At 40.8% G+C, this 72,089-nt stretch overlaps 1 protein-coding gene and 1 non-coding gene across 2 annotated transcripts; both read left to right on the top strand.

Moving 5' to 3' along the window:
• Nucleotides 1-35,693: 35,693 nt before the first annotated feature.
• Nucleotides 35,694-35,800, top strand: LOC131244685 (small nucleolar RNA R71). The gene has a single exon (XR_009170464.1). It is a non-coding gene; the product is annotated as a small nucleolar RNA R71 (small nucleolar RNA).
• Nucleotides 35,801-62,189: 26,389 nt separating this feature from the next.
• Nucleotides 62,190-64,988, top strand: LOC131242307 (7-deoxyloganetin glucosyltransferase-like). The gene is made up of 3 exons (XM_058240877.1): nt 62,190-62,278; nt 62,314-62,828; nt 63,886-64,988. Exons 2-3 carry the CDS (start codon nt 62,330-62,332, stop codon nt 64,818-64,820), a joined length of 1,434 nt encoding a protein of 477 aa, XP_058096860.1. The 5' UTR covers nt 62,190-62,278; nt 62,314-62,329; the 3' UTR covers nt 64,821-64,988.
• The last annotated feature ends 7,101 nt before the right edge of the window (nt 64,989-72,089 follow it).

The raw sequence follows: 72,089 nt of genomic DNA, 5'->3' as shown, positions 1-72,089 counted from the left end.
CGAAGAGGAGGACAAGTTCTCCTACTTTCAGCTGATGAGTGGGCCCTCATCGGACCAGTAAATGACACATTAGATCGCTGAGCAGTGGGCTCAGCTCGATTCTTTTTTGACATACTATTCTTTTGTGATTTTGTTGGGCAACGCCTTGGGCGACCCATCTGTATTCTTTTGGACCTGTATATATATCTTTCATTTCAGTAGACCAGTTGTGGTTGTGTTCCTACTCCAAGTAATTCCAAGTTGCGCAATTAAATTTGATTATTCTTGAAACCATAAAATTTATGATAAGTGACACTCGGGAACTTGGGAGTCGGGTGTATGCACTACCCCCGATTTCTATGGCGTTACATCGTCACCGGGGTCTAGTACACTCTCCATCAGCTTGCTACCCCATCAAGCGCACAACTGGATAAGTGGAATAGACCTCACTATCCGCCTGGCTAGTAGTCAGCCAATATCTACTCGGCACGTTGATAGCGGACCCATTCACGAGCTGGTTAAACTCAGCCTAGCTATGCCTACTCTCTCAGGCGGGTAAGGCCACACTCCCTCCCAACCGACCACGACACAGTGGGAGACGCGACTTACTGGTATACGGCCCTCATGCGCTCATACATATCCACTCGGTCTCGATTTTGGGGCATCCTCTGGTACCAAGAGGGTTTACGGATTTTCACCCAGGGCCATCTATGGTAGCTCGATGCTAATAATATATTTTTGGTGTCCCATCTAGCTATCCATGATATGCCTGTGGAGGCTACTGCCCTGATGTCCCTAGGGCGTATAGTAATCACATTGTAAGATACATGAGTCATACAATCCAGTCATGCATCAATCCTGCACATACCGTGCGCTCATGTGAGATGACCTCCACCTATCAGGGAGTCTCATAACAACCTGCTCAATGATATATGCAGTGATCAACCACATCTCATATTAAACATGCAGATGATGCGTATGGGCATGTATCATGATGCTATGCTGTCACATACTCATAATCGGTATTGGTAACTAACATCGATAATCAACATCAATAATCGGCCTAATAAAGGGCCTAAGGGAAGGTTACAATGAAGACTTCTTGCCATCATTGCCCATCAATGTGGACATTTAACCAACATTGCTCCTAAGAAGTGGCCCATACAAGGGATTCAAACACAGCGTAACGGTTCATACATACATCGCATTGGGCCTCAACCATGGGCCTTGAATACATCATAATGGGCCTCATCATATGGGCCAGAAATACATCACAACGGGCCTCATCATATGGGCCTCGAATACATCACAATGAGCCTCATCATATGGGCCTCGCATACATCATAATGGGCCGAAAATACAGCACAATGGGCCTCGTCCATGGGTTTCAAATACACAATAGGTGGGCCTTACACATGGGTTTAATATACATAATAGGTGGGCCCTGTACACATGTCAAATGAGCCCCAACAGATGGACAACGTGCCTACTATACACTCATCAAGGTGGGCCGCATAAGTGGACGTCATGGATAAAATACGTACAACATGGTGGGCCCCATCCGCTGCCAAAATAGACAGATGGTATGGATATAAACTACATGTATCAAGTGGTGGGGCCCACATCCTAGCTGGACAAGACGGCGTCGTTAAAACACAAGCATCAAGGTGGGTTATACGTTCATCAAAATGGACAGACGATGTGGCTACAGAATACATGAAATCAAGGTGAGCCCGTCTTAAAATGATCTGAAAAACTGGATGGACGGCATAGATGCAAAATAGGTAGGTGGCGTGGAATACACCACATAATTCAAGTGCGCCCCACGGAACTTACTAACGTCAATACCTCAGCTATCAAGTTGGTGTGAGGTACTCCAGCCAATCCGCATCCACCGTCCATAGATTGGACGATGCGGATGCAATACATTAAATCAAGGTGGGCCTAAAAAACGGGCCACAAACACATCAAGGTGGGCCTAGTCACATGGGCCTCATATATATCAAAGTAGACCCAACAATGGGCCACAAATACATCAAATGGGCCTAGTCACATGGGCCTCATATATATCAAAGTGGGCCCATCCTTATGCATGTTTGAGACTCGACTATCCACAATTTAACATAGAGATGAAGTGAAAACCAAGATATAAGCTTGATTGGGAACTACTGTGGCCCTTAGAAGTTTGAACAATGGACATCACTGTCCATAACTCTAAATGGTGAGGTCCGCTTGAACATTAGATCTGACTTATTTTTAGTCTCTAGCCCATAAGACAGGTTTGCCAAATGGTGGACGGTTTGGATGCAACACATGCATCATGGTGGGTCCCATAGATGGACCGTGTGGATGACACTGGTGGGACCCATGGAACTTGGTGACGCCACTCCAGATGCCACTACAACAGCTATGTGGTGAGGCACACCAGCTGTTCCACCTCTCCATGCGTGGGGAGGTGTGGTCTACAATACATATATTAGTGGGTCCCATGTGGGGCCCACCATAATGCTTGTTTTCCATCCAATCTGTTAATAACGTCACATAGACCAGAATGAAGGAAAAAAAATAAATTTCATAATAATACAAAACCTCTCTGAACCAAAAAGGGTTTCAATGGCAGATGTTCAACCCACACTGTTTGTTATGACGTGGGCCACCTGATTTCCCCCAACGACTGATTTTTGGGGGTGGCCCATGGTCAAAGGGGGCCCGTCGAAATGAACGGGGTTGATGTTTTAACACATCATGGTGGGGCCCACGGCTGGGACCGGTGGTCCAGCCCAGTCCGTCCGTCAACATTAGTGCTCATGCGCTGCCTGCGTGCGTCCTATGCAGCAGCGTCAGCGCTGCCTATATATATATATATTTTATTTGGGTTTTCTTAAGGTTTTGCATAGGTGGGGCCTGCATCAGGGAAATCGGACCCGACCATTAGTTTCCATGGCTCTAAACAAACCTATCAAGCCCAATATTGGGTATATTTCGGTGTTTAGAAAGGTCAAAGTGAATTTTAACGGTGGAATCTGCTGTTTTCTATGCTATGGCCCGCTAGATAATCAGATTGGGTTCATTTTTCGGCTCAACACCTAAAATGAACTTAGAAATGGAATGGATGATGTGGATTAAATTAATACATCATGGTGGGGCCTACATGAGTAGTGCACTCAAAAGCTTTATTTTAATATTTTATTTTATCTTTTTGTTTTTGTCGCTGCTGCCAACACACCACATCGCTAGTTCATTCTTCATGCCCCAGGCCACATCCAACGTCCCTGGACGCTGGACGATTTGCATGCACACAAGCCTCATGGTGGGTCCCACATGGATGTGGCCCATCATGCATGGATATATATATATATATATATTAATATATATATTAATATAATATACTATATATATATTATATAGACGACGGATCTCCTCTAAAATGTGGTGGGCCACACCGTCTGATGGATGGAGTGGATTTAACACAAATTGGTGGGGCCCACTTCATTCTAGGTGAGGATAAAGAGAGAGAGAGAGACGTGAAGGGAGAGGAGCCTTGCCACTAATGGGCCCTCCCTTATATAATGCATATATTATGTGGGTCCCACTACAAGTGGACCCTTAAAATAGAAAACAACAGTAGATCACCCATCTATTGGCTTCCTTCTTGCTCCCTTAGGCTTGTATGCACCTATGCTCAATGTTTAACGGAGGATGATGAAGTCTTGATGGTAGGGATGAGAGATGAGAGGTGGGCCACACTTGTTGATTTGTGAAAACTTGGGAGAGCTTAGACATTTGATGCTTTGTTGCTTTGGAGAGAGTTTTTAAGAAATGAGAGAAATGGAAAATTAATGGATGAAAGGGATGGATGGAGTGGGGGGTGTAAGGAAAGGTGATGGGAGATATGGGTGAGTTAGATTTTTTTTGTAAAAGAGGAATGGTGAGGGGAGAGAGAGGGTTGACTTTTGGGAAAAGGAGGGATGGGTTGTTGTACTTGGGGTATGGCTTGTACTTGACATTGATTGATGAGACATATCATAGAGATTCCCTCGAAATTCGCAACGCGCGGCGTTTCTTCAGAATAAACGCAGACCCACATCTCCTGACCTGGGTATCGGTTCGGTGTGCGAGTCACGACGATGGCGCGGTCTCTAAGGTACAAGTTTCAGATCAAGCCAACTTCAGTATGCAGGACCCGGCTTAGGCTCGCGCGCAAACATCGGATACAGGTCGAGGGTTGCTAGAATTCGACCGGGAGGACCGTGGAAGCCTACAGAATAGTACAGACTAGGACACGGGTCTTACAACATACATCATGGTGGGGCCCACAGAATGTTCCAGGGCCGACTAATACATATGTCCATACTGTGCACTCTATTGCTTAGAGGCGGATTAGCTGTTACGCATGTAATAACACTTTAACATTATATCCACGCGGCATATCAGTTTTCTGAGCTCATTTCATAACACTACTAAAAAGATTAAGCATATCCAAATCTCCATCAGACCACACCATTATAAAAAGTGATGAATAACCATTATTATTATTATTATTTATTTATTTATTTTTTACGTCTAAAAGTTTTAGATCTAGCTGATATTTGTATTTTCCCATCATCCAAGTTTATTCGACCTTATCAACAGGTTGGATAACAAAGAAAAATTACAGACTTTCTTAAAATGGACCCTGGGAAAATTTTAATGGCTAGCATTCAAACACAACGGTTTCCAGTGATGTGATCCACTTGAGATTTGGATCTACTTAAATTTTTGGAATATGTTCTAAAATGGACTAGAAAAACGGATGGACAGAGTTGATATTCAATACATTCCTTAAGGTGGGCCCCACGGTAAGGGTAACAAGGTGTTACCTAGGTAACATTATCTTAATAAAATTAGGTTGCCTATTATAATTAGCGGTGCACACGGTTCGGTTCAGTCCGGTTCCAGGGTGAACTGGAACCGAATCGTTCCTTACGGTTCTAGGATTTTCGGCGGAACCAGATCGTGAGAACCTGTTCGGTTCCGAATCGGTTCCACGGTTCTGGGCTTTTTATAATCTAGTCCAATTGCATGTTCTATTTTATAATTTAGCCTATGTCCATTCGCGTTGTGATCCATTTGATGAATGGTTTAGATATTGTATATGGTGTGAAAAAATATATTTTTGAAAACAATCAAAAGGTACATTGTAAACCATAAATCATGAGTCAAATATACAAATAAAATATATTGTAAACTCACAGTTCTAAGTTCGGTTCCATGGTTCTTGTAACGCCCCGACTTTTCAGGACCCATGACTCGTTTTCCTAAAAATCCGAGAGTTAACCTATAGAGAACCAAATTTCATATGTGTGTGTGTGTGTATATATATATTCTTTTATCAGAGTTAGCATATTAGCATAGAGTGGACAAGAGAGCATAAAGGGAAATTTACATTTACATTTACAATATACAAAAGCTGTCCATAATGACTTATACAACCTAATGTCTCATATAATAGCAATTACAAAAATTACATAATTTACACAAGAGAAATAAATGATGCATGTAATCCTGAGCTGCAAGATCGCACAGCTCCTCTTGGCAATGCAATCATGTATCCACCCGGCTCCTCATCAGTCTGATCCTGAAAATCACTTAAGCCACCTGTGCTACATGTACGGTTATATATTTGATGAATGAGTGGCCAACTCAGTGTGAATTCCCCTCAAGATTACACTCCACCACCTTAGCTAAGCATAATTAAAAATAACAAGAATTCAAAATGAACAAGATGCAGTCTTATTCAAATGAATGGATGCGTGAATGCACATCGACCTGGGGATGCTCATCCAGTCGGACTTGGGCTCGTCACTCGAAAATAGGCCGATAGTCGATGGTCTGGGAGCTAGTGAAATGATACCCCAATAACTCTAGGGCATATGCTACAACATCCAAAATTAGCCACCCGTCATCGCCAATATGCTTTAAATGTATGATTAGCCAAACCATTATTATTCCAATTATAATAAGCCAATTTAAGTAACTTAAAGGTTACTACGGGGGGCTTGTCACCCAGCGTAGGCCGACAGCTCGGGCATAGTGTCCCATGACCACCATCCCCGGCTCCTTAGGTTTCCCCATCTTAGGATGTTTAATAGATGCCCGTCGACCAGTGGCCAATCAAATTCAATGAGTAGGGATTTCCATCACATGGTTATAGGTCATCGAAGGCACGCGAGGCAATCACCAAAACATATGACAGACATTAAATCACAGGGGAAAAAGGGTACTTAGTACATTAAATCGAGACGGCAAATGGGTCAGATAAGATTAAACCAGAACGGTTAAAGAGGTCATTTTTAGGCCACTCAAGTCGTATGACCTATGGATGGTAAATCCCACATTAATATTCCATGTTCCACATAACCTCCAATCGAGGGTCCATTCCATTCCACACTCCATCATGTTACATCCTAAGTGTGGGTTCACATACACAAGAGGGAGTTACCCACTAATAAGTGTAGTGAATAAAGATTCATAAGTGACTTACAACAATTTATGTGAAGCATATAGATATAGCATGGCGGGCATAAGTTAAGCATAATCATCACAATAGGTCATGATGAGGACTATCGATTAAAATGAGAGTTACCATGATATAAGTAACTATCACGTGCAATCATGGTTCACGATTACCAACCATAAATCAGATATGAATTATGTAAGAGGTCGCATGCTATGAATTAACAATTTTGATTCTTAACAAAGACTATAACTTAGACTAATTTGGAGATGTAAAGCTTAAGGGGAAGAAATCATCACCTTGTTTGTCGACTCACCTTTTAAAGTTTTTAGGAAGTGCACATGCCCTTAGACTTGGATCCTATCACAGATTATGAACTTGTATGGTTAAATTAACGTTCTACAAAACTATCTATGGTCTAGATTATAACCTAGGGTTTAGATTACTTAGGGTTTTAAATGTAGAGTTAGGATTTCATCCTTAGAGTTTATATCTAGGTTTAGATTTTTTTTAATTCAATTTCTAATGAATGTAATAACAATATTAACAACATTACTGTAGACACTAAAAATTGGCGCCCGCACTGGTTTAAATATTTTTGCTTGAAAGGTGGGGGTTAGTAGGTCGATTTATGAATGTTGGAGTCGCCACTAACCAATTAATTTTAGAATCCCGCAATCGGCTAGAAACTGCGGAATATGTAAGGTTGGAGAAATCTGAAAACTTTCCTACCTTGGATTGACTCCTGATCTGCGATCCGGGATTCTGGGTAGGGGACCTCGATTACAAAGAGGGAAGGTGTTAGGCACCTTCTCTACCCGTACAAATGTACGGTCTCTACTTAGTGTGGTAAGAAATCTCAGGGGATGAATGATATGGTCAAATTAGGACTAGGTACATACGGGTTTCTGATGGGGCAAGATCCAAAATTTTGGCAAGCCACAGAGCATACGTCCAATGATGTGTTTAGAGGGTAGATGTGATGATGCTTATGCGAAAAGGTAAAGAAAAGTGGACTAGATCACTAGGAATTTCTGATGTGACAGGATCCGACGTACAGTAAATCACAGAGCATACGTTCACTAGAGATTTAGAGAAGTAGGGGGGTTGAGAAGAGATTGGATATCATGATGAATGCTTGTATGTAAAATGAAAAGATCTTTGGCTTGAACTTGAGTAGGCTAAGACATGGGTTGCACCATAATCAATCCGGGATAGACGTAGGATTGAAAAGGCTAAGAGGTAGGGCTAGGGGGTGGCTAAAAGATCAGAACTTAGAGGTTTGGGAGCTCCTTCCCTTTCCTTCTCTTTCTTCCTTTCTTTCTCCCTCTCTATCTCTTTTCCTCTCTCACTCTTGGATGTGGATGTGTTGTTGTTGGGTGTGTTTGAAATGAGAAGAGGAGAGGACTATTTATAGCCCTCTCCAATTGGCCCTATGGTAAATAGGGGGTAAGTAGGGGTTAAAATGATGTAATGGAGGCTTATGATTGGCTAGGGAGATAGGGACGCCACGTGGCGCACTCCCATTGGCTCTTGAGGCTGGTAAAATGGTAATTAGTGAAGGTTGGGGGGTAAATCCAGGAGAAAGTTGACTTTTGGATGCTGGGACAGCTGTCTCCAAAAGATCACACGCTGACCGCGAGTGGTGTTACTTCGAGTACTGCCGATAGTAATTGGACTACCGCCCGGTCTGGGCTCGGGCCGGGCTCAAGCGTGTGGGCCTCGTTTGATGCACTAGTTCATCCAATAGGCTTTTGGAGTTCAAATAGGTGGGTTCAAGGTTCGGGTAATGGCTTAGGTCAGGATCTAGGGTGTAGGTTGGGGCTGTATATGAATTGAACAGTTTGGATTAGGGCTTTGGGTTGCGGATTGGGGGTTTGAGGTTTGGGTCAGGGTTTTGGGTTGGTATTAAGGGTTTCAGAGTGTAGATATAGTCGTGGTTCTTGAACTATCTTAGGCTTTTCAAGTTGTCAGCCTGGGTGGGGTGTCTACAGATGCCCCTCTTTAGCCGAGGTTGCGAGTAACCGAGTGCCAAAGTGAGTGGACACCCCACCCTTCTGGTAAAGAGATAACTTGCACATATCATGATGGCTGATGAAAACGTTGCGAGTTACTGAGGATAGCAACTCGAATCTATTGTCTGCCATTGTATCATTGTCAGTTGATTGTCTAGAAAAGAGATGACTTGCACATATCATGAGGGCTAAGGAAAACGTTGTGATTGTCCCCTGTGCATTCGTTGCGGCTTTACGGGTTACCAATCACAACCCTTTCACGTTAGATTATTGATAGCATTAGAGAGTACATTTGAAAAGTAAGGGCCTTTGTGCATTCGTTGTGGCTTTACGAGGATTTCCATACTGTTTGGTCTATCATTTCCTTTGCTATGTAATCACCCTAGGAATATTCAGTCTATTTGATCGTCAAAGTGGTTAGTTGCCCTGCACATTGGTGCAGCCTTACGGGGAACTCACTACGCCGACTTAGACTCGATCAAATTTTTCGAACATCTCGGACTAGGTATGTGTAGGTAATCTTTTGTCAAGCAGTCTGTTGATTCTAAAACTTTGGTTATAATGGACTGTTGTCACTTTGAGTTTGATTATTTTTTCCAGAGATAGATTTAATCATTTTTACTAGCATCCGTATGATTGTCCAGATATAGAAATCAGGCCAATCGTACATGTATCATATACGGATTCGATCATTCTTGGGGGAAATCGGAAGAGATCAAATCTTATTTAGCTATTTGCACTAACTGCAATTGGAGAATATGGAAGACTCCTCAGTGTACTGCGCGCCGCGTGTGTTTTCTGAAAACTTTTTGTTTAAAAATTATCCTTTTTGGAGCTAGACTCCCTGGGGATTTTGTTTGAAAATATATTTTTTAGATTTTTTGAAAAATATCTGTTCGATCTCGAGGATGGGCGTCATCGTTCAGTTTTTATTTGCCAAGTTAAGTAAACAGTCACGTTGCCTCCACTGATGAGCTGATGGGGCTAATGGTTTTGAAATCTTTTTGAATTTTTTTTTAAATAATCGTCCGATCTTGCCGGTGGGTGTCGTCGTTCGGTTTTTATTGTACATCTCAGATAGTCAGATGGCCTCCACTAATAAATTAATGAGGCATTTTATTGCATTATATTTGTATTTTCTTTTTCTCCCTATTTTACATTTTTCCAGCAATTTTCAAGGTGCATTTTATTAAGATTCTCAATTTCTCGTGAGATTTTGAGATGGAATCATGAGAGTTGAGAGAATATTTCCCTTTTTGCTTTTTTTTTTCTTTGGGGCTTTACCCAGCGGATAGAGAGAGGATTCAAGCATCCCATCATGGCATGGGGGACCGGCCCGCTGTCCCAAGAGAATCCGGGCAGGGGCGGCAGTCAGACTGCTGTCGGTGGCAGTCCGATTACCGCCAGTCCGAGCTTTTGTTCGGTGGTCCGGGTCATACACTGGTCCGAATGATGGGGCTTCTCCCTCTATTTGAAACCAGCCCCTGGACATCCAGGGACTCCATTGTGGTCCCTGGAAGCTCCTTGGTGGTTTTCTTAATTTTTTTTCTTGTATTTTCTTCCCTTATCAAATTTTCAGGTGACTTGATCATGTATTTGAAGCTTAGAAGTTTTTATTAGATTTTTGTTGGATCATTTCTTGGAATATCCATTGGTGGGTTTGGATCTTCCTTTTGGGCTTAGGAGAACCATGATTAAGACCCTTGACCATTTGGGCTAGATCTCAACTGTTGGATCTTGCTGGATTTTTTGTTTTGGGTCGAAGAGTTGGCTGGATTTTTCTATTTTTGTTATTATTATTTTTTTATTTTTGTGAGAGTGGGGTGTGATAAGAAAGGGAACCCCACTCTTTTATTTGGAATTTTTGGATGATCTGGATCTCAGGATGGATGATTTGAGGCCCTCTTGAGCATTTTTGATGGTGTGGATCTTAATGGCGGGCCGCCATTTGTGGTACATCCCATGTGATTTGTTTGTATGGATGACTTTCCTTGAGTGGGCCCCAAATCATGATTCTGATTTGGCCAAGTTAAGGTGGACCTTGATTTTGAGATGTGGTCCCTGGATGTGATTTCATTGGACTCTATGGGAAATGGGCCTTGAGGAATGGCTTGGGCTTTTTAAAAGATGGGCCTTGAAATTGGGCTTTGGAGATGGGCTTTGGAAAATGGGCCTTTGGGATGGGCCTTGAGAATGGGCTTTGAAAAATGGGCCTTTAGGATGGGCCTTGAGAATGTGCCTTTGGAAAATGGGTCTTGAGAGTGGGCCTTGAGGATGGGCCTTGGAAAATGGATCTTTGGAATAGGCCTTCGAAAATGGATCTTTAGAATGGGCCTTGGAAAATGGGCCTTTGGGATGGGCCTTGGAATTGGGCTTTGGAAGATGAGCCTTTGGGATGCGCCTTGAGAGTCCTGACCATTGACTTGGTCTTTTGGTTGTTGACTTTTTGACTTGGGCTTTGACTTTTAATCTTGACAGTAAGGAGGGGCTTACCTGTGGGTTTTGCCTATGCAGCATGCCTCGTCGTAGAGTGACGTGGCTCTTCTCGCCAGTTAGCCGATCCTTGTTTCGTGCCTCTCGAGGGTCGCCACTTATCTGATGTGGCTTGCGAGGGTGGTGCTCCTGCGATCCTGAGGGGGCGGGGAGTTAGGACCCACTGGTCAAACTGGTACCATGACCCTCAGCCTTTATTTTTGGATGTGTTGGAACGCACCCCATTTGCCAGTTTGTTCCAGATTCGTCTGAGTAAGACGAACATGTCCCTTTTGTCGACTTTGATGGAGCGATGGCATGCTGGGACTCATACCTTTCATCTGCCCTTCGGCGAGTGGGGGATCACCCCATATGATATCTATATGCAGTTGAGCCTTAGGTATGATGGGGGATTTGTTCCTTTTGAGGATAACCTCCCAATACCTTCTGAGGATAATTGGATGAGTCTACTGGGGATGATGCCGGATGCTTCAGATTTTTCTGGCCATCAGTTCGGGTTACTCTAGATGTCGTCGAACTTTGCTCGGCGTATTCCTGAGACCGAGGCCGCAGCCATCATGAAGGCCCACGTCCTGATGCTTTACACTATGGGGGCGATGATCTTCTGCCATGAGAACGAGCTGGTGAGTTCCCGTCTATTGACGTTGGTGGCAGATATCACCTTCCCCACACCATATAATTGGAATGCGGCTCTCCTTGCTCATCTGTATGAAGGACTGGACAAGGCCAACCACTGCGTCAGCAGGTCTCTGAATGGCTTTTATCTGATCATTGAGGTATCCTTTGGATCTGTCCTTTCACGTTTTTCAGCTTTGGGATGATTGAAGTCGGCTTCTAACTGTGATCGCATGCAGGTGTGTTTTTTGACCATTTCCCTCACTTGGCGCCCACTCTGATTGATCATTCGCCTCCTTTTCCTCTTATGATGCTTGGTACAAGGATAACCACAGCCACGCATGCATGTTTTCTGATCTTGCCTGGAGGTTGAACATAGATGCCCCGGTCCCTGATGATATAAGTAACTGCCCTATTCCATGTTGCCCTGTATTGTTTTACACCGTACTTTATGTGCGCCCTCTGTTTTTGCAGTTTCGCACTCGGCCATATCTTCGATCGAACGTGGCCCTTGCTCCTGCTGCCCAGGAGGCTTTCTAGGCCTTGAAGCGGCATCGTATCCTAGAGGACCTGTAACACCCCGTATCCTTGATACTCGGGTGTTACCCCTGATGAACCCGGTTATAGGGATTAAAGACGATTAAACTTAAACTCTACACGTGTAGGTTGGAGCTCCCGTTTGATGATAAAAGCCGGACACCATGATCCAAATGATCCAAGTCGACCATAACACCAACCCGGAAGGTAAGAAAATCCTTAGATTAAGGCAAGGTTATGGACAAAATTTCTAAGACACAATGACACCATACACCTTTACACGATAAAATATGGCCAACTGGGCACTCGTAACCCCTCAAATATCTATTCCACTGTTAAAACAAAACCTCGTACCCATTTGACCATTGGATCACAACCTATGGGAAAAATGAGGCCTTGAATGGTATAATATGGCCCACCTGGGCCTAACATGTTTCCCAAACTGGACCAGGGGCCCTATATAGGGACCCCTAAACAAATGATCGGTGTAGATTTATCATAAACATCACAATAAACCCCACACAAGGTGCATGTGCACCTTGGGCTATTGTGCAGGATGTGCACCGAACCAAGCAGCTCGGTCAAATGGCCTTTGACCAAGCCACAAACGAGAGAAGTCTCTCCCGCCATTAGAATTTCAAAATTGGAAGATTTTGAGCCCTAAAGTGGGCCACCATAGACACTTTCTGGACGATCCAAACCGTCCATTTTAATCATGTGGGTCCACTGAACAAAATGATATAAGATTTTAGACCCATGCATTGAAACTGTGAAGATCAGTCTCAGCCGTCCAAGCCCCTCAAGCGTGGCTAACTTTCAATGCTAGACTTGAGATGCACGCTAGCATGCCGTTATCCACGGGATTTCAGCTGCCTGGTCGCTTGCACGCGAGCTGCCAAGTTCTCCTCATGCCTGAAATGGCTAGACAAGGCCAACAGAGATCTCCTTTTCTAGGTTGGGGAGGGCGGCGACGCAGCTGCTGTCTCCTGGCCGCATTAAAGACCCAACACCAAGCCTCCTCTCTCTCTCTCTGCCTATATAAGGAGAGGCCCAGCCCTCTCAAACCTCACACAGAAAGAAAAGTGAGGGAGAAAACAGAGTGAAAGCGTGCGCACCCTTGGTGAGCTTGGAGCACACTGCCCCATCTCAGTCCGTGAAAATCGGACCGAGCTGAGTCACTGTAGGACCACAGCAACACCATTTGAGGAAGAAAAGAGAGGAAGAAGGAGAAGGAAGTAGTTATGTGCGTGCCAGCCCAAGCCTGGAGTCGAAACTGACGGTGGCAGGTAAAGGCCTTTCCCTCCACTCCGTTAAAACTCTAAGAGAGCTCAAAAACTAAGGCTCTATCACACCCTACTACACACCACATTTAGGACCAAGAGAACCGACCGTTTTGAAGCTGAAAATGGACCAAATGCAGCCCCTGTTTCGGGCTGAGCATGGCCTGAATGCAGCCTTGTTTGGAGGCCGAATATGGCTGGGGTACAGGCCTTGTTTGGAACCTAACAATGACATATAAATGGCACCATTGAAGGCTGAACCACAGCCCAGAAATGGGCCGCACGGGGATAAAAAATCAGACTCCTAATAGACACGAAAACAGTAAGTTCCTCAGCTGAAAGGCGGCTGAGAAACGACCGATTTTCGGCATGTGAGCGACCTCGTTTTGGGTCATTTTCTTGTTGGGGAAAACGGTAGCCACCATGCCACCAACATGGGTGGAAATGTGGCCAGAGATGGGCCGTTTTGGAGCCAGAAGGTAAGCCCTGTTTAAGTCCTCAACCGCCTGCAAAAAAAAAAAAAAAGAAAAAAAAAGAAGAGCCAACTGGGCTCCACCAAAAATCTGTGGGCCCTGCACAAATGCAGGTGGGCCTCATCCAAAGCAGATTTATGCACTGACCGTGGACCCCACTAAAAAAAAGCTGGTGGCCTGCTCTGCTAGTGGGCCGCACCATGATCAAACACCCACAAGGGATGGTGTGTCTGGGCCGTTCATCAAAGGTCTGGCCTGGACGTAAGCTCCTGCACTTTTTCAAAACAAAGAAAAGAAAATATATATATATAAATATAATGCATGCATGCATGCATGCACCTGTACATGCATGTAAATATTACATTACATGTACCTTTGATAAATGCAACCTGGAGTATGTAGATTTCATCCAGACCGTCCATCCATTTCCTCCGGCCCTGGACACCACAAAAAAAAGAAGAAGAAGGAGAAAGTATGTATGAAGAGAGGCGGAACACTCATCTGCAAACCAGTCCGCACGGGCTACCTACAAACGTTTTTGAGAACTCATCATATCTTATGATTATCGAAAATCTGAACGGTCCACATGAAGCAGAACCCCATGAAACCCCCCTGGTACCAATTTTTACTTTGGACCAAAATCCGGGTGGGCCATAAAAATGCAAACAGTTTCTTCCCTTGATTTGAATTTCTCTTTACTAATGGCCCACCAAAATCTTAGATCAAGGTGAAAACTCACCACCTAAGATTTCATGGGATTCCACATCTTGTGAACCGCTCGGATTCGACACCCATGTCACGTGTGGAAAGGTGTGCACGGGCCTAGGTGCCTAGGAGAGCATGCCTCATGTAGATGTACTGCATGCATGAGAATAAATTATTATATACAACCATGCATGACTAGGGTATCTCTAGTACATGTAATAAGATATTACATGTGGGCCCCACATCCACGTGGGACCCACTAGGTATACACGTTACATACATATATTACATATATATGTATATGTCCTACGTAGGCCTCAGCATGGGGAATCCACCACAGATGAGTGTGTTCAATCCTAGCCATCTATTCATTCATCAAGCTTGTCCTAGTAGTGGGCCTCACCCTACCACGATTGGTGGGCCACGTATATGGCCCCACCTTGTAGGCGTGGCTCATCCAGGCCATCCATTAAAGGACGTCAGGCCACTAGACGTTTTTGAATACATATATGCATGTACATATGACACGTACATAATGTCATATGATGTTATATAAATGCCTCTAGGAATACTTATAACTGATGGGTATGAGCTGGATCCAAACTGTCCACCAATGGACTCCAACGCTGGGACGTTTATAAGCTGGTATCATCACCCACACATGTGGTGGGTATATATGCGTGGCCCATGAGGTAATGTACAGGTATATATGTGTGATAGGGCCATGCGGGACCCACATGGTATGAAATCAGCTGCATATGAGATGCACCATTTAACATGCAGTGCATGTGACGTTGAAATAATCACATCTGCGCCGGCTTTTGGATCGTACCTATGGGACCCCCCCTAGTGTTTGTGTAGGATCCTAACCGTCCAAGGTTTGTGCATGGCACATCTCACTGTGTTATCTACTCCGTCCATCTGTTTGATGAACTTGTCCTAAGGATTGGGGAGAAAAATAAGGACGAATCTTTGTCAAATAGACCATAAACAGTGAAATCCCTTGGACTTTTGTACAAACCATAAAAACATCTGACAGAAATAAATCATACTATCAGGTGATTTTTTGGTCGACCCCGGACCACAGGAAGACTCAGGCCGAATTCAAGAACACTACCATACAGGTGATGACTTTCCCCTTGAGCTTTCCATTTCTTAATTAGCTAAACCTAGTTTGCACTAAATTATCATTATTGTGATACTTGTTTCCACTATATGAAAGACTCACATGCTAGTTAACCCTTGATCACTATTCACCTGACTTGGTAATTTATCTCCATGAGTTGTTAAACTCTTGATGCTTCTTTACATGCCATGTATTGTCACATGATAATATGATTTGCCTCTGTACATAACTGCTTGTATGTAAGCCACACTTGGGATGCAATTAGACAAATGTGTGGAAATAGGGACCTTGAACCGGTGTCATTTGATCAAGGTACCATATTAAAACATCCCAAGGTGGAGGACCTCATGAGCCGAGGATGGTGGTAATGGGACACTATGCTCGAGCTGTCGGCCTACGCTGGGTGTTGAGCCCCCCCGTAGTGACCATTGAGTTACTTAAGTTGGCTGATTGTAATCGGATTAATAACGGCTGGCTAATCATGCATTCATAGCATATTGGCGATGACGGATGGCTAATTCTGGATGCTATAGCACGTGCCCCAGAGTTGTTGGGGTTTCGTTTCGCTAGCACCCAAACCATCGACTATCGACCCTTGTCCTACTCGATGATTTTCCCATGTCGATGATTTGCATGGGTGACGAGCCCAAGTCCGGCTGGATGTGCATCCCCAGGCCGATGTGCATTCATGCATCCATGCATGTAATAAGACTGCATATTGCATGTTTTGGATTACTGCTTGTTTTTCCTTTTAACTATGTTTACTAAGGCGGAGATGTGTAATCTTGAGGGGAATTCACACTGAGCTGGCCACTCATCCATCAACTATCCAACCGTACAGAACATGCAGGGACGAACATAGAAGGTGTCGATGCCAGCCTTGATGATGCCACCATGGGGCCAGAGGAGGAGTATTGCGAGGACGAGCCGCATCAGGATGCAGCGGCGTATTTTGGTATTAATCAGTAGTTGATACTTTAGATTTTAGTGGTTTGGTATTTTGGACTTATGGATTTTTGTAACTAAGACCCCCAGCTGAGCGGGTCAAATTTTGAGCTCTCATGAATATGCATGCTTCTTTTGGCTATCGCACTCTGAGTTTACATTCCGCTGTTTCTCTGATTCATTAACTCCCGAATTTTTGAAAACGAGTCTCGTACTCGGGTTTTAGAAATCGGGGCGTTACAGGACCCTCGAGTGACAAAGTGGTACCTCGGTGAGAGGCTCTTTTGGCAGTTGGATGGGAGTCTACTCGTCTCGTTCAATCCACCATCTGGTCTATCTGATTGGAGAGCGGTACCTGAGCGAGAGTTGCTGCCGCTTTGGAGGGCTTTGATGTTAGCGCCTTCGTTAACCCAGTGAGGGAGTACAGCTCCTGGTGCACGACTCGGCTCAGCCACTAGCTGACCTCAGCTCGAACTCGGCTCGACTCGGTCCTTGAGCCTGACTGGCCAGTTCGGCTCGGTTCGGTCAGCAAGTCGGGCCAGTTTGGGCTGAGTTCGAGCTAAGATCGAGCCGAGTTTTTTTATGCGGCATTTCCACAAACACCTGGACTGCTGTTGAGACTCAAATATTGCATAATTTTTTCCATTTTCATCATTGTTTTATGAACATGAATCAGCTTAATGTTCTATTTTATTCATGTATGTGTTGCAAGGTGAATTTAAGAGTTTAGATTGAAAATGGGTGCTAGAAAGTATGGAGTTGATGCTCAAGAATCACCAAGGCAAGGGATGGATCTTAAGAGACCAAGATTGAAGAATTCATAAGCCAAAGATCCAACAAAACCAAGTGAAGAATGAAAAGAATCAAAGATTTGAAGTGAAGAATCCTGAAAACGTCCTGAAAAAGTGTATTCTAAAGTTCTGAAGTCTTTTTTGGGAAACTGTGCAACGAAAAATCTATTTTAAACAAACCGTGCAGTGAGAAGTCTATTTTGAGAAACTGCATAAATTTGAGGCGGTTTCTAGAGCTTTTCAACTTTGTATGAAAATTGGAGTTCCCTACTTATAAATAGTGCTTCCTAATGCATTCCTAAGTATTTTTCAAAGCATTCAAGAGTAAGATTTAGGATTTTTAGAGGGTTTTCAATTTTATTTAAGTTTTATAAATTGTTTTTTCTTTTAGATCTTTTCTATTTGCATTTATTCTTTCTTGTTACTTTCTTTCTTTATTCTAGTTATGCTTTTCTAAGTTCCTTCTAGCCCAAGCTAGAAGGGAAGTACATGGGTTTAATGATAAGGGTCGAATATTGCATATCAGACCCTAACTATTGCATGATTTTACGTACATGATAATGCTTAATGGAATATTTTAATTATATTTTTGTTGCAGGATGAAGTCAGGAGCGTTGATGGAAAAAGAGTACTACAAGCATGGATTTGACACTCCGAAGTCACCAGAGTAAGGGATGCACTCCAGAGAACTAAGACTGAAGAATTCACATGCCAGGGATCCGAGGAAATCAAGCCGTTCACATTAAAAAGGCCCGAAAATGGTCCAGAATGCAAGATCACATGGTTTCCGCCATCCGATTGACTCGAAACTTCATACATGGGATGGGGGGCATAAATAAACCATACATATTAAATTTCAACCATTGAATATCTCGAGAAGTGGCCCAACAGCCAGATCAGCCCATTAATTTCCAGTTTGGGGTCCACCTGCAAGCTACATATGCCTCATCTTTGGTATCAACACTTTAAATTATATGGAGAACCATATGGATGGAGGAGATTTGGTGCATACATCATGATGGACCTCACATGTGCACTGCATGCACATAGTGCGGATGTACACCAGCCGTGCACCCATGCACTCAAGGTCGGTCAGCAGGCGCTGACCGACAAAATACAAAAAAAAAAGAAATTTCTAAATATCGCAACAGCGTTAAATGCCGTTCGGCGTCAATTTCAGTAGTGGGGCCCAACAATCATTATGTCACAAGATCGGAACCGTCCACTGTGCCTCTTAGGTAGGGAAGACCATCGCCTAGGTGGAATGTTGGCCTCATACATGCGATCACATGATCTTCACCATCAAACGTGAGATGGACGGTAGAGCAGGAAATCAGGTGGACCGCATCAAAAGCTATCCAAAAGTAGTCATTTCCAACTAAAATTTCGAGTAGATTACAATGGACGGCATGGATTTACAATCAGAATTCGATCATGGGTCATCTGACACCACCGACTTCAAACGGAAATTTCCGTTTTGCTTCTGTCGTGAAACAGGGACTTGCGGTCCCCTGTTGTGGGCTCCACACATTGTCTTAACGGACAATCCGAACTGTCCATCAAAGTCCCTGGGTGCCTCTCATCCAAGCCTAGTTGACAGAGTTGAAAAAGAGAATGAGGATTGATTTTTCAACCGTTCAAAAGTAGAATGAACGGTAGGTTTAAAAACTCTGTGGCCGCATCAATGGGCACCCAAAAATATCCCTTCCCTAATGTTTTTTTTAGAAGAATCCAATGGACGGATCGGATTACCCAAAATAATGAAGGAATGGGTCCCACCAGCATCACAGTGGAAGAAATACGCGTCCTCTGTTCGCGTCCCGACAGCTGTCCATTTTTTAAAAGCTGGTGGGCCACCTCTATGGTTCATATGATCGATCCAAGCCGTCCATTATGTCGAGCATCTCAGAACGTCCCAAGAGATGTTGATTTAATAGACAACACGCAAGGAACGGAACGTGGGAGGCTCCGATTTTCAATGCGTAATGTGTATACACGCATCGACTTCTGTTTCTCAACCGACCGGTTGCTATTTTCATGCACAACTTTCCACCGTCCTTCCAGCACCTATAAGAAAGGAGGGGGAGTGGCTGAGAGATCCAGAGAAGAGAAAGAGAAGAGAGAGAGAAGAAAAGAGAAAAAGGAGGCAGATCCAGGGCAGATCCAGGGAGAGCTTGGAGAAGCAAAAGAGAGAAAGCAAGAGGGAAGAAAGGCTGGTTTTTGGCTGGACGTGGAGCTGAGAACAGAGAGAGAGAGTGGCTGGGAGATTCAACAGCAGAGAGTTTGGAAAAAGAGAAGAAAGAAGGGAGAGAATGAAGGTTGTCTTTTATAAATCTTGTTTTTCCTTCTTTCCAGTTGAATCTATGAGTTTCTAAGTTTTTAGCTAGGGCTGAGATGAAGCCCCTAATTTGAATAACCCTTGTTATGTGTTGATTTCATTTTGATTTAATTGATTTGTTTATTTCTCTAGTGTGCTTAATTGAAAGTTTTGTACTTCTCCATCCTAAGAGCTCAACTAAAGTTTAGTTATGGATGTTGTTTGGAACATTATCTAGGTGCTTGTGTCTGACCATGAACAGGTTTCCTATAGGGGAAGAAACAGGAATCTACATCTCTCCATGCCTGACCATGGATGGAAAGATATGATCCATATGCTTTAAGGAATTATACATTCTATGTGCCCAACCAAGGACATAGAGTGCGCTTTATTTATTTTGACACCAATTTGAATTAGGGTGAATCAACAAGTAGAACAAGGTTTATGATAATTAGGGGTGGATTTGAAAGTCCTAGTCTTCTCCTTGATTGAATTTTTCTCATTATTCTCGGTTATTTTTCCAATGATTTTTATTTAGTTTACTCAATTACTATCGCAACTATTTGTTGGATTAGTTAAGAAGAGTCTTTAATTTTGAATTGTGACAACCAGTCCTCGTGGGAACGATCTCGTAATACGTACCATATTTACATCTGATTCGTATACTTGCGAGTTTAAAATCATTTAAATCAGGTTGATTTAAATAAAACATCATTTAATAATTCTTTAAGTTATGATGATTGATTGTTTTAATGATGAGAAGAATGGTATATGTATGTTATTTATTATTTAGGTTTTGTTTTTGATCCTTTTGTGAGATCTATATGTTTCCATCATATGAGATCCACATTGATAGATAAACTTACCCTAGATTAATCAGATTTCCTAGATAGGAGAGGTTCTCAACCCGTTATATTTCTTTGATTTTCATTATCTCATTGATATTGAATTCTTAAAATCACTGACGCTTGAGAATATATATCAATGGTGCAAATCTATGATTTTCTAATCTTTTATATCATTTATTAAAATATTTAAATTGTTTTATTTTACGATTAGGCTAACCATAGTGCTCAGATCCTAGTTGTGTTATCCAAGTCATCATGATTTTGGAACATTAACCTATGTGTGGAACTTTGAAGCTTGGGTGTTATTTTAATTTAGTTGAATTACATACATTCAAAAATCTCAAAATCAAATCATCAGTTTAGTTTTTATTACTTAGTTTGTTTTGCATTTGATTTTCTCCTTCTCGCAATTCATCTCCCTGTGGGATCGACCCTGTATTCACAGGATACTACTTATGAACTTCTGCACTTGGAGGTAAGCAATCAACTGCACCTTCAAAATCTCATTGTCTGTAAAACAACAACAAAGATTGTTCAGGTATTTTATCAAATACCTTCCAAGCAACATAAAAATCTAAAAAAAAGGGTATTTGTTTCATATACATACCTTCCTTACCATCGGCCACACTTTGTTGAGTCATTTCATCAAACACTTAGTGAGCAACATCAGTATCAAAGTAACCGAGTCACCGAACTGGTTCGATCCAAGTTCGATTCGAGCTGGGTTCGATCCGAGTCTAGTCAAGTTGGGGCTAGCTCGAACTTAGCTCGAACTCATTTTCGAACTAAAAAAATCAGCTTTACTCGGCTTGAACTTAGCTTCGAACCGAGGCAAATCGAGCTTTTTTGAGTCAAGTCGAGTGAGCTAACCAAGCTAGCTCTGTTCGTGTACACCCCTAGTTTTATCCATGCTGTCCATCCATATACACCTTTTACATGTAACATCCTAGTCATATATGTGTACAACTAACTGATATTAGTTGTAAATTTGGTTCATTGATTACAATTCCATGGTCCACCAAATAAGGTTTTACTTAATTCAGTGTTTTTCCCATAGCAAGAATTTTATCTCAAACATGAGAATTCGATGGCAAGATACAATTGGTATTTCCAGATATGCAATCATTGTACAATAATGATATTAATCCCATCCAATATAATTTCATACCATTTAATCTTAAGGACCAAAAATGGGGCCACATAACTTTTGTATGAAGCCAATATGTTTGTGTTTTCAGATCATGCATCCGAGTAGAAATGGCCTCATGCACGGTTTAGATGGCATATAAATATCAAGGTGTAGTATGCTGAAGTCTCAATGATAGGCACTTTCCTCCCTACTTTTTCCTATAGCTTCGCCCACTTTAGTTTTGGATCACCTCACTTTTGGGCTGATGTCCTAAAGAGCTAGCAAAGCTGATATATGTACTGGATTTCTCACAAGCATCACTGTAGACCCCACTTTGCTTCCCAACTTCAACCGCTAATCCACTTCCCTAAAGATGGGCTTCGCCAAGCCCACACACGCGTGTGCAATCCAGCTCATGTACACGAAGCATATGCGCCAGCATGGCATGTAAGTCCAACATCTAATCCATCCATCAGAACGCACCACTATATTGTTGTTCTAATCCAAAGGTAGGTTGATTCATTCGTTAGGTGGGCCACAGTTTACCAAACAACGTACCTATGAAAATTTTGTGACTTAAGTTTTCTAATCCTTTCACCTGTCTCCAATATTGGTGCCCACCTCAGTGGTGGACCATATTTATTTTTGGTAAACATCTTAAAGCTTGGACCAACCTCCTTATGTATGGATTGGATATTAGACATGCTAGCCATGGGTGGTGCATATATGGCATTCACATGTACAAGAGACAGTTAACAGATCAACCTTCTTTCTAGAACTAGGCAAGGGACTACTTGACTCGGCAGACTCAACTTTGCATCTAACCTCTTGATAAGGCCACCTGTTGATACGTATCAGTTTTGTACAATACTTTTGTAGCCATGAGGAAGTTTTTAATGGTAGATGTTCAATCCCCACTGTTTTCTATGATGTGGTCCACTTGAGACTTGGATCTACCTCATTTTTGGATTCATGCCATAAAGTAATCTGTAAAAATGGATGAACGGTGTGGATAGAACATATACATTATGTTTAGGCCCATGGAGCTTTTCCAGCAGCAAACAGTACCATTCAGTGTAGCCTTCCATTACGACAGGACTGCGTGGAGATGCCGTTGCCTTCAAGGTAACGGCATCGTATGGAAGACTTTCAGAATCCCTGACCTCACGCTTTGAACAACTTGCTTAGGTTTGGATTTCTGAGAGGTGGGACTTAGTGGTAACCCAGACGGCTGTTCAGTTGCGTTGGTCATTCTCTAAAACATCTCAAGCTGAAAGATTGCCACTACCGACTCAGCCGTACAGTATTTTTATCTTTATTATTTTTATAACAAACTTGATGTGGACCATTGCTGCATCTGTAAATCAAGTCATCCATGTATAGGCTACAAATTGTAAGGTTAGGATTGACCGTGGATGCAATAAACCAAGTTCCATTAATACATGACAGGTGTATTTTACATCCATTAATACATGACAGGTGTATTTTACAAATACATGACATACTTAGAGCTAACGTGTGAGGGAGATCATTCATATCTCTTGAGACATAGATTAAGGCATTCCCAACGAAAAAAAAAAGAAAAAGGCCATGTACACAGATCATTGAAAAATAGCAAAATTGTCATTTACTTTTTTATCATGAGTATCATATATCTGCCACGAGCTTACGGTGTTTTTTCATCAACAGTACGTCATTAATGTAGGTGTCTCTCTTATCTTCCTCTCCCTATGCTTGAAAATGTTTGCTTTAATGTTGTCTATACGCATCTCTTACAAGGTGCGAGCGAGTATTGGCCAACAATGCCACACCTGTACGCAAAATGGTGTGTAGCGACTTGATGTGGAAGCAAACTATAGAATTAGCGTTTCCCCATGTGGACCGAAGCATATGACCGTGCCCTAAAGATCTCTTTTATTGAGAGTCGACTACCTAGAATTAAAATCGGATAAAATAAAAAGAAAATCTTGGAGAATCTTGTGGCAAGGCCAATTCAAAACCACATCAGTGGTCTGGTCAGGTCTGCTCAGGATGGGGCCCACACAGCTCGACCTCAAGTCTGGTCACGGTGGGGCCCACACAGCTCGACTGTTGCAAAAAATATTGATTTTAATAAAATATATTTCCATAATAAAATAATATATAATATAAAAAATTGTTTTGAAAAACACTTTTCAGTGGGTTTTTGGGAAAAGTCCCACATGGAAAAGAGAAGAGAAAAAACTATGGTTTATATGAAGGATGTGGAGTATTATAATATTTACCTACCTAGTCTGTGGACTATGGACTTTATGTGTTCCAGTGCGTAGTACTGGAACACCCGCGCGCGCGCTCGCGCTCGGTCTAGATTTCGGTCTCGGGGCGAGGGCGTGGGCATGTGAGGCAGTGTGGCTGTAGAGGCGCTAGTGGCACACTTTACACTTCGTACGTAAAACGGCTAGTTTTCCAACAGCCAGAAATGACTTAATGGAATTTAAGTATCTGTACCATAACCCCCTAGCCACCATAGCCTATAAAAGGAGGACCTGGATGGGTTTTCAATCCATCTCAACTCACTCCAGCAAATCCATACGAATTAAGACAGCCAGCTTCTCTCCACTCATATATTCTAGTATTTCCAGAAACGTAGCAAGGCATAAACCTTAACTTGAAGAACAGACCAGCGGTGTGGTCTAGGACGGTTCAACTGAACCAGTGGCTGAAGATTTGAACTGACCTGTGCAGAATTCGAAACTACTTTTTCTCTTCTTTTCTTCTTCTCTTGGGATTTTTTCCTTTATACTGTAATATTGCCAGAAAGTGTGTAATTGAGTTCTATTTGGTGGGCCTTCGTGTTTGTTGAACGCAGACCCACTCCAGGGTCGTCGTATCCTAGAAGCTGTTTGCCTGTAACCTACCAGCATACTCAATTCACTTGAGTAGGGGCAAATAACACTTTAAGAACAGCGTTTCAGATGTGCTTCAGCCTGTCCTGATTTCTGATTATTTTACAATTTTCGGTTTCCACATTATACAGAAATACATTGATTTATATAATTTCCAACAATCTTAAAGCGTTTTTTACTGATGGAAGCCGACAGTGTTTCATCCATCAAGTTAATGAATCAGGACTTGATACGTCTTGATTGGTTCGATGGAACCAATTTTACGAGATGACAAGACAAGCTGAAATTTCTCCTGACGGCGCTGAAGATCTATTACATATTAGATCCAAATTTACAAGCACTACCTGAAGCATCTGATAAAGACACACCTGAACAAGTAGCTGCCCGCATTAAAAGAGCCGAAGACGAACTCTTATGTCGAGGACACATTCTGGACGCTCTCTCCGACCGCCTGTACGATCTGTACCAACAGACATCATCAGCAAAGGAGATCTGGGCCACTCTGGAATTCAAATACAAGGTTGAAGAAGAAGGTACCAACAAGTTTCTCATCGCCAGGTATTTTAACTTCAGCATGGTAGATAATAAACCGTTGCTACCCCAAATCCAAGAACTGCAGCTAATAGTAAACAAAATAAAAGTGATAAAAATCGATCTTCCTGAATCATTCCAAGTCGGGGCTATAATCGTCAAATTGCCACCGATGTGGAAAAACTATAGAAAGAAGTTACTGCATAAAACCGAGGACTACACACTGGAACAAATCCAGAAACACCTCAGGATTGAGGAAGAATCCCGTAACCGCGATAAAAAAATGATAATGGGAATACCTCGTCCAAGGTACATGCTATAGAAAACACTAATAACAAACATCCCGAGAAGGACGATTCCCTGAAACCTAATAAAAGGAAATTCAAGAAGAACACCTAAAAGAAGAACGGAAAGTTCAAGGGCCTATGCCATGTCTGTGGAAAAACTGGGCATTATGCTCGAGTATGCCGCTATCGCAAATTTAAAAAAGAGGCAAGTGCAGTAGAAGAAGGCGATATCGTGGCTATGATCACTGAGGTGAATACCATCCAAGGTAAAGTTCTAGTTGGTGGTATGATATTGCCGCTACTGTATATGTGTGCTACGACAAATCAGCCTTCAAAACGTATGAGGAATTAACCGATGGTCAAGAAGTCCAAATGGTTAATGAAGTCCGATCGAAGGTCGTCGGCAAAGGAACTGTCGAACTGATATTCACCTCTGGAAAGAAAGTGATTCTAACTAATGTACTGTACGTCCCAGACATGAGGTGAAACTTAGTTTTTGGGGATCTTTTGGGAAAATCAGGCATACGGGTGGTGTATGAGTCAGGTAAACTGATTCTGTCCAAAAATGAGAATTTTGTCGGAAAGGGATATGCTTGTAACGGAATGATTAAGTTTTCTCTGAATGAAAGTAGCACTTTAGCGTATATGGTTGAATCCGTTGGACTGTGGCATGATAGACTAGCACATATAAGGTATAGTACCTTGAAATTCATGGCTAAGAATGGTTTAATCTCGTACATAGATAATGAAACCGGAAAATGTGAAGTGTGCATAAGATCCAAAATGACAAAGAAACCTTTTCCAAATGTTGAAAGATTGTCTCAAGTATTGGATCTTGTGCACAGTGATATCTGTGAGTTAAACAACATTCTTACTCGTGGAGGTAAACAGTACTTCTTAACCTTTATAGATGATTGCTCTAGGTATGTGTATGTGTACCTATTAAAGAGCAAAGATGAAGCATTAAACATGTTTAAAATATATAAAGCAGAAGTAGAGAATCAACTGAATAAGAAAATGAAAATTCTCCGTAGCGATAAAGGAGGAGAATACTTCTCCAATGAATTCGATAACTTCTGTGAAGAACATGGACTGATACATCAATGTACAGCGCCATACACACCTCAACAAAATGGAATAGCTGAAAGAAAGAATAGAACCTTAGTAGAAATGGTCAACTCAATGCTGATAAGAGCAAAGTTGTCATTAAGTCTATGGGGAGAAGCACTGCTTATAGCATGCCATATAATAAACAAAATTCCGTCTAAAAAATATAAAATATCTCCATATGAAACATAGAGAAGTAGAAAACATAACCTAGGATATCTAAAAGAGTGGGGGTGTCTTGCATATTGCAGAACCCCTGATCCAAAAATAACTAAGTTAGGACCAAGTGCTATTAAGTGCGCCTTCGTAGGGTATGCACAAAATAGTAAAGCTTATAGGCTTCTAGACATAGAGTCTAATATAATAATAGAATCAAGAGATGTTGAGTTCTTTGAGAATTCACTGTCCTTGGAGTCAATGGATAATGAAATCCAAACTCCTAATAGAGAACCAGAAAGCACAGCTCCACAGATAGTGGAAGCTCCTACTGAGCCTCGTAGGAGTCAAAGGACAAGAATAGAAAAGAGTCTAGGAGATGACTATATAGACTCATAATGTGTCATTTTCCATCTTGTAGAAGGAGATAGAGAAAATGTTATAAGAAAAATACCTACAGTAATGACTATAGAAGATGATCCTAAAATATATAAAGAGGCCATATCCTCTAGAGACTCAGCTTTCTGGAAAGAAGATATAAACGATGAAATGGAATCTATACTATCAAATCAAACATGGGAACTAGTTAACTTACCTCTAGGTTCTAGACTCATAGGTTGTAAGTGAGTATTTATGAAGAAATATCACACTGATGGGACTATCCAAACCTTTAAAGCTCGACTAGTAGCTAAGGGTTTTAGACAAAAAAAAAGGGATAGATGTTCACTCCCCAAGTGTAAGGTTGTGATGTAGTAATAAACTCGGTAAGACCGAGGTCGAATCCACAGGGACTGATACCTGTACGTTATCTGAAACCAAGTAGAACTAGAACTAGACTAAGATGCGATCTAAACAAAATAGAATTTAAGAAATAATTGTGGAATAATTATCTAAAACTTTAAGGAATTCAGAGGAAGGAAAACTAGGGATTCAGAGGATCCACTTGTAGAGATCAGGGAGATCTTATGCCTGCATCAAGGATTATGGAATTCAAACTGAATTTTCTTGATCTGGTTTTCAAGAGATGAAAGGTATATGAATTAGAATGGATTCCATCATCAAACCATGCCCAGGAGACAAAGCGAACAATAGGATTTAAACTAATTACCAACCAATCAACAATGTATGAAGTTCAGGAAGGGTACTGTCATCCAACCATGCCCATGGAACAATGGTGAACAACAGGGCTTCCTGACTTCATAAACATAAAAAGGGGAGTAAATACTCAAAGCCATTGCAGATCTATTGTAATTTCAGTCACAACACACCATTAAAAACTGAAAGTATTCCTTTAATTAAACGAAAATCAGATTCAGTTCATGAATTGAAATCAAATTAAAGGCAATGAATAAAATCCCCCATCTCACTACAAGCTTCACCTCTTAGCCCTAGCTAAGAGGTTTAGCTAAGCATGATCATGCTAGGACCCCGTAGACAAAGTAAATAAACAGAAAAAAAATAGAAAAGAACAAGAAGGAAAGAGAAGAACAGACCCAGCCTCACGTCAGCCAGACCGTTTTTCCTCCCTCACGTGCAGCAACAACCCTGCTCCAGTGCTCTCCTCAAAACGCTGCAAGTCCCATGGTCCAGCAGAAAAACCCACCTGCTGCTTCAAAGCCTCTTTTGCTTTCCACGTTCCCTGTCTTCTCCTGTACTCTCTTCCTTTTTTCCTTCTTTCTTTCTTCCGTCCCTTCCTCCCTTATAGGCAGGTGCGTATGGCCGTGGAGAGGCTGAGTCCGAGAAGGAATAGGCTGCGGAGGATGTATTTACGCAAGGTTGGAGCGTAGGGGCGTTTTGCAGCCAAGAAAACGGAAGGGAAAACTTCCACTTCCATCCCATTCTTTCCAAATAGATGACGTCCCTTGGGAGATCTCTGGACGAGATACACGATGGATGGTTTGGATCAAGCCTCTGATCAACTATGGTGGGCCAGAACCGCACGGAAAACCCGGGTTTTCCGGACGCAAAAAACAGAGTAGCGTCATCTGACGCTGTGACAATGGCGGAGCCCACTTCACTGTTTTTCTGGGAAATCCAATCCGTCCATTGGATTCAGGACGAAAAACTGTTCAGGAAGGGATGGTTTTGGTTAGATTTCAGTGTGGTCCACAAGCTGGTTCAGTCCACCGTCCATCTTCCGTTCGATCTTTTTTTTACACGTGTGTGTATGATGGGACGAATAGGACATCTAGGTGAGGGTTACGCCCCACCTATTGATCGATTGGACAGTCCAGATTATCAGAATACCCAATGGGTGGGGCCCACAATCAACGCCCGGAAACAATGTCGAAGACGCTGTTGCGTCTTTGAAATTCTTGCGGAATTCATCGGTCAGCGCAATGCTGACCGATATGAATTCGTGTGGTGCACGACGGTGCCTGTCCAAGCTGTGCACATGCACCGCTTGTGTGGGTCCTATGGTGATGTATACCAGAGATCCGATCCATCCAATCGTTGCTCCATCTTATCTTAACCGTGGGGACCAAATTTGAAGCGTATCCTGATAGCAGGCGGGTCCCATATAATGATTAAAGGAGCTGATCTGTCCGTTGGGCTACTTCCACAGTGATCCAGGAGCTGAAATTTCACGTGTACGGTTCATTTATGGTCTTCAGGCCACGTATGGAGTTTTGAACTGATCAGATGGTGGGAACCCTATGATCTTGCATTCTGGACACTTTTCAGGTCACTTGAGTTTCAATTTCTCGGTTTTCTTGGATCTCTGGCGTTGATCTTAGTCCCCTGGAGTCTGGCCCTTGTCATGGTGATTCCTGAATGTTAAATCCATATTTTTAGCCTTCTATTTCAATCCATGCTTGTAAATGCGTCCTGTATTACAAATACGATTAAAACATGCCGTCAAACAGTATCATATTCGTAAAATCGGGTAATTACTGGGGTCTGATATGCAATATTTGACCCTCAACACAACCCCCAACCAGCATTTTGCTAGTCCCGAGCAAAGTATGCGAAAAATAAGTTGAGAATTACAGAACAATTTATAAACTCGAGTGATTTTTGCAGAGTAATCCAGATATGAGAATTTTTAGATTCATGACTGTTGGATATTACTTTCTCCTAGACTTCAGCGCACGGTAAACTTCATAATCAAGTTCAAAGTATTATTCCATTAATTAGAAAAATTCTAACCATTGAGATTTACGAATGTATAATCTAATCTCGACTTGTCAACATTAAGATTCACCTTGATATTTAAGGATATCATTGGTAACAACTGAGAGAATTCACGATAACTCTTCTTGGCTTACACATTTTTTTTTTTTTTGATTTTTTTATTAGAAGTAACGCCAAGAAGAGGGATCAGATCCTCACCTATAGGGAGCAAACCTAAGGTAAAGACTGTACACCCAACTTTTTCACATATCATTCATGGGGAATTAAATCTACACCTATAGGGAGCAAACCTAAGGTAAAGACCATTTGCCCAATCCTTTCAATTTTCCAAGTTGGTTCCTTTCATGTTTAGTGATTACCAAGTTAATCCTTTAATATCGAACTGAAACCTTAATATGCAAGCGAGATGTGTCCTGCGAATTCATGACTCAACCAATGTTTACAAATTCTAATAATGGATTAATAATTCAAACTTAGCTGTGAAATTTAATAGATAACTGAATCCAAGAGTCATAAAGTACCAACATCACGCATCTTGTAGTTCTAAATCCAAGATGGCCGTCAAAATCGCTTCGAATTCATATGAAATTCTAGAAAAATTTAAAATTTTTTACAATTTCTGCTCAAGACTAAGAAAATACTGATTAGGAAACCTAATCTCTCACCCCCAACCTAAAATCTACATTGTCCTTAATGTAAAAGAAATAAGCATGCGATGCACATGGGACAAAATAAGTAAATGAGAAGTGATGGGAAGATAATACCTGAAAGAATCAAGAGGCTTTCCATAGCTATGTACATAAAAAGGGGGTCAGTACAAGAGAGAAACCAACAAAAGTAAAGACAAAATCCTACCTATACCACTTTCGCAGGTGCTCTCGATTGCATTTAGCATATGCAACAAGCCTTTAAACCCCTAGGTTGCCCCTAGTGGACGAGTTGTAGTCTCGTGAGGGTTTGCAGTAATGTTACCCACAAACATTGAACTGACTAATGATAAAAAAATGACATGAAATGAAGAACTGGGTTGCCTCCCAGGAGCGCTAAGTTTACCGTCTTCAGCCAGACAAATAAAGCAACTACTCTAGTCCTAAGAAAACAGGAAACCTACCTATACCTCCATCAGACTAGGAGATCAATCCTGGTAAACAGGATCAGTCAGAGGCATGGACATGTCCTCTGAATCAAATTTCTCGACAAATGGTTTTAATCGATGGCCATTGACTTTAAACTCCTTGCCATTGTCGGGATCTCTTATCTCAACGGCCCCATGAGGAAAAACAGTAACAACAATGTAAGGGCCGGTCCAACGAGATCGAAGCTTACCCGGAAAGAGATGTAATCGAGAATTGTACAAAAGGACCTTCTGACCAGGCGTGAATGATTTTCACAAAATGTGTTGGTCATGAAATGCTTTCATCTTGTCCTTGTAAATTCTCGAATTATCGTACGCATCATTCCGGATTTCTTCAAGTTCATTCAATTGAAGTTTGCGTAGCGAGCCAGCATTGTCCAGATTGAAATTAAGATTTTTGATCACCCAGTACGCTTTATGTTCCAGCTCCACAGGCAAGTGACAAGCCTTCCCATAGACAAGTCTAAAGGGAGACATTCCAATAGGAGTTTTAAATACAGTACGGTATGCCCATAAGGCATCGGTCAATCGAACTGACCAATCCTTACGATCAGGGTTAACCGTTTTCTCCAAAATGTGTTTAATTTCTCTATTAGAAATCTCAGCTTGCCCACTTGTTTGTGGGTGGTACAGGGTGCTTACCTTATGAGAGATACCGTATTTCTTCATTAAGCTCTCGAATGGTCTATTACAAAAGTGTGAGCCCCCGTCACTAATGATGGCTCGAGGCGTTCCGAATCGAGAAAGGATGTTTTCTTTTAAGAATTTAATGACCGTGCGATGGTCATTCTTTCGACACGGAATCGCTTCGACCCATTTAGTGACATAATCCACGGTGAGCAAAATATACAGATTTCCAAACGATTGGGGGAATGGTCCCATGAAATCGATGCCCCAGCAATCAAATGCTTCAATGATAAGAATGAGATTCAAAGGCATCATATTTCGATGGGACAATGCTCCCAATTTCTGACAACGCTCACAAGCTTTGCAAAACTCATGAGTGTCCCTAAACATAGTGGGCCAGTAAAAGCCACACTGCAGAATCTTGGCCGTGGTCTTTTTAGCAGAAAAGTGACCACCACAGGCCTCTGAGTGACAGAAGGAGATGACGCTCTGATGCTCATCGTCTGGTACACATCTCCTTAGAATTTGGTCTGGGCAATATTTAAATAAATAAGGATCATCCCAGAAAAAGTTGCGCACCTCGGTGAAGAATTTCTTCTTATCTTGCGCAGTCCACTGTGTCGGTATGGCACCTGTAGCAAGATAATTAGCAATATCAGCGAACCAAGGTGAATGGGAGACTCGGAACAGTTGTTCATCAGGGAACATGTCGTTGATATGAGTCGTCTCAAGGGACTCAGAGGTATTAAGGCGAGAAAGGTGATCAGCCACTACGTTCTCTACTCCCTTTTTATCTTTAATTTCCAAATCGAATTCTTGGAGTAGGAGGATCCATCGTATCAGGCGGGGCTTAGAATCATTCTTAGAAAGAAGATACTTAAGTGCTGCATGATCTGTGTAGATAATGATTTTGGATCCGATCAAGTAGGACCTAAATTTGTCCAAGGCGAACACTACAGCTAAGAGTTCCTTTTCCGTAGTCGAGTAGTTCACCTGGGCAGAATTTAAAGTTCTACTTGCGTAATGAATGACGTAGGGCCTCTTATCTTTTCTCTGGCCTAGGACCGCCCCAAGCGCGTAATCAGAAGCGTCGCACATAAGCTCAAAAGGAAGGTTCCAGTAGGGTGGCTGCATGATAGGTGCAGTGGTTAACGTGTCCTTAAGCTTGGTGAAAGCTTCTTGGCATTGCTCAGTCCACTCGTACGGAGCATCCTTTTGAAGCAGATTACATAAAGGACGAGAGAGGAGACTAAAGTCCTTTATGAATCGCCTGTAGAATCCTGCGTGTCCTAAGAAGGATCGCACGTCTCTGATGTTTTTGGGTGGAGGTAGGTTAGAGATAAGATCGATTTTTGCCTTATCTACCTCGATTCCTTTGGACGAGATGATATGCCCAAGGACAATTCCCTTCTGAACCATGAAATGGCACTTCTCCCAATTAAGTACCAAGTTCTTTTCTTCACATCTTTTCAGCACACATTTAAGACTTTCCAAGCATTTGCTGAAAGATGGACCATAAACAGAGAAGTCGTCCATGAAGACCTCTAGGTATTGCCCCACCATATCAGAAAAGATACTAAGCATACATCGCTGAAAGGTGGCAGGGGCATTACATAGTCCGAATGGCATCCTTCGGTAAGCAAAGGTGCCGTAGGGACATGTAAATGTGGTCTTTTCCTAGTCTTCAGGGGCTATCTCTATCTGGTTGTAGCCCGAATACCTGTCAAGGAAACTGTAATAGGAATGATCAGCTAACCTTTCAAGGATCTGATCAATGAATGGTAAAGGAAAGTGGTCTTTCCTTGTGACGGTATTCAACTTCCTGTAGTCAATGCACATTCTCCAACCAGTAGTGACTCTAGTTGGTACGAGTTCATTATTAGCATTGGCTACGATGGTGATTCCGGACTTCTTAGGGACCACTTGAGTTGGGCTCACCCATTGACTATCAGATATAGGGTATATAATACCCACGTCCAATAGTTTAAGAACCTCGGCCTTTAACCACTTCCTTCATATTTGGATTTAGTCTAAGTTGTGGTTGCCGAGCGGTTTTTGCATTATCCTCAAGATATATGCGGTGAGTACAAATCGATGGATCGATTCCCTTGAGGTCCGCTATCGTCCATCCCAGGGCTCCTTTATGCTCAATGAGAGTAGATATGAGCATACTCTCCTGTTCTTTCTCCAGATGGGCAGAGATCACCACCGGGTATGTCTCATCTTGACCTAAATAGGCATATTTCAAATCAGAGGGCAAAGGTTTTAGGTCAAGCTTCGGCGGCTTGAGGTTAGACGGTAGAGGCACTACATCGGTTTGTGGTAATTCTTCAAATTGTGGCCTCCACTGGTTAACTTCAAGTACCGGTGCAGTATCAAGCAAGGCACACGTCTCCCTAATCATGTCATCATCAAAATCATGGGAGTGGGCCAGGCACGTCTCCAGATGGTCGGAGGATAAGGTTAGAGGTGTCGTATCTTCCACGAAAGAGTCAATCATGTTAATGTCGTGGAAATCGTCATCATCCTCTGCGTTGCTGCCGTTATTGAAAAAAATGTTTGACTCCAATGTCAAATTTCCAAAAGACATAGTCATGATACCATTCCTGCAATTGATAATTGCATTTGACGTGGCAAGGAATGGGCGACCAAGAATGACGGGAATCTGAGTGCTCATGTTATTGATGGGTTCGGTGTCTAGGATGATAAAATCTACAGGGTAGTAAAATCTATCGACCTGGACTAACACATCCTCAATTATCCCTCTTGGTACACGAACAGAGCGATCAACAAGTTGTAGTGTGGTTAGGGTGGGTTTTAATTCACCCAAACCTAACTGTTTGTATACCGAGTAGGGAATCAAATTGACGCTCGCTCCTAAGTCAAGAAGTGCGTGATCAATTCGATGGTTCCCGATTACACATGATATGGTTGGGCTACCGGGATCCTTGAATTTCTGCGGCACGTCTTGCTTCAGGATGGCACTCACTTTTTCAGTCAAGAATATTTTCTTTTGAATAATTTTTCGTCTTTTGGTCGTGCATAAGTCTTTCAGGAATTTGGCATATGAAGGTATCTGTTTAACGACATCAAGTAGAGGAATGTTGACTTTCACCTGTTTCAACACCTCTAGGATATCCTGAGAGTTAGAGAGAGGTTTTGGTGAAACCAACCGTTGGGGGAATGGAGCAACTGGCTTCTCTAGAAGTTCCGGTTCGACTTTTTGTGGGGCATCAATGGATCCATCATTGTTGTCCTCTTCTGGTTCTTGAGGCTTTTCGGGCCTAACCGGAAGATTTTTATCAATGATCTTCCCACTCCTAAGAGTGGTGATGGATTTAGCATGCCCCATTTGATTTGAAGAACTGGGATCATTACTCTCGTACTGCGGTTTAGGATTGGGGAGAGGTTGTGCAGGAAGCATCCCTTTTTCTATAACCGTCATACGAGAGTCTATCTTTTGCATAAAATCTGTAATTCCCCGCATTGCCTGAGCCAGCTCTTGTATGGGATTTTGAACCGGTTCCTCTTGAGGTTTCACTTGATTTGGATTTTGATTGAAGAAACCTGGAGGAGTAGCCGTCTGTCCATTCCTCCAACTAAAGTTTGGATGATTTTTCCAGCCAGGGTTGTATGTATTGGAGTTAGGTCGAAAAGGTCTTTGATAATTATTTACGATTGGCTTGTTCATTCAACACTCCTCGAAAGGCGGTATTGTAGGACAATTTTCAATTGTGTGAATGTTGCAATCACAGATGCATGAACAATTTCATTGACCTTATCCTTCTTTCCTTCCATGGCCTCAACTTTCCTTATGAGCGTAGTCACTTTACACTTGAGATCATCCTCTTCTTTCAAGAGATATAATCCACCTTTCTCCTTTAATTGAGTCGGCCTAGACGTGGTGTTCGCCATTGGGTAATAGTCCCATGATTGTGTTTTTTCAGCGAGACTATCGAGGTAATCCCATACCTCGTCAACATCTTTGTTGATGAACTCTCCATTACACATTGTCTCCACCATTTGGCGCATGGAAGATGTCAGTCCATCATAGAAAAAATTTGTAATGCGCCACGTTTCAAATCCGTGTTGTGGGCATGAACTGACCAAATCTTTGAACCTTTCCCAACATTGGAAGAATGTTTCATCTTCCTTTTGGGCAAAGTTCATGATTGCTTTTCTGAGGGTAATCGTTTTATGATGTGGGAAGAATTTTTTTATGAATTCCCTCTGCATGTCGTTCCATGTGCCAATGGATCTAGGACGCAGTGAATGTAACCACGTCTTAGCTTTCTCTTTTAAGGAAAAGGGAAAGAGTTTCAGCCTAATTGTATCCTCAGATACATTAGGAAAACATAATGTAGCTATAATCTCATCGAACTTTTTCAAGTGCAAATATGGACTCTCTGATTCAAGTCCATGGAATTTGGGAAGGAGTTGGATAACTCCTGGCTTGATGTCCATTTGTCCTGTGTTTTCAGGAAAAATCATGCATGAGGGCATACTCACTCCCGCCGGTTGTAGATAATCTCGTAAAGTACGAGGCGGGGGTGCCTGTTGCACCTCATTCTCATCTTGGGTATCCTCTACCCTAGGTGGAGGTAGAGGAGGTTGGTCTTCAGCCATAACTTCAGTTAACTCAGGGGATTTCGAGCGGTGTCTAGTCCTGCGATGGATAGTCAACCCCTCAACCAATCCTCCTTCAGTCAAGAGACGTCGAGTGTCGTCACGGGCCCACTTGGGCATGAAAACACTCGCAGCCCTCAAAAAAACCTAATCCTAAGAAAGGAAAAGAAAATCTAGAAAGAAAGAAAGAGTTGGAAAGAAATTACCAAATTGGAGTCCTGAGTTAAAACCTGCAAAATAAAATAAAATAAAATAAGTTAGATTTTAAAAGAAGAGGAACAATCCTTTAAAGTAAAGGTAGAAGTAAACTAATTTCTAAAAGAAAGTGGAAACTTCTAAAATTAATTAGGAAAGTCCTAAACTAGAAAGTAAATTACTAAAAGAGAACTGAAAAATAGAAAGTAGAGAAAGAGCTTACCGAATTAGAAATTTCTATTTTAAAAGCCTACAAAATAGGAAGGTTAGTTTCTAAACAAAAATTCTAAAAATAAATTAGGAAACAAATTAGATTCTAAGAGAGTTAGAATTAGAGAGTTACTAAAATAAAAATAGAAAGTTAATTTCTAAAAAGGGAAAGAAATAACCTAATTTCTAAAAATAAATTATTTCCTACAGAAGGGAGGGTACTAGAATTAGAAAATTTCTAAAATTTAAACCCTAATTCTTAAAAATAGGAAAAAGTAGAGAGATTAGGAAGGAATTACCAATTGAGAAACTTATGTCAAGATTCTATAAAACAGGAAAAAAAAGTTAGTTTTGAACTCAAACAAAAGTAAATAAAAACTAAGGTTAGTAAAATCCTAATCTTAAACTAATCCTAAAACCAATTAATTTCAGAGAATCGTAACCGTCAGTCCCCGGCAACGGCGCCAAAAACTTGTTCACTCCCCAAGTGTAGGGTTGTGATGTAGTAATAAACTCAGTAAGACCGAGGTCGAATCCACAGGGACTGATACCTGTACGTTATCTGAAACCAAGTAGAACTAGAACTAGACTAAGATGCGATCTAAACAAAATAGAATTTAAGAAATAATTGTGGAATAATTATCTAAAACTTTAAGGAATTCAGAGGAAGGAAAACTAGGGATTCAGAGGATCCACTTGTAGAGATCAGGGAGATCTTATGCCTGCATCAAGGATTATGGAATTCAAACTGAATTTTCTTGATCTGGTTTTCAAGAGATGAAAGGTATATGAATTAGAATGGATTCCATCATCAAACCATGCCCAGGAGACAAAGCGAACAACAGGATTTAAACTAATTACCAACCAATCAACAATGTATGAAGTTCAGGAAGGGTACTGTCATCCTACCATGCCCATGGAACAATGGTGAACAACAGGGCTTCCTGACTTCATAAACATAAAAAGGGAAAGAAATATTCAAAGCCATTGCAAACCCATTATAATTTCAATCACAACAGAAAACTGAAAGTATTCCTTTAATTAAACGAAAATCAGATTCAGTTCATGAATTGAAATCAAATTAAAGGCAATGAATAAAATCCCCCATCTCACTACAAGCTTCACCTCTTAGCCCTAGCTAAGAGGTTTAGCCTAGCATGATCATGCTAGGACCCCGTAGACAAAGTAAATAAACAGAAAAAAATAGAAAAGAACAAGAAGGAAAGAGAAGAACAGACCCAGCCTCACGTCAGCCAGACCGTTTTTCCTCCCTCACGTGTAGCAACAACCCTGCTCCAGTGCTCTCCTCAAAACGCTGCAAGTCCCATGGTCCAGCAGAAAAACCCACCTGCTGCTTCAAAGCCTCTTTCGCTTTCCACGTTCCCTGTCTTCTCCTGTACTCTCTTCCTTTTTTTTTTCTTTCTTTCTTCCGTCCCCTCCTCCCTTATAGGCAGGTGCGTATGGCCGTGGAGAGGCTGAGTCCGAGAAGGAATAGGCTGCGGAGGATGTATTTACGCAAGGTTGGAGCGTAGGGGCGTTTTGCAGCCAAGAAAACGGAAGGAAAAACTTCCACTTCCATCCCATTCTTTCCAAATAGATGACGTCCCTTGGGAGATCTCTGGACGAGATACACGATGGATGGTTTGGATCAAGCCTCTGATCAACTATGGTGGGCCAGAACCGCACGGAAAACCCGGGTTTTCCGGACGCAAAAAAACAGAGTAGCGTCATCTGACGCTGTGACAATGGCGGAGCCCACTTCACTGTTTTTCTGGGAAATCCAATCCGTCCATTGGATTCAGGACGAAAAACTGTTCAGGAAGGGATGGTTTTGGTTAGATTTCAGTGTGGTCCACAAGCTGGTTCAGTCCACCGTCCATCTTCCGTTCGATCTTTTTTTTACACGTGTGTGCATGATGGGACGAATAGGACATCTAGGTGAGGGTTACGCCCCACCTATTGATCGATTGGACGGTCCAGATTATCAGAATACCCAATGGGTGGGGCCCACAATCAACGCCCGGAAACAACGTCGAAGACGCTGTTGCGTCTTTGAAATTCTTGCGGAATTCATCGGTCAGCGCAATGCTGACCGATATGAATTCGTGTGGTGCGCGACGGTGCCTGTCCAAGCTGTGCACATGCACCGCTTGTGCGGGTCCTATGGTGATGTATACCAGAGATCCGATCCATCCAATCGTTGCTCCATCTTATCTTAACCGTGGGGACCAAATTTGAAGCGTATCCTGATAGCAGGCGGGTCCCATATAATGATTAAAGGAGCTGATCTGTCCGTTGGGCTACTTCCACAGTGATCCAGGAGCTGAAATTTCACGTGTACGGTTCATTTATGGTCTTCAGGCCACGTATGGAGTTTTGAACTGATCAGATGGTGGGAACCCTATGATCTTGCATTCTGGACACTTTTCAGGTCACTTGAGTTTCAATTTCTCGGTTTTCTTGGATCTCTGGCGTTGATCTTAGTCCCCTGGAGTCTGGCCCTTGTCATGGTGATTCCTGAATGTTAAATCCATATTTTTAGCCTTCTATTTCAATCCATGCTTGTAAATGCGTCCTGTATTACAAATACGATTAAAACATGCCGTCAAACAGTATCATATTCGTAAAATCGGGTAATTACTGGGGTCTGATATGCAATATTTGACCCTCAACAATAGATTACTTTGACACATACTCTCCTATAACTAGGATAACATCCATTAGGATATTATTTGTGCTAGCTTCCATACATCATCTTCACATCCACCAAATGGATGTAAAGACCGCATTCTTGAATGGTGACCTTATCAAGGAGGTATATATCGAACAACCTGAAGGATTCGTTCTACCAAGAAATGAAAACAAAGTATGTAGATTAGTCAAATCATTGTATGGATTAAAACCAGCACCAAAACAATGACATGGAGAGTTTGATTCCAAAATACTATCTCATGGTTTCATGCATAATGTAGCTGACAAATGCATATATTCTAAAGTAGATGGTAGTTACATTGTTATTATTTGTTTGTATGTTGATGACAAGTTAATAATAAGTAAAAAAAAATGGAAGGTGTGACTGAAACAAAGAGGTTTTTATCTTCCATATTTAAAATGAAGGATCTTGGACAAGTTGATACCATTCTTGGTATCAAAGTTAAAAAATATTGTGAAGGTTATGCTTTGTGTCAATCTCATTATATTGAGAAGATACTAAACAAGTTTAACCATCTAAATATAAAAGAAGCAAAAACCCTATTTGATCCAAGTATCAAACTAAAAGAAAATACTGAAAGAATATTTGCACAATTAGAATATGTGAGGGCTATAGGAAGTCTTATGTATGCTATACAATGCACTAGACCTGATATCGCATATGCTGTAAGTAAAGTTAGTGAGTTTACTAGTAACCCCAGTACTGAATACTAGAATGCAATAAGTAAAGTCCTTGGTTACTTAAAAGCAACCAAAGACTTTGGACTATTTTATTCAGAGTTTCCTGCCGTATTGGAAGGATATACCGATGCGAGCTGAATATCGAGTGCAAGGGACAACAAGTCTACTACAGGGTGGATATTCACCTTAGGAGGTGATATTCACCCTAGGAGGTGCAGTTGTATCTTGGGGATCCAATAAACAGACTTGCATAACGCATTCGACTATGGAGTCTGAATTTATATCCCTGGCTGCAACAGGCAAAGAGGCTGAGTAGCTAAGAGATCTTCTATTAGAAATCCATTTCTGTGTAAAGCCTATATCGGCTGTGTCACTACATTGTGATAGTGAAGCCACATTAGCTAGAGCCTATAGCGGCACTTATAATGGTAAGTTTAGACATATTAATCTTCGACATGATTATGTCAGACAATTGATTCGAGATGAAATCATTGCTATTTCTTATGTGAAATCAAGCAATAACCTGACAGATCCTTTCACTAAACCTCTACCGAGAGAGGTAGTAAAGGCTACATCTAGAGGGATGGGGTTGAAACTCTTCAACCAAAGTTTCACCAGTGATGGTAATCCAATCTAAAGTCAGAAAATTTTTAATTTTGGGTTTAATGGGTAAGAACAAGTCACTGATATGTGAAAAGTTTTCAGCACTAAATTATAAAACCTCATCCATAATAGATAAGTGTTGAGCGTTACGATAGAGGGTTAAGTCTTAGAACTCTTAATGAAATTGAGTCTATAAGGACAAGTATCTTATAGTAATGGAGACACTGGAAGCATTTCACCTATATGAACGTAGAGATGGTGCCATCTCTCATGAGAGTTAGGAGTTTTCTCTCGGGATCGTTCACGAATTAGGATAAGCACATGGCCATTAATTGTGCTGAGCAAGATTGTGGGAACTCTAACAAACACATAGCGAATATGTGTGTGGTATTTTAAATTCTGTTATCTAGGAATAACTGGTTCAAAGCTGCCACTACCAGTCATTTCGACAGAGTTTTGAAATACTTACACTAAGGAAAGATTAAAATCAAAAGATATATTTCTTTATGCATATAAGCTGATTATTCTGGTAGTATTGTTTAACCGAGAAAATAATTTTAAAAAATCAAGTGGGGGATTGTTGCAAAAAATATTGATTTTAATAAAATATATTTCAATAATAAAATAATATATAATATAAAAAGTTGTTTTAAAAAACACTTTTCTGTGAGTTTTTGAGAATAGTCCCACATGGAAAAGAGAAGAGAAAAAGCTATAGTTTATATGAAGGATGTGGAGTATTATAATATTTACCTACCTAGTCCGTGGACTATGGACCTTGCGTGTTCCGCGCTCGTGCTCGGGCACGGGCACGGGCTCGGTCTCGGTCTCGGACTCGGTCTCGGTCTCGATCACGGTCATGGGCTCGGTGCGAGGGCGTGGGCATGTGAGGCATTGTGGCTGTAGAGGCGCTAGTGGCGCACTTTGCACTTCGTACGTAAAACGGCTAGTTTTTCAACAGCCAGAAATGACTTAATGGAATTTAAGTCTCTGGACCATAACCCCCTAGCCACCATAGCCTATAAAAGGAGAACCCGGATGGGTTTCCAATCCATCTCAACTCACTCCAGCAAACCCATGCGAATTAAGACAGCCAGCCTCTCTCCACTCATATATTCTAGTATTTTCAGCAACGTAGCAAGGCTTAAACCTTAGCTTGAAGAACAGACCAGCGGTGTGGTCTAGGACGGTTTAATTGAACCAGTGGCTGAAGATTTGAACTGACCTGTGCAGAAGTCGAAACTACTTTTTCTCTTCTTTTCTTCTTCTCTTGGAATTTTTTCCTTTATACTGTAATATACCAGAAAGTGTGTAATTGAGTTCTATTTGGTGGGCCTTCGTGTTTGCTCAATGCAGACCCACTCCAGGCTCGTCGTATCCTAGAAGCTATTTGCCTGTAACCTATCAGCATACTCAATTCACTTGAGTAGGGGCAAATAATGCTTTAAGGACAGTGTTTCTGACGTGCTTCAGCCTGTCCTGATTTCTGATTATTTTACAATTTTCGGTTTCCACATTATACAAAAATACATTAATCTGTATAATTTCTAACATCGACCTCATAGAAAGTTCCCATGAGGTTGACCTCGTGCGAAGTTCATATATATGTGTATGTGTGTGTGTGCGCGCATGCACACGCACGTGTCCCAAAGCTTGAACGTGAATTGCCTGGCCCCATCCAACGAACAATGTGAGGCCCACCAATGAAACCCACTTTGTTCATCAGTTTTGCCCGCTCATAATAAGACAAGCTAAAAAATGAGGCATATTCAAAACTCAGCTGGTAAGCCATGTTACCTGAAACGATGGGGATTTAACGGGTATGGAAGTTTTGGAGAGGATGATATGCGTTTTCAGTTAATCCCAATGAGAATAACCTTAACAACAGTTGAACATTATGATGAGCTCTGCAAAGTTTCCAATGGTGAGTGTTCAAGCACCACTCTTTCGCATGCGCGGCTCACCTGTGTTTTGGATATGCTTTTTTTTTTTTCCACTCTCGCCCTGTTATTGTTGGCTTGCAAAATGATGGATAACATGGATTTCTCATTGGCCCACATAGCTTCTGCCCACAGACACTTCCTCATCTTGGAATGTGACATACACAGTAAGGATTAGACCTCCAATTAATTCCCTACTAGTGAGGGAGTCATAATTCAAAATTACACGTGGTAGGGTTCTGTTTTAATCACGGATTGGTAGTGGGTGCTGTAAGGTGGGCCCAACCATGATGTATGTGTTTTATTCACACTGTCTATCCATTTGGGCAGCTCATTTTAAGGCATGAGCCCAAAAATGACGCAGATACAAAGGTCAAGTGGACCACACCACAGGAAACAGTGGGGATCTTGGGGGCCACAAATGTGGATAGTTTTGTTTACCCTTCTTCCAGTTTGCGTGACTTTATGATTTTATGAACATTTTGATGACAAATAAACATTGCCCACTGTTTCCTGTGGTGTGGTCCACTTGAGCATTGGATTTACCTCATTTTTGGGCTCATGCCTTAAAATGAGCTGAAAAATGGATGGATGGCGTGGATAAAATACATAAATCATGGTGGGCCCACAGAGTTTTTCCACCAGTTACCTGGGGTAGCCTTGGGTCACCACCCCATCCGAATCCTTTAGTGGACCTATTATGGATTTAAATTAATTCAAATGTATAGAACAGAAGATCATATCTATCAAAAAGGTAGCCTTGAAATCAACGGTGGGAAAGAAAAGCAGCTCATGGTTCACATCAAGTTCTGGAAAGTAAAGATACGTGATTCCTGTGATGTATGGTCTTCCGGGAAGTACCATCTTTGAAACATTGTTCATTAGCCAACTAGCTAAACCGTTCAGATTGATGGATAACCCAACCACGTATAATGGAGTGAGATTGCTCTACAATGTTCCAAAGTATTATTATTATTATTATTATTATCACATCTATCGCATCCAATCACCTTTGAAATCCCAAGAACTCAGTCGGATGGTTCCAACTCGGTCGAACCAAATCAACTTCCTTTTTATTGAATTGGCCCTGTCCCTTGCTGAACCAAAGTAGCTGGGAGTAAGGAGTAACTTTCCAAAGATGGATCAATCGCAGTATCCTTAACTACTGAACCGATCAGTCATCTTGTCTAGTCAGTAAATTGGGGGATGTACCCGTTATGCATGTCATACTTCAATTAATCAGATGCATGCATGCCCGACCATCTCCTTCCCACTTCTTTAAATAGATAGATTTCCCTACCATGATGATGGGAACACAGAATTAGGCCCATCTAATTATAGCTATTTTGATTTTAACAACATAGAATAGACCTATTAATTTTATACCAACTAGAAGCTAGCAGAAACCTAAAGTGGGTCATAGGATTGCGATGCTAGAGAACTAGGCCTACCAATTCTTAATTCAGCCACACCATATAAAAACAATGGATAACAGCCTTAAAAACTTCCAAATTCACGATTTTGGTGCACATGACGGTTCACATGATAGTTGAATTGGCACGATTTTTGGGATGTCCATACTTTCGTAATGGGAGAACTTGCCAAACAAATTGAATCACACCATGATGGCCCCACATGCAACCCTTGTAAAATAAGTTAAATGGACAGTAAATAATGGGATAACCAATCTCCCCATAATGATAAGATGACCCAACAACCCCAGTACCTGAAAATGGTGTTTTTCTGCCAGATCTCCCATAATCTGGGTGTATCAGGGGCCTTATGGTGGTGCATTCGTTTGTTGTTTGGCTCAATTTTACCTTGGCTTGGTTTTCCTTCGTTTCTTCTTTTATTTTGATATGTACTATATAATGGTTCTATATGATTGACGTGGACTGTTCCTTTTTGTGGGGCCCACCACTCTACACCATCCATCTGTTTTGACAACTCATTTTAGGGCATGGTCCCAAAAAATTGAATTGGATCCAAATCTAACGTGGACCACACCATACGAAACACTGGTGATTAACCATGAAAAGCTTCTTGTGGGCCACAAAAGTTTTGGATCAAGCTGATATTTTTGTAGTCCTTTCAATGACCACTGTTTCCTATGGTGTGGCCCACTTGAGATTTTGGATCCGCTTCATTTTTTGAATCATGCCCTAAAACGAGCTGTTAAAATGGATGGATGGCATGGATGTAAGATATATACATCACAATAGGTCCCATAGTAAGGGAACCACCAAAGCCACGTCACCAAAACATGGCACTAACTTTTGGAAAAATCAGTGCTCTCAAAGATTTTTCCCTGTAAGGGCTTGTTTGATTGAATGGATTTTTATAAAATCACCACTTTCTCTCAAAGCTCGAGCTGACGGAAGATGGTGCCACATGTCAACACCACACACTAAAGGATGGGCGAAATCCTATTTGCGCCCTCCATTATCGTTTACACCCATTTTGGCATGCTCAAATTGAACGATCTAGAAAATACCACGTGGCAACGTATAGTGTAGATGACTTCAAGAGGAGAATTTAGAGACATGGATGGGAGAGAGCATTAAATGCTAGATTTTTATCAAAAGTATTTTATGTAAAAGCAAAAGTCTAATTAAAGCAAGACTATCTCTCTCCACAATAAATTCAGAATTCCATCAAATGAAACCTTTATAGAGCATTAAATGATAGATCCTTACTAAAAACAACTCTCTACGAATGTTAAAGCCAAGTGACGTAAGGATTCTAGCAACTTTTCAATGCAGAAGTCTAGAGAAGCAAAGATTCTGGCTAATGCACATGAGAGTCTTTCTCTGAGAAGCAAGGATTTTGGCTAATGCATACAATAGTGTTTCTCTTAAACACGTTGTCGCATGTAATAGGTTACGCTTACACAAGAGAACAAAGAAATATTTGTACAGCCAAACATCTAGAACTTTCATGATGCTGAAGACTAGACAAGGCCACCGCCTCTTAGAAGTTTATAACAGCAACTATCAATGAAAAGCTCAAGACATTAGGCCATAAGAACCAAGCACAACTTTATTTTGCCGTCCACCGTGGACGTTTATCTTTTTATTTATTTATTTTAGTTTAGCCCCATCACTACTTATATCATAAGCCCCCTAGTTTGTAATCCTTCATTTATGACATCCTAATGGATCGTAAGGAAAATTGCTCAGTTCGGAAGGCTGTGGGACTTTCTTACTACGTGTTAGGTGATTCTGCTGTCATCTCACCATGAAATCTGATCCTTACCAAATGACAAACAAATATTCGAATCAAAACTGTCTCACCATGTGCTTGATTCTTATTAAGACCACGAACAAGTTATCACCTCACCAGCCATCTCACCACAATGCTCAATTTTGATCAAGTAACGAACAAATTGTCAAAGATCCACTCTCCATCGGCCGTCTTGCCACTGGACTCGATTCCGATCGAGCAATGAAAAGACGACCATCCTTGCATGTCACGTCTGTTCCGCTACGAAGCTCATTCCCAATTAGGTGATGAATGGATCGTCGTTCCTCAAGTCAATCGTAAGTAGTATTATTGTAAAAATCATTAATAGAAGAATACTTTTGTCTTATATATATTTTTCTACATTCTTTTTACGGTTGAACTTCGGTAGCGAATCATATGCCGAAAAGGTCCTTAATTTCATAGGGTCACGTCTATTGTCACAAGGCAAAAGGAACTCATTTGGAAGCGTAAACATCATTCCCTTCCACAAATCGCCTGAACGAAGCTCAATTTTGGTGGCTGAGGGACTTTGCATCTCCAATCCTAGTCTCTGATTTGTTTGTATAAGAGAAGAGAACACCAACAACTCAATTAACCCTTGAGTCAAGTATACTCTGGCACACCTGCGTATATACACATGTGTAAAATCTAGACTTTGGCCACATGAGTGGTCCATTTTAGTTGAATTGAGAGCAACACCTATAATCAATGTAAATTAATTCAAATGTATAGGGCAAACAATCTATCTACCTAAAGGGTAGCCTTCAGATTGATGGTGAGAAAGAAAAGCAACTCATGGTTCACATCAAGCTCAGGAAAGTTTAAAAAATAAAAAATTCCTAGAAAATAAGGATAAGTGAGCCTGTGATGTTGATGGAATGGTCTTTTGGTAAGTACGATCTTTGCGACATTTTTCATCCATAATGAAGCCGACTGGTTAAACCATTCCAACTAGCAAACTAAGTGGAGATACCTCGTTTCAACACTTGAGGGCTTGGTATCAATCCCTATTGGGGTTAACATGGAGTGTGTGTACTGACATGGGTGTGTACTAACAAGCTAACCCAAAAAATATAATAATAATAATAATAATAATAATTAAGAACCCAATTCCGCATATAATGTAGTGAGATTGCTCTACTATGGGATTGCTCTATCACATTTTTTTAATAAACTGGGAATTCATATATAAAAGGGCTAAATATAGCTAGCCTATACATTCGGGCCAACCCTAGTATAAAAAAACTAGGGCCCACCTATCATGTCCCGAAATTGACACCCCAAGGCATTAGGTGGAGGTCTCCTTCATGCTTCCCACCCCCACCTCATCTGGGAATAGCATGCCATGGATGATTTGGGAAAGATTCGGCACTAAATGAAAGACTCTGTTACATTGTGCATCGCTATCCAAGTAAGTTAATGATGTAGGACATGGCACCGATACATTCCTAGCGTGGTTGGAATAAAAGAAGGTGAATCGTAAATTGGTCATAACTTTTGATCCAGGTATTGTTACAGAGTGCATAGCCTATCAATCTTTACTATAATGGGTCATCTGGGGGGAATCGACTCATAACATGGGTTATCTCTGTCTGTTTTTCTAAAAAACATGCACTTTCAGCTCAAAAATGAAAATTTAAGAAAAAAAATTACTATTTTTAGCCATTTCGATTTTTGTAATATTTTTTTATTTTTAGAGTTTTAGATTTTCTTCTTTTTTAAAAATAACTTCTAATCATGCTAAGACTCTTTTAGCGAAAGTTTATTTGAAATTGTTATTTTTAGAAATTAGGTTTTAGAATAATTTTATTAAAATATAAATTTTTATTAGAATTAGAATTTGCTATTTTTGGTAATTACGAATTTTAGTTTTTTTTTTTTTTTTCACTTTATTAATAGTGTAACCGGGGCACACATATGAGACAATTATCAATCAATTTATTTTGAAGCTCCATGGATTCAGAGTAATTATCCCCCAAGGAAGACAGTGCTTGATCTCATCATGTCCTAATTATCCCCCAAGGATGACGGTGCTCGATCTCATCACGTCATAATTATCTCCCAAGGAAAACGGCCCTCAATCTCATCACGTCCTTCTATGCTTCAGCTAACCCATTCACTACCCCATTAGCTAGCCTCTCCCTCTTGAGGGCTGCAACTCGGCCCACCAATACCATAAATTCCACCTTCAAGGATTAGCTGAGTTAAAAGAACTCTACAAAGACTTTGGAGTCGCTCTGCACTAAGATCTTGGGGCACCACGACGAATGAACAAGGAGAGACCTAAAATGGCACATCCTTCAACTCTGAAGTTACAGCCCCAACTGTATCCGCTGAAAAATGCAAAAATAAACTCTCCTTCGTTGTTTCACCTCTACCACATCATTACCCTTGAAATCACAAGAACTAAGTTGGACGGTCCCGATTGAACGTGGGAGAGTTGGACCACGCATAGTTGAATCCAATCAATTTCCTTTTGATTTAATTGGCCCTTTCCACTTGGTGAACCAAAGTAGTTGGAAGGAATAACTTTCAAAAGATGAATCAATCACGGTGGCTTCACTCGCCTTTATCTGCTAAAGCGACGAGTCATTTCCAAATGGATGCCTTAACATTTTGAGATGGATAGACCCGTTATCTCATATTAGAATTAGAAACTTCAAAACCATCTGATCCACGGAATTCGCTTAGCCATAGCATAGAATAGACCTGCTATTAATTTTCCACCATATCTAACATAAAGTGGTCTTGCCAACTTGGTTACGTATACGACATCTAATCAGTCAAATGGGTCCACGCAAGTGGTTAGAATAATAATAATAATAATAACCAAACGGATCCTATCATCAATTGGCCTTACCATTAAAAAAAAAAAAAAAAACAACGTAAATCCAGAGTTTTGATTTTTTTTTTTTTTTTTTTATAAAAGAAGCTAGCTTAGCTTACGTAGGTATACAAAAGCATGCATACTGCTAATGTGGGGAAATGATTTTATGTGCATGAGATACACCTGTCCCTCATGTGTGCCAGCTTGTGTTTGGCTTGCAGGTCGATGCTAAACTCAGGTAGGCCATTCCATGGGCTTAAAAAATTGTTAGTTTGGAGAACAATATCACTAGTGACACATTTGTAATGTACGGATTAGATAGCATCTAGAAACAACGTGGGGATATAACACATATATCATGGTGAGATCCACACAAAGAGGACCTACTGCTATTTGGTGGAGATTGACACGTAGGGACCGTGATTGATTGACCGAAACGGATGCGAATTTCCTGCCAAAGTTCCTGCAAAGGCATGTTATGCGGGGCCACCACGATGTTTCTGAAAAATCTAATCCGCCCTTCATTTCTCGGATAAGGCTAAAATTTAAGTGGATCCAAAACTCAAGGCGGCAATACAAAAAGAAAAGCTAGAGAAAGAGTTTGCAACCGTTGAAACCTTACCCGGTTCCATATAAAAACGGTGGTCACTGAATCTGGGCTGTTTCATCTCATGCTGCCGACCCGAGTTTTCGATTCATCTGATTTTTAGCCTAATGTCCAAGATGATCTAAAAGAATAGATAGAGCGGCGGATTGGCTGTTGTACCACACACCAGCTATATAGCTGGTGGATTGACGTCAGCAAGTTCTGTGGATCAAATCATAAGGTATGTGTTATGTTCAAACCGTCCATTCATTTGGCCAGCTAGTCCTAAGGCTTGAGAAGAAAAATAAGACAGATCTAACTATTAAGTGGACCACACTGTAAAAAACAGTGGAAGATTGAATGTCTACGATTGAAACCATTTTGGTGGTTACATAAGTTTCGGATCAATATGAAATTTGTTTTCACTCTTCATCCATGTATTTCTAACGTTATTAACAGATTGGATGGAAAATAAATGTTATGGTGGGCCCTACGAATTTTTTAACGGTGAAAATCATTATACTCGCTGCTTATTTTGGTGTGGTCCATTTGAGCTTGGGATATTATTTATTTTTTCTATCTAATTCTCTAAAATGATTTCGAAAAATGGATGAACAGTATAGATATAATAAATACATCATCGTGGGGCTCATGTAACTTCGATCTCATTTGAACCGTTCGTACAACTCGGAGCTCGAGGCGCGTCGGCGGTCGTCTTCGCACGACACGTATCCACAACCGCTGTATAGCTGATGTGTGGTGCACCAGCCAATCCGCTTCCGTTTGCGATATGCTTTCGAGTCCGTTGGAGCCGGAAAAGGATCGGCAACTCCCCCTGCCACCGTCCAATGGCTGTTGGTCGGTGCTTTATAAGCCTCACCATGATTTATGTTTATCATCCATGCCGTTCATCTATTTTTCTATATCATTTTAGAATATGAGACAAAAAATGAGGTATATTTTAATCCCAAGTCTACCACATTACAGGAAACAATTTTGATTGAACGTGGATCATTAAAAACTTGTTGGCGGCCATCAAAGTTTTGGATCAAGATGATCTTTGTTTTTTCCCTTCTTATAGGTCTTTATAACCTAATCGACAGATTGGATGTCAAATAAACAGTGCATGGGCCTTAGGAGGATTTTAATGGTGGATATCCAATCTCTATTGTTTTCCTGTGGTGTGATCCATCTGAGACTTATATACCTCTATTTTTTGGTATCAAGCTATAAAATGATTTTAAAAAATGTATGAACGGCATTGATGAAACACATACATCATGGTGAGACCCACAGAGCACCGCCCACCAGCCACCGTGCTAGTGGCAGAGAAAGTAGCCAATCCGTTCCCGCTGGAGCCACCTTTATTAGAGCAAAGAGCGGACTAGGTGCGGCCCGGGCCTTATAGAAGATCGGTACAGCCCTTGTCATGTGTACACTTTGATTTATTTATTCTATATCCATGCCGTCCATATGCTTTTTTAGATAAATTTAAGTAATGATCCCAAAATTGAAGAAAATTCAAGTCTTAAATGTATTGTGCTATAATGAACAGTGATGAAAAACAAACTACCATTAAAACCTTTCTAAGACCCATCATAATGTTTATTTAACATTCAATCTATGTATAAAGTCACATAAACCTTGATGAAGTGAAAAATAAATAAATATAAGCTTCGTTCTAAACTTTTGCAGCCCATTAATGGTCAATCACCACTGTTTCATGTGGTATGGTCACCTGAAAATTTTATCTACTTTAGTTTTGGAGTCATGCACTAAATCATTTGGAAAAACGGATGGACAGCGTAGATAGAGACTTTAGGTATCAAGTGGGCCCCATGATATGCGTGACACCGTCTTGGATGCGGCCGAGGCCGCACCTAATCTGCCCTCCTTAGATCAGCTACATTTATTTTCGCAAACAATGGAAAACGTCACATCAGCGAGACATTCCACCGCTGTCCAAACAAGCCCAAGAAACTGAGAAGGAGATATTTTTCTTTTCCTAGACTTTCGACATGGACTAGTGCACTCAGTGGTTCAAATAGGACTTTCTAGATCTAATGATTTGGAATCAGTAATTTGTTTATTATAATATCTAATCCGTCGTTCAAGTTTAAACAGACACGTCATACAAATAGATGACCTAAATCTTATGTTGATGACATCCTGAGGGGTATCTCTAATTTGAGAGTCAAAACATTCAGATGAGTGGCCTAGATCCGATTGATCATACGTTCGACATTTGCGGCCCAGATCTGATCTATTAAGATGTCCAGATAGACCTATTTAATATGGTGAGTGTTGTCCATAAGATGAACCACTCAAATATGATTACAAATTCCGCAGATGACTGGTAAAAATGTGACCCTTAGTATTGATAAGACGGACAGTCCAGATCTGTCGACTACGTTAGCATTCAACACGTGTATGGGTTAGATTCAAAGGATAGGCATGTGATTTAAACCATCCAAATGTCACATTTAAGCAATCTATATAGTCGGTCACTTACGCCGTACAATCTAAACCATCCAAAAGGTAGATCTAAACCATTTATATAGTGCGTCGTCTATGGCATGTGGTCGAAAAACCAAAATGGTGGATGTAACTCATTCATGTGGTGAGCCGTTGGAGACATGCAATCTAAACCAATAAAATGGAAGATCTAAGCCTTACATTCGGTGGAACATTAATATGCAAATTAAACAATCCAAAATGAATGATCCAAGCCATCCACGACATCTAATTTATAACATGAATATAAGCTATCCCTAGGGTGGGCCATCCACAGTATGTGATCTACGTCATCGAAATGATGAAGCTTAGCTAATTATAAGATGGGTGATTTATAGAATGCATTTTAAACCATCCATATGGTGGATCAATCATATGGTGGGCTCTTTTGTGGAAGGCCCACCACAAGAATATCTTAAATTGTCCATTTAGATGATTTAAATCATATGCCATTGATGGCCCACCGCATGGATGGGTTAAATACACTATTTGATCACATGAAGTGGATAGCCTACCAGATGAATAGGTTAGATCCACCATTTTGATGGTATAAATATATAACATGCCATGGATGGTTAACCATATTGATGGATCATATTCACCATTTAGATTGCATGTCGTTGATGGACCACCGTATAAATGACTTAAATTCACATTTTGGGTGGTGTATATTGCACATGGATAGTCCACCATGTTGATGGCTTAGATTAACCATTTTTATGGTTTAAATCCCATGTTGTGAATGACTTACCATATGAATGGCTTATATTGACCATTTGGATGGTTTTAATCAATTTTTGTGGATGACCCAACTCATGAATGGCTTAGACACACCATTTGGATGGTTTAGATTGAATGTTGTGAATGGCTCACCATATAGATAGTTCAGATCCACATTTTGGATGGTTTAGATTGGATGTTAGGGATAACCTACCATATGGATGGCTTAAATCTACCTTTTGGATAGTTAAATTGTATGTCATGGATGATCCACTATATGTGTAGCTTAGATCTACCGTTTAAATGGTTTAGATTGCATGTCAAGAATGGCCTACTATATTTATATCTTGAATTCATTATAGTAGGTTATCCCTGACTCGAGGCGAGGCAATTTTTTCCGAGTCAAGTCGAGCGAGCTGGCCGAGCTAACTGGACTCGTGTACAGCTCGTGATACTTGTGTTTCCCTTCTCCTACGTCTATATGACCTCATGACGAGGTTGGAAGGCAAATACAAATCAAGGTGGACCCTCGTTGAAAATTTCAACGGTGGCTATCGTATCTCCAATCTGCGAGAGTACCAAAGTTTTTTCCGTTCAGCTACCGTTAAACTATGCATCTGCATGGGAATGGAGACATTTTAATTTCTCCGGCGCACTGCTGTAAAGAAAAGTAAAACCGGAAGAGTTCCCAAAATAATAAGGGCGCGGATTGGATACTGACAAGGTCAGTAGCCAAATCGCTACTGAAGTGACGTCACCTAGCTCTGTGGACCCCACCATGATACACGTATTGTATCCATACCGTCCAACCATTTTTAGAGATCTTTTTATGTCATTACAAAGATAATGATATAGATCTAAAGTTCAAGTGGACTCCACCATAGAAAATAGTAGGGACAGTGACATCCACCATTCAAAACTTCTTAGGGTCCACAGTACTTTCCGATGAAGCTGATTTTTATTTTTTTTTCACTTAATCTATCTATATGTTAACTTATGAAAAGGATGGATCTCCAAAATACATCACTGTGGGCCCTATAAATATTTCAACGGTGGGTGTGATAGCTCCCACTTTTCTGTGGTGGGTCCACTTGAACTTTAGATTATCTCATTCTATCTTTAATGCCATAAAATGATCTCTAAAAATGGTTGGACGGTATGGATACAACACATGCATCATGGTGGGGTCCACAGAGCTTGGTGACGTCACTTCAGTAGCGATTTGGATACTGACCTTGTCAGTATCCAATCCGCGCCCAATAATAAAACGTCTCAGCCGTCTATCGCTGACAGACGAAAGATTAAATTCTGTTTTTAGACCACCAAAGGGTCAAAAAGACGCGCTTTGCTAAGACCACGTGTGTGCAATACAGCTCATGCAATCGCAATGCGTGCCAGCATGGTTCCTAAGACCGACATCCAATCTATCCATCAGATTTACAATATAGTCGGCAGAGGAGTGCGGATCCTCCGTTTCAAGCGCACCCTGGCTCCCGGTATCCTGGAATTTAATTGGTCCATGTCATTTGTACTGACATCAGCACAACTCTTTAATAAAATAAAAAATAGTTTACAAAACACTGCTTGGCTGGAAAGAAGGGTAACCTTTCCAGGGACGCCGATTTCCTATGAAAGACTTTCCCACGGAGTTCCTGCAAATGGGACCCAGGTGGGGCCCTCCGTGATGTTTGTGAGAAATCCTCCCCGTCCATCCTTTTGTGAGTTCATTTTAGGACATCATGCCAAAAATGAACCTTTTCCAAAGCTCAAGTTTGCATGGTTCAATGGGGCTACTACTATAAGTTTCCAGGGGATCAAGTCCCTTAATCAAAATATCAAGGATGTGTTTCCCCAAGAGCCAAAATAGGAAGCAGGTCTGAGCTCTGGGTGGGCCACACCATCAGTCTAGGTGAGGACAATGTTCACCGCTGAAACGGGCTTTCGTGTGAGAAGTCAGTTACTTCCTGCGTGAATTTCTTGGTTTAATGGATGACTGGGAAAAGGTAGGGTCTCACATGGTGTTTGGTCTTTTGGGAAATCCGTGCCCTTCATTGGCTTTGCAAGGTCGTGTTGGACCATGGCCCCAAATATGAAGTAGATCTTAGCCCTATGTGGACCATACAATTGATCACAACGTAGACCACTAAGGGCCCATTTGGCCGGGTGGATTGGAAGGGATTGAATGGTATTAGGGTGGATGGCATGGATTTCAAGGTAATGATGGTGTTGTCAGTGGATTGTCTTAAGATCCATGGGATTGCTATATCCCAGGATTATTATATCGAATCTATTTGGCACGTTCGGCCAATCCCGGGATTAAACCTTCCCATCCCTTCCAATCCCTAGAACCAAACACGTTCTAGGCAAATTTGAACGGGTTAGGGTGGATTGGATGAGATTTAAAGGTAATGATGGTGTTGTCAGTGGATTATCTTAAGATCCATAGGATTGCTATATCCTAGGATCAGATCACCCCAGTCTGTTTAGCATGCCCGGCCAATCCCGGGATTTAACTTCCAATCCCTTCCAATACCATTCAATCCCATCCAATCTGCCGGGCCGAATGGGCCCTAAAATAACTTAACGTTGGTTTTCATGCATAACCATATTTACAAATTTGCCATCAAATTCTAAAATAACTTTTGTCATTCATTATGTCGGAACACACTGTCCGATTGTCTTGAAATTGGGTGGGCATTTCTCATTTTTCGTGCTCTTTCCGTTGGTTAAGTTTGGGTCCCAATCTCCCAAGGATGTCCAAGATGCTCTTTTAACTGGCTAACACACCCCATGCTTCAAGACCAATGTTGCACACATCTGGTTGAAACATTACTCGGTGGTTTGATCATATAATCTAAGATATTCATAGTGATTGAATTATCTTAATATTCTGATGGCCCGTTTGGGGGATCCAAATACGATGGACGGTCAGATGACATGCTCAAAATAGGAAGACTTGATGGTTGGTATCCTAATCAGTTTTGTAAATGGAAGAACACAAGGTGGGTTTTTGAAGTGATTAGGGGGTAGAACAGGTGTATCGTTAGGTTTGAATGTCTTGTTCACACGTGTAAGTTTCTCAGAGTGTAGTTCTGATAGTGAGTTAAGAATATTCATAGGTGATGAAGAAGATGAACGGATCAGAATCTCAACTTGATGTGTGTACAAGTGGATGTAGAATCAAGCAGCTAGTTTACTACGATCGGGTGGTCCAAATTCAGAGCGGACGGTTAGATGTCTCTATCTAGTAGTGCATATTTGACTGAGCGATTGGTTATGATGGACAAGTGAGAATATTTGGGTATATGATGATCCTGTCTTAAAATCAACGGTCAGATTGCTTGATCTATGAATGAGGATTATTCCCAACGGTCAGATTCGTGTTGGAGGATAGATGTAAGGTTAGGATAACTAGATTGGTATCATACGTACATATGTACATAATAAGTTACATTTTATGGTAACACTCGAGAACTTTCAATACTAGGGTATTAAAAAGTTTTGGGTGTTACACACAGTGACAAAGTTCCACTAGACAAAATGACAAGATTACGGGTCAAGGTGATAGAGTTTTACTAGACAAAGGGATGGGGTTTTCATACAAAGTAACATGGTTCCACCAAACAAAGTGATGGGGTCTTATTTGACAAAGTGACGAGATTAGTGGACAAAGTGACATGATTCACTAGATAAAGTGACGGAGTTGCTAGACAAAGAGACAAAATTCTATTAGACAAAGTAATGGGACTATGAGAAAAGTGTCGTGGTTACAGTAGACAAAATGGTGAGGTTCTACTAAATAAAGTGACTAGGTTGCCGGAAAAAGTGTAGTAGTTTCATAAGACAAAGTGATAGGGTTGTCGAACAAAGTGACGACATTCAACTCGACAAAGTGACAGGATAATTGGACATAGTGACGGGTTCCACTAGACAAAGTGAGGAAATTGTAGACAAAGTGGTGTAGTTACACTAACCAAAGTGGTGGGGTTTTGTTAGATAAAATGACCAGGTTTTACCAAACAATTTGACAGGGTACTATTGGGCAAAGTGATGGGCTATCCTCAAGGTCCATCCTCAGGGTTATGTGCATAAATTTTCAAGGTTCTTGAGTGTAGTGGGGTGTGTGTACATTTATTTGTGTCACTAATAAAATTAAATTATTTGGTGATGTTCCAAGATATTCGGTACTCGAGTATTGTTAGCCCAGAGTATTACAAGAGAACCCCGTCACTTTAGCTAGTGCAACCAGACCACTTTGTCTAGCAATTCCATCACTTTGTCTAGTGGAAGCCGTCACTATGTCTAGTAATATCATCACTTTGTCTTGTCAAATTCCATCACTTTGTTTAACAACCTCGTCACTTTGTCTTCTGAAACCATCACACTTTTTTCGGCAACCCCGTCACTTTACTTAGTAGAACCTCACCACTTTGTCAGGCAACTCAGTTACTTTCTTTAATAAAACCCGTCACTTTGTTTACTGCAACCACGTCACTTTATCTCACAGTCCCATCACTTTCTCTAGTAGAATCTTGTAGCTATCTAGCAACTCCATCACTTTGTCAAATGAATCATATCACTTTGTCAACTAAGACTCCATCATTTTGTCTAGTGGAACCACGTTACTCTGTCTGAAAACTCCGTCCCTTTGTCTAGTGAAACTTCATCACTTTATCCCATAATCCGGTCAGTTTGTCTAGTGGAACCTCGTCATTTTATCTAGTGAAACCCCGTCATTTTGTCTAACAACCTTGTCAGTTTGTCTTACAGAATCCCATCACTTTGTATAATAGATCTTGTCACGTTGTCTGGTAACCCTGTCACTTTGTCTAGTGGAACTTCATCACTTTATCCAGCAATCCAGTAACCTTGTCTAGTTTAACCCATCACTTTGTCTGATAGAACTTCTTCAACTGTATACGGAGTTTACTTACAAAAAAATATTTCTATTAGACAGTTATTGATTTAGATAGGGCCCACCGTAATGTTTTTGTAAGATCCACTATGACCATTTGTTATTAAGTCTCATATTAGGCATACAGACAAAAAATCATAATGATGTGTAATTCTCATGTGCCACACTAAAGGAAATGGTTGGGAGAAAGATGTATACTCTTGATTTTTAAAGGGTTCACCTTGATTACTTGTATGAAATTCACTCCAACCACTAATTGCAAACTAATAATAATAATAATAATAAACAAAAAAAAATGAGGCCTCTTTTTAGACATGAATCACTTGGGCCACACCAATGAAAATTGGCAGAGCCCTTTACATTATATCCAACTTAATGTGAATGATAAATGGAATTGATTTTTGAGCCCATGGCCTAACATGGGGTCAAAAACCTAGTGGTTGAGGTTTATCTTACATAAATATCACATCGAGTCCAACTTGAAATACCAATTAACAATTTTCTATTACAGGTGGTTGTGAGGGATGGTACTAAGATTGCCTAGGGCAGCATGCACCATGGACGGTTACGTGCTACTGGAAAAGCTTTGTAGGTCCTACCATGATGTATATATTATATATTTATGTTATATATTTGTTTTTCCAGCTCATTTTAAGGAATGTAAAAAAAATAAATAAAAAAGAAACAGAAGCAAATATCGCAAATAAACATAACCATGGACACTAGGAAGTTTTCCATGGTGGCCGTTCGGTGACCAATTTTTCTTGTGATGTTGTCCGCCTAAGATTTGTATCTTCTTCATTTTTTGGACAACGAATGTAAAAATAAAATAAAATAAAATAAATTAATTAATTCAAAAAATGGATGGAGGGCGTAGATATATAAAGTATACATTGAGGTGGGCCACGGTCAGGTCCCACCAACGTCACCAAAATCGGATTACATACTAAGTTACTTAGTACGCTCTTATCGTACTGAGTAAACTCAGTTGGCCCCACCTTGAATGTATATGGACTATCCACGCCGTCCATCCATTTTTCCATCTAATTTAAAGGGTTGATTCCAAAATTGAAGCATATCCAAAGATCAAGTGGATCATACCACAGGAAAGGAAACAGTGGGTATAATGATTTCCACTATTGAAACCTTGCTAGGCCCCACAGTGATGTTTATTTGTCATCCAACCTGTTCATGAGATCATAAAGACATGGATGAATGGTAAACACAAATATAAGCTTAATCCAAAACTTCAACAGTAGATGTTCAAATCAACTGTTTCCTGTGGTGTGGTCTATTTGAACATTTTATATGATTCATTTTTGGGCTCAAACATTAAAATTATCTAGGAAAACGGATGGACAGAGCAAATAAAATAAATAAATCAAGGTGGACCTAACTGAGTTTACTTAGTAAACATTACGCAATCCACTTCCCAACGTCACCGATCTTGGGTGGCAGGTACGCGTTCTTGAATCAGCTGTTGGAAATGTAATCTTTCTTCTTAATCAAGCAATATTTTGTAAATTGGTCATTATTTCATTAAAGTGTTGTGCTGATGTCAGCATAAATGGTGTGGACCAATTAATCTTTGTCTAGCAACTCCATCACTTTGTCTAGTGAGTCATGTCACTTTGTCCGCTAATCTCGTCACTTTGTCAAATAAGACCCCATCACTTTGTCTGATGGAACTACGTAACTTTGTATGAAAACCCCGTCACTTGGGCCACACCAATGGAAATAGTTTAGCAGAGCCCTTTACATTATGTCCAAGTCAACGTGAATCATAAATGGAATTGATTTTTGGGGCCATGACCAAACATGGGGTGAAAAACCTAGTGGTTGGGGTTTATTTTATATAAATATCATAGTAAACCCCACCTGATCTACTAATTAACAATTTGCTCTTGCAGGTGGCGGTAAGGGATGGTATGCATATTGCCTTGGGTAGGCGCTTGCACCGTGGACAGTTGTGTGCTATTGGAAAAGCTTTGTAGGCCCTACCATGGTGTATGTGTATTATTCATACTATCCGTCCATTTTTATAGATCATTTTAGTGCATGAGCACAAACTCGAGGTTGATCAGGATCTTAGGTAGACCACACCACAAGAAACCGGTGATTGGATGCCCATCATAAAAAACTTGGTGGCTACAAAAGTTTTGGATCAAGCTCATGTTTGTATTTTCTCTTCATTCATGACTTTGTGACTTTATCAAGAGGTTGGATGGCAAATACACATTACAGTGGCCCCTACGAAGTTTTTAATGGTGAGCTTTAAATTACTTAATGGTGTGATCCACTTGAGATTTGGATCTACCTTATTTTTGTGCTCATGCCCTAATATGATTTGAAAAATCGATGGACAGCATGGATAAGACACATCTATCATGGTCGCCTCATGAAGATTATTTAGTAGCACACAATACCGACATGAGTTCTGCTTGCTACTATGCAATTTGGTTTTGAAAAAGTAATGCAACTTTGTTGGCAATCTGGATGTGAGTGAGACCTGAGCATGGGGCACACCTTGATGTATGCATTATATATTTACCCCATTTATTTGTTTTGCTACTTCATTTTAAGGAATGGAAAAAAAAACTACAAATCTAAGGTTAACCACACCACAAGATATAGTAGTCACTTACAGTTAAAATTTTTAAAATTTTTTTCCTCAGGCTACAAAGGTTCTGGATTTGGCTGATATTTATAATTTCCCTTCATGTGCTCTATGTGACCTCATTAATGTTATGCCCCAAACTGAGAAACTGAGCTCACAAAATTTTCGATCGTCAAATCCTGTGCCGACAGCCTCCATAGTACCCCATTCTCAACTCCTGACACCCATACACCAGGTTCCGATCCTGAGATTCTACAAGGATGATTTCTAATATGATTTTGATTCGTAACCGGCGTTTGTGCACGATTCTGAGTCGTATCCCGTATTCCAAAGTCGGCTCCACTCGAGACTTGTACCCTAGCGACCACACCATTGCCGTGGTTCCAACGCCGCGTCTCATGCGCCGATACGATACCCAAGCCAGAAGATGTGGGTCCACGTTCATTTCAAGAAAAACGCCGTGTGTGCGAATTTCAAGAGAATATCTACAACATATCCCATCAATCAAGTCAAGTACATCATCCATACGCCATATCACATCACCATATCACAAATACAAGCACCCAACGTCCAAGCTTTTCCAAAGCTAAGTGTGGCCCACTTTTCTACCCTCTCATCTCCCTTCTCAACCCTCCATTCTTTATCAACCTCCATCAAGATCAAAGACAAGGAGCATAGGAGTCGAAGGAGCTAAAGGAGAAGGCCAATAGGTGGGTGTTTTTAGAGTAGATTTTGACCTTTGGATCCTAGTGGGACCCATTTTGATGTATGTGATGTACATCCTAGAGGGGCCCATAGTGGCGAGGTCCCTCTGCCATCCGATCTCTCTCTTCTTCTCCCTTTCTCCCTCTCTCCCCTTTTTTTTTTTTAAATGATGATGTTGCTTCTATGATTTGGGTAAACTTGTGGTTATGCTTCTTACGAGATAAATGTACGTTGAAAAATCCTCCTTATAAGATCCCAGGATCAGAATCTAGAGTATGCGCGCTGAGAGCTGAGAATGGGGTACTATGGAGGCTGTCGGTACCAGATTCGGCAATCGAAAATTTTGTGAGCTCGGTTTCCGAATTTGGGGTGTGATAGTCAACAACAGGTTAGATGACAAATAAACATAGCCGTGGACACTAGGAAGTTTTCAATGATGGCCGTTCGGTAACCAATGTTTCCTGTGATGTGGTCCACTTGTATCTTCTTCATTTTTTGGACAATAAATGTAAAAAAAAAAAACACCATATGAAGGGCGTAGATATATAAAGCATACATGGAGGTGGGCCAAGGTCAGGTCCCACCAACGTTACCTATCCTGGGTGGCAGCTACACGCCCTTGAATCAGACGTGGATTACCTACTACAGGTTGAGTAATAAGAGATTTGAGATTGGCTACAGAAGTGACGTCACCAAGTTATGTGGGCCCCACCATGATGTATGTTTTGTATCCACACCGTTCATACATTTTGAGAGATCATTTTAGGTCATGATACAAAGAATGAGGCGGATCCAATGCTGGAGTAGACCCCACCACAGAAAACAGTTGGAGAGAGTGATGCCCACCGTTGAAACCTTCTGAAGGTCCACCATGATGTTTATTTGAGATCCAACCTGTTCATGTGTAAAAGAAGACATGAAAGAAGGGAAAATACAAATATCAGCTTGATCGAAAAATTTTGTAGCCCTTAGAACTTTTTAATGGTGGGCGTCATTCTCCCCACCGTTTTTTGTGGTAGGGTCCACTCGAGCTTGGATCTGACTCATTTTTTCGATTATGCCCTAATATGATCTCTTCAAATGGATGGACGGTGTAGATACAAAACATCATGATGATGGGGCCATAGAAATATTTGGTGACGTCATTTCAGTAGCGACTCTCGCCGCTTAACCTGTCAGTATCTAATCCGCTTCCCTTTGAATCGGCTGCAGGAAACGTAACCTTTTTTCCTAATCAAGCAGTATTTTGTAAATTATATTTTATTTTATTAAAGAGCTGTGCTGATGTCAGCACAAATGACGTGGACCAATTAAATTCCAGAATACGGGGAGCCAGGGTCCGCTGGAAACAGAGGATCCGCACTCGTCGGCAGAGTGGACCATATTTCTTTTTGGAAAGAATACGGGTCGGATATCAGACTTATGTTCCAAGACGGCATGTGTGGCGTGTGCTCTTAGCATAGCTCTAAAATACGGTTATCAGATCGACCTTCTCTCTATAAATCCAACCAATCCATACCTCATTACAGAGAAACAAAGAGAGAGACACACGAGAGAGAGAGAGAGATGGGTGTGGATAAGCCTCATGCGGTTTGCATTCCATTGAGAGAGAGAGAGAGAGATATGGGCGTGGATAAGCCTCATGCGGTTTGCATTCCATTCCCAGCACAAGGCCATATCAACCCAATGCTAAAGTTAGCGAAGCTACTCCATTCCAGGGGATTTTACATCACCTTTGTCAATACCGAGTTCAACCACAAGCGCCTCTTGCGGTCCAGAGGCTCTGAATCTTTCAGCCGCCTTCATGAGTTCAGCTTCGAGACCATACCCGACGGCCTTCCGCCGTCCGACCGTGATGCTACCCAAGACATACAGGCTCTCTGCCAGTCAACAAAAGAAAACTGTCTCACACCGTTCCGCAACCTTGTGACGAAGCTCAACGACACAGGTGGCATACCTCGGGTGAGCTGCATCATCGCCGATGGGATCATGTTATTTACACTGCCAGTCGCTGACGAGCTTCGCATACCTGAGGTTCTATTATGGACAACGAGTGCTTGCGGCTTCATGGGCTACCTATACTATCGGCAGCTGATCGAGAGAGGCTTCACACCGTTCAAAGGTAACAACTTCAAGTGCTGTGTATCGTTTAAGCTATCGTTTTATTATGAAATTGCTTTCAAGGTTGAGAAATGTTTGAAGTACGCTTCTGTAATACCAGCGTGCTAAAACACTCAGATGGGCCACGCCAGTCAGTAACAATGTAAAACTGCCCCTAAAAATTACTAGTCCACTCTCTGCGGCCGGCTTGAAATTTTTATTTTTATTTTTTATCATTTGAAGAAAGATAAACCTTGCGAATATAAGCAGAGCTGTACACGAACCAAGTTAGCCCGGTTAACTCGCTTGACTCAAAAAAGCTTAAGTTAACTTGGTAATTGAGTTCGAGCCGAGTCGAGCTGATTTTTTGAGCTCGAAAAAAATTTGAGCCAACTTCAAGCTTGTCTGAGCTTCACTCGACTCAGATCGAATCGGCTTGGTGACTCAGTTCTTTTGATATTAATGCTCCTCGCCAAATGTTTGATGAAATGATTCAATAAAGTGTTGTTTTGGGTGTATACATTCTTTGCAAGATCGGCTAGTGGCTAGGAAGGAATGGATACAAAACAATTCACATTATAAAACTGACTTCAAATCATGATTAGCTACTGGCCGAGCCGAGCCAAGCTCGACTTGGTTTGACTCATGTACAACTCTAAATATAAGTATGGGAGAGTATATTATTGAAGCTGCTCTCTAGATTTGAACACTTGATCTTGACCTTTTGCTCTAATACCATATCAAACAAATACATTGCAACAATTTTTCAGGAATCGGAATAGTATTTGAGAAAATACAGCAGAAAATGAAAATTTTAAACATACGTGCAGCATAAATATTACTAAATTGACGTTTCTCAGTGAAAAACGATGAACCTAACCATTTATGGTAATCTTTATTGGGCTTTGCACCGAGCGATCTTTATTGTGGGGCATGGTGTTCGTCAGATGTCCTGTAGACGTGACACGTTAGCACATGTGCTAATGGTGGATGGTAACCTTTGTATATGTTATACCATTCGTCTTTGTAATTAAATCATAACTAAGATTATAATACCATTCATTTTTTTCTGAGAATAGATGAGAGCTGCTTCACAAACGGATACCTGGACACTCGCATCGATGGGTTACCCGGCATGAAGGATATCCGTCTAAGGGATTTCCCCAGTTTTATCCGGACAATGGATCCCAACGACTTCATGCTCAACTTTGCAGACCAAGAATCACATAGAGCTTCCAAAGCATCGGCGGTCATTTTCAACACATTCGATGAATTGGAGCATGATGTTCTAAATGCCATGAAATGCTTGATTCCCCAGATTTACACTGTCGGTCCTCTATCACTTCAATGCAACAAGATACCAGACAGTAGCTTGAAGTCGATTGGATTGAGCTTGTGGAAAGAAGAAGATGAATGTCTTGAGTGGTTGGATAAAAAGAAGCCTGGATCGGTCGTTTATGTTAACTTTGGGAGTATCACAGTTATGTCGGCCGAACAGCTGGGTGAGTTTGCCTGGGGGCTAGCGAATAGCAACCATTCGTTCTTGTGGGTCATTCGCCCCGATCTTGTGGTGGGCGATGCAGCCATGTTGCCTCAAGAGTTCTTAAGTGTGACACAGGAGAGGGGCCGGCTTGCAGGTTGGTGCCCACAAGAGCAAGTGCTGTCTCACCCTTCGATCGGAGGGTTCCTAACGCATTGCGGGTGGAATTCAACGATCGAGAGCATATCTGCGGGCGTGCCTGTTATATGTTGGCCATTCTTCGCTGAGCAACAGACAAACTGCCGGTTTTCTTGCACTGAGTGGGGGATAGGCATGGAGATTGACAACGACGTGAGGCGAGATGGCGTTGAGGGGCTTGTGAGGGAGCTGATGGATGGAGAGAAAGGACAGAAGATGAGGAAGAAGGCCATGGAATGGAAGAAGGTTGCTGAGAATGCTACAAAGAGAGGAGGGTCTTCTGACGTGAATCTGGACAAACTCATCGGTGAGATACTTTGTGCCGTAAAATACTAGTCTACTCTTATGGCTATAATGGGCAATGGACAACCTATGTACACGTGGCGTGCACGTACATCAATTTAAACCGTCCGATTCTTCAGCTCCACTAAAATTTGACGGTTTGGATAAAAAGGATTAAATGTCCAAATAACGGTTACATCCATCAATGGGGTTGTACCCATATGATGGATGTGCAAGCGTACGGATACTCGTGACCATCCAAGGCGATGTCTTTATTTGTGCAGACGAAATAGTTAGAGCATCTATCAAAGGGATACGTTTGAAAATTAAGAAATAAAAATCAAAGAGATCCCATTGCATATATATGTGTGTGTGTGTGTGTGTGTGTGGTCGCATTTGCTGACGCATTTCATTCTTTGTTTTTCAACAGAAGCGTACATACATGTCCACAAGATTCCGTCATATATACATATCATTGTTAACCTGTATGGTTTTATTTGCTTACATATTTCATTTGTTATTTTTCAATAAGAGAAGCATGCCAACCAGATAACATCGGCTCTTATGATAGGAAAATGGCATGAAAATCCCCCACGTGAAAGTGTGTCCGTTGATATGATGTACCCACCTTTTATTGGCAATTCTCCAGAAATTACCAAGATTTATAGATCATAGGGTGTATGCTCTTTGTTTGCACCATTGCTGCATTGTTTTCCTTATTTTGTGTGTGGTACTGAGTGAAGGGTTAGGATCGTCCGATGGTGGAAACGTTTGGGGGCATGGTACTCTTCATCTGCGGTTGGGCCTATCCATGGTGTTATATATATAAAAAATAAAATAAAATAAAATAAACAAAAAATAATTTTTTTTAAAAAAATGGCAATTTTGTAGTGGCCATTGTGACCCTCATAAAGAAAGTTTGCATCCATGATTTGCCTGCATGGAAACATGGATTAGTGTTCTTGATTGTGACACGGGGAGGGACGTGATGTGGTTGATTATCATCTTCCTTAGAGGATATTTACTCCAAATCCATGGAGCTCTATGGACTCTTCAAAGAGCTTCTTCAAAGTTACGAGAGATAAAAATATACTACCAAAAAATCGAGCAATAGCTATGGAGGTTGAAAGCTTTTAGCTACGGATTTAATCCGTAGCTATAGCCTAAGTGTTCTGTAGCTAAAGTGTACCTCCCCACCTAAAGCATATTAAATATAGATGGTGCTTAGGGGGATCCATGAGGTCCATTGAAATATATGTGTTTGATCTAAGCCGTCCAAAAATTCTGATATATAATTTTAGTGCATGAGTCCAAAAATTATGTAGATTAAATGTCTAAGTGGACCACACCATAAGAAATAATATAAATTAAATTTTTACTATTAATATGTTGTGTGGTCGCCTTACAGATTCGATCTAACTCATTTTTTTATCAGCACTTAAAATAATAATTTAAAATTAATGGACGGAGTGGATATATGAAATACATCACAGTGGGCCCCACGGTCCTAAAACCATAAAACGTCTCAGGGAGCCGTCCGTCACATGCCCCTCCAAAACCCCAAACCCCTTCAAAAACGAAACCCCCGTCCGCCATTTTCTCCCGCCCGCTGATGAACCCATCTCTCCATCTCTCTCTCTCTCTCTCTCTCTCTCTCTCTCTCTCTCTCTCTCTCAGTCTCTCTCTTTCCCTTGCCCTCTCTCGATCTCCCGATCTCCCTCACCCTCTCTCCCTGTCTCAAGGCTGCATTCCCCACTCTGTTTTCAAAAACCCATTTCGCTGCAAGAAGGAGAAGAAGAAGGAGAAGGAGAAGAAGACGAAGCACGTACGGTTAGTTTCTTTCTTTCTCCCTCTTTATCTCTTTCTCAAATCTTTCAATCCTTCAATCTGCATTCCCCTCTCTCGTTTCTGAAATCTAAGGGCCGTTTGGCCGGTTGGATTGGAAGGGATTGGATGTTATTGGAAGGGATTGGAAGTTAAATCTTGGGATTGGCCGGGCATGCCAAACAGAGTCGGTGATCTGATCCCAATCCCTGAGACGTGTTTTGCTCGAGGGATTGGAAGGGATGGGAAGGTTTAATCCCGGTATTGGCCGGGCGTGCCAAACAGACTGGATATATCAATCCAGGGATATAGCAATCCCATGTATCTGAAGACAATCCACTGACAACACCATCAATACCTAGAAATCCAAGCCATCCACCCGAATACCATTCAATCCCTTTCAATCCACCCAGCCAAACGGGCCCTAAAAATGCTTTGTGGGCTCCACCATAATATGTGTATGCAGGTCATTCATTTTTTCAACTTCATTTTAGGGCCAAATCTCAGGTGGACCACACCATAGGAAACTGTGGTGATTGAACGCCCACCATTAGGGCGTGTTTGGCCGAGCAGATTGGATGGATTTGGATGGTATTAGAGTGGATTGCACAGATTTCAAGGTAATGATAGCTGCGTCAATGGATTGGTGCAAGATCTATGGGATTGCTATATCCCGGGATTGCTATTTCCGGTCTGTTTGGGATGCTTGGCCAATCCCGGGATTAAACCTTCCAATCCCTTTTAATCCCTTGAACCAAACACGTCCCAAGCAATTTTGAAGGGATTAGGGTGGATTGGATGGGATTTAAAGGTAATGATGGTGATGTCAGTGGATTGTCTCAAGATCCTGAAAGGAATTCCAAATTTTCTTTTTTTAGGTTTGTCAGATTGTGACATCAATTTGAATTTCTATGTTTTTTTTTTTTTTTTTTTTTACAATGTCTTTTATGTTACGGGCACAAGCATTCATATATACATTGAGAAATATGATTGAAGTGCTAGACTAGCATGTGCATTTACACCATTTTTTAAATGTTGGTGACTCATCCACCACACGTGTCATAAAACATGTTAATCCACTGCATTGCATTCATCAGGAATCAAGCTTGGGGGTAATGCATCTGAATTTATTGCACACTGCTGCAATGGTTGGTCATAGTGTTTGCAAACATCAACTAACTTTCATTTAACATCTATATATATATATATACACATATAATCTTGATGGGAATTTCAGAAAATTTGTTGGTTTGTCAGTTTGCGAGATCAATTTGAATGTCTTTTAATTTGGTGTAATGTCTGTTATGTTACTGGATGTGCGTCAGAGCTATCCGGATATTGAGCGGGGTCCCTAGAAGGTGGGAACCGCTGTGTATGACCATGATGAAGCTGTCCATTTTCTACAGATAGCATTGGAGTGGGCTGACCATTTGGACAGGCCGTGTTTATGTATTTGGTCGCCATTAATGGAGTAGACCCGAATGTGCGTCAGAGCTATCCGGATGAGCGGGGGTCCCTGGAAGATGGGAATCGCTGTTATGACCATGATGAAGCTGTCTATTTCCTATGGACAACATTGGAAGGGTCTGACCAATTGGAGCAGGCCGTGTTTATATCTGTATTTGCAGGGATCACACCCTTATCCTATAACCTAAACCTATTCTCAAATCCCAAAACCTATAACTACAACCTAAACCTTAACCTAAACTTATAACCTAAACTCAATTTCCTAAACTTTAACCTACAACCTAATCTAAACTTATACTTATAACCTAAACCTATTCTCAAATCCCAAAGCTTATAACTACAACCTAAACCTATAACCTGTAACCTAAACATATAACTTAAACTCAATTCCCTAAACTTTAACCTACAACCTAACCTAAATCTATACTTATAACCTAAACTTATTCTCAAATCCCAAAACCTATAACCTAAACCTTAACCTAAATCTATAACCTATAACCTATAACCTAAACTCAATTCCCTAAACCTTAACCTATAACCTAACCTAAACCTATACTTATAGCCTAAATCTATACTTATAAGAAAAACCTATAACCTACAACATTAACCTTAACCTATAACCTAAACCAATACTTATAACCTAAACTTAAACTTTTTCTCAAATCCCAAAACCTATACTTATAACCTTAAACCTAAACCTTAACTTATAATCTTAACCTAAACTTATAACCTTAACATAAACTTATAACCTTAACCTATAACCTTAACCTATAACCTATAACCTAAACCTATACTTATAACCTTAACCTAAACTTCTAACCTTAACCTAAACCTATTCTCAAATTCCAAAACCTATAACCTAAACCTAAAACTTAACCTATAACCTATAACCTATATCTATAACCTATTATCTAAATGCAATTCCCTAAACCTTAACCCATAACCTAACCTAAACCAAAACCTAAACCCAAAACCTAAATGTATTCTCAAATCCCTAAACCTAAACCCACACCTAATCCTAATCTCAACTCCCTAACCTAAACCTAAACCTAAACTTGAAAACCCAAACCTAAACCCCATCCCGAACCCTAACCCGATTTCCTAAACCTAAACCTTAACCTATTCTCAATTCCTATAACCCTAAAGCTTATAACCTAAACCTAAACCTTAACCTAAACCTATAACCTAAAACCTTAACCTATAACCTATAACCTAAACTTATAACCTACAACCTAACCTTAGCCTAAACCTTCAACCTATAACCTATAACCTAAACCGAAACCTAAAACTTAAATGTATTCTCAAATCCCTAAAACTAAACCTACACCTAATCCTAATCTCAACTCCCTAACCTAAACCTAAACCTAAACTTGAAAATCCAAACCTAAACCCAATCCCGAACCCGAACCCGATTTCCTAAACCTAAACCTTAACCTATTATCAATTCCCTAAACCTATATATCTTATAATCTAAACCGAAACCTTAACCTATTATCAATTCCCTAAACCTATATATCTTATAATCTAAACCGAAACCTTAACCTAAACCTAAACCTAAACCCTTACCTAAACCAAAACCTATGACCTAAAACCTTAACCTATAACCTATAACCTAAACTTATAACCTATAACCTAACCTTAACTTAAACCTAAGACCTAAACCTTAACCTATAACCTAAAACCTAAACCTAAACCTAAAACCTAAATGTATTCTCAAATCCCTATACCTAAATCTACACCTAATCCTAATCTCAACTCCCTAACCTAAACTTAAACCTAAACTGTAAAACCCAAACCTAAACCTAATCCCGAACCCGAACCCGATTTCCTATACCTAAATCTTAACCTATTCTCAATTCCCTAAACCTATAGCTTATAATCTAAACCTTAACCTAAACCTAAACCAAAACCTATGACCTAAAACCTTAACCTATAACCTATAACCTAAACTTATAACCTATAACCAAACCTTAACCTAAACCTTAACTTATAACCTAAACCTAAACCTAAACCCAAAACTTAAATGTATTCTCACTACCAAAAAAACGGGCAAAGGCTACGGATTTAATCCGTAGCCATAGGCCTAAGGCTACGGACTAAGTCCGTAGCTAGTCCGTAACACGACCGTCGTCGTAGGTGCCATAACGATAGGTCTGAAACCTATGGCTACGGATTAAATCCGTAGCCTTTTCCCTTGTAGCAAAAAAAAAACAGCTATAGATATTATTTGTAGCTGAAAGTCCGTAGCAATAGGCCAAAATTTAAAAGGCTACACCTATCTGATTATTGGCTATGGATTTAATCCGTAGCTATGTGTTAAATAGCTACAAATATAATCCATAGCAATTATATCTGTAGCAAAAACTTCAAACAGCTACGGATATTATTTGTAGCTGAAAGTCCGTAGCAATATGCCAAAATTAAAAAGGCTACACCTGTCTGACTATTGGCTACGGTCAGTATCCGTAGCTATTTTGTACATTGAAAAATTAAATCACCTGTTCATTCAATTACCACCTGTTCATTCAATTACCACCTGTACAATCATTCATTCATTCAATTACAATCATTCATTCATTCAATTACAATTACAATCCTTCATTCATTCAATTACAATTACAATCCTTCGTTCAATTAATTACAATTACAATCAATTACAGTTACAAATACAATAATGCTGAAAATACAAATCTTTGGCTTCATTAGAGAAATGTGCTCGACTTCACCGAACTTCAGCAGCTTCGTATATTCCATCATCCTACAAAGAATCATGTCATTCATAAATTAGAATGCCCATTAGAGAAAAAAAAGACAGTGAAAGAAGTGCATCACGTATAACCACTTTTTTTTCTTAATGAATTAAAAAAAAAACTTAAAGAGGAATGAAATTGACACAAAAGAAATGGTCTCACCATATGATTATAGGTTTAGGTTTGGTTTAGGTTTAGGTTATAGGTTTAGGTTAAGGTTAGGCTATAGGTTATAATTAAGTTTAGGTTATAGGTTAAGGTTTAGGTTATAGGTTTTGGTTTAGGTTTAGGTTAAGGTTTAGGTTATAGGTTATAGCTTTTGGGAACTTGATTCCAGGTTAAGGTTTATGTTTAGGAAATCGAGTTCGGGTTCGGGATCGGGTTTAGGTTTGGGCTTTCAAGTTTAGGTTTAGGTTAGGGAGTTGAGATTAGGATTAGGTGTAGGTTTGGGTATAGGGATAGGTCAAGGTTTAGGTTAGGTTATAGGTTATAAGTATAGGTTTAGGTTAGGTTATAGGTATAGGTTTAGGTTATAGGTCAAGGTTTAGGGATTTGAGTTTAGGCTATAGGTTTAGGATTAGGTCTAGGTTGAGGTTTAGGGAATTGAGTTTAGGTTTAGGTTTAGGTTGAGGTTTAGGGAATTGAGTTTAGGTTATAGGTTTAGGTTTAGGTTTAGGTAATAGGTTTTGGGATTTAAGAATAGTTTTAGGTTATAAGTATAGGTTTAGGTTAGGTTATAGGTCAAGGTTTTGGGATTTGAGTTTAGGTTATAGGTTTAGGATTAGGTCTAAGTTGAGGTTTAGGGAATTGAGTTTAGGTTATAGGTTTAGGTTTAGGTTTAGGTTGAGGTTTAGGGAATTGAGTTTAGGTTATAGGTTTAGGTTTAGGTTTAGGTTTAGGTAATAGGTTTTGGGATTTGGGAATAGTTTTAGGTTATAAGTATAGGTTTAGGTTAGGTTATAGGTTAAGGTTTTGGGATTTGAGTTTAGGCTATAGGTTTAGGTTTAGGTCTAGGTCTAGGTCTAGGTTAAGGTTTAGGGATTTGAGTTTAGGCTATAGGTTAAGGTTTAGGAATTTGAGTTTAGGCAATAGGTTTAGGTTTAGGTCTAGGTTGAGGTTAGGTTATAGGTTTAGGTTTAGGTTTAGGTTTAGGTGTCGGTTTCAGTTTTGGGGATTTGAGAATGGGTTCGGGTTTAGGTTATAGGTTTTGGTTTTGGTTTAGGTTATAGGTCTTGGGATTTGATAATGGGTTCAGGTTTAGGTTATAGGTTTTGGATTTGAG

Source organism: Magnolia sinica, chromosome 4, assembly GCF_029962835.1.
Source record: "Magnolia sinica isolate HGM2019 chromosome 4, MsV1, whole genome shotgun sequence".
Lineage (NCBI taxonomy): Eukaryota > Viridiplantae > Streptophyta > Magnoliopsida > Magnoliales > Magnoliaceae > Magnolia > Magnolia sinica.
The sequence above is the reverse complement of the archived record's forward strand: the minus strand, read 5'-3'. Positions and strand labels throughout refer to the sequence as shown.

Excerpts from the sequence above, each read along its gene's own strand:
- LOC131242307 (XM_058240877.1), top strand. The coding sequence starts at position 62,330 with ATGGGCGTGGATAAGCCTCATGCGGTTTGCATTCCATTCCCAGCACAA. Across the intron at positions 62,829-63,885 it reads AGGCTTCACACCGTTCAAAG|ATGAGAGCTGCTTCACAAAC; the intron begins GTAACAACTTCA and ends TTCTGAGAATAG.